This window comes from Athene noctua, chromosome 1 (genome assembly GCF_965140245.1).
Source record: "Athene noctua chromosome 1, bAthNoc1.hap1.1, whole genome shotgun sequence".
Taxonomy (NCBI): domain Eukaryota; kingdom Metazoa; phylum Chordata; class Aves; order Strigiformes; family Strigidae; genus Athene; species Athene noctua.
This window is the reverse complement of record NC_134037.1, coordinates 125,699,101-125,770,052: the sequence shown is the minus strand read 5'-3', so window position 1 is coordinate 125,770,052 and position 70,952 is coordinate 125,699,101. Positions and strand designations below refer to the sequence as shown.

At 47.1% G+C, this 70,952-nt stretch overlaps 2 protein-coding genes across 2 annotated transcripts; both read left to right on the top strand.

The window, feature by feature from the left end:
* Positions 1-15,261: 15,261 nt before the first annotated feature.
* LOC141966346 (sodium/calcium exchanger 1-like) lies at positions 15,262-44,657 on the top strand. Its single transcript, XM_074918954.1, is given in 5 exon segments — positions 15,262-15,453; positions 26,728-27,416; positions 27,419-28,060; positions 28,063-28,552; positions 44,514-44,657. Coding segments are annotated over 4 exon segments (1,800 nt in total). The 5' UTR covers positions 15,262-15,453; positions 26,728-26,764; the 3' UTR covers positions 44,530-44,657.
* On the top strand, positions 44,579-54,436 carry LOC141966388 (U6 snRNA (guanine-N(2))-methyltransferase THUMPD2-like). The gene is given in 11 exon segments (XM_074919095.1): positions 44,579-44,894; positions 46,661-46,738; positions 46,895-46,901; positions 47,916-47,961; positions 48,280-48,367; positions 48,975-49,046; positions 49,653-49,676; positions 49,679-49,769; positions 51,454-51,571; positions 53,105-53,179; positions 54,062-54,436. Coding segments are annotated over 11 exon segments (843 nt in total). The 5' UTR covers positions 44,579-44,690; the 3' UTR covers positions 54,102-54,436.
* Positions 54,437-70,952: the final 16,516 nt, after the last annotated feature.

Here is a 70,952-nt window from a genome sequence, read left to right as displayed (position 1 = left end):
ATGAATAGAAATAGTCATATAAAGCATTAGTGATGGCTTTTACAAGTGACTAGTTATTATGAGGAGCGCAGTCTCCGAGCATCCACCATGAGGTCCTGCCATGCACCATTCTTAGACAGAGTGCAAGAAGGAGAGGGGGAAGGGGGAGCTCTGCTCTTTCTCACAATCAGAGTGAGGATGCTGAGCTGAGGCGTGGCAGCACAAAACCCAGGAGTCAAGTAACAAGGTGAAATGCTGGGGTTTCAACCCCAAGCCCCAAATTAAGGTTGACATATGGGTGATTCCCACAGCCCTTCACAAAGGGGGGGTGAGTTTGCCTTTAGGCTTCCCTCCAGGGTGCGGCCGGCCTGGCAGGGAGAGCCATTGGGTAAATGAGCCCCAGGTGTCCCACATTAAGTAAGCCAAGGTCAGGTGTCCCACTTAGGGGTAAAAGCTGGGACCACTTGCAGGAAGGGGCAGTGTCTGTCTGTGGGGTGGATGCACTGTGCAGAGTTTCCAGTTGGGGAAGGACCTCCCGCCTCCCTGGAACTGGGCTCCAGTCAGCTCTGGCTTTTGTAAATGTGGGCTGTGTAGAGATTCAGTGTGTGGCTTCCTTGGTCTTATGTATTTGGCTTGTTGACTCGGTTGTCTCCTGTCCCTTCTATGAGAGGCTGCATTTCACTGTTTATTCCACCCATTGTTGGTCGTGTGGTGTCATTGTTGTGGTCATTGGGATTGATGTCGATTGTGTATAATCTGATTGACTTGTTTGTACCCCCAGCACTCACCCATGTACTGACCCTTCTGTGTCAAATACGATTTGGTTATTGGTTCATCTTTATGCTGGCTGTGTCCTTTATGCTAGGCCTGATAACTGGCAAAACACAAGGACAAAGCTGAGCTCAGTGCTTATTCTTGCTAGCTGTGGACAAGGGTAAAGCTGCCCTCACCCTGGTGGCACGTGGAGCAAGTAAGAATATGTTGTGTGCCTCATGCAAAGAGACAGAGGCACACAGGTCTACCAGGTGCACTGGTGGTTTGTGTTCCTAAATTTTAGTGGCTTTCAAAAAAAACCCAACCCCCTTAATTTTTGGACGGCAGGTCTGAAGCAGTCTTTGCACCGTACATCCACAACTGGTCCCTGACTTCAGAATTTCTTGTGAGAAGGGGTTTATAGTGTGCCCAAGAAGAGAGCGTACTCAAATCACAAAGAGGAGAGCTACACCATGAAGTCGCTTAGTGAGGGTTTCACAAAGTGGCTCTGGCTTGAAGCAAGTTCACTATATATTCTCCTCCTTCAGACAACTTCAATATTTTTATGGTGATTCCTGAAGGATGGAGTTTGGACACCATCTCTGGTTTCAGTAAGTCAGAAGCTTAGCGCAGATTCTGGGGACACACTGACAGACTGATCCGCTTCTCTGGCCAGATACAATTTAATGCCTATGTTGCAGAGAAATGGGCTTTATGTGATGGCTCTATCTGTTCCCAGTTTAGAAACCTGCAGACCCACTTGCCAGTTCAAATCTGATTTGCCCAGAGAATTGAGTCCTGAGAAATACGATGTTCCAAAAGAAATCTGAAAGTGGGCAGCTGTCTTCTTCAGTTTTCTTGCTCCCAAACATGATCTGCCTATTCTTGTCTCTCCCCCTTCAGGGTAAAGAACAGTGGTCTCTCTGGGGAGGGTTTCACCAGAGGACTCACAAAGACAGGCAGTTTTCTAGAAGGAACAGCATTTTGGGAAAAGTTTGTGTTTGCAGGCTGCAAGCACCGCATGTAAAAATACCGTAGCATGTACCGTGGTGCTCGCCACTTGCAATCTCGTGCATAGCAGCACAAATATTTGCAGTATCTTTTATGCACCTGTGGCCACAATTCTTTTGAATAAGAGCAGAAGTTTAGATGGGAAGTGAAAATAGCCTGTGTTTTAAAGAAACTGTGCTGCCATTTTTGTTTTGCTGTGTTAAAACTCTGGGCCATTCAGCCTCACAAACTTTTTCTTCTTTATAAGAATGTTGTGTATAATAACTGACTGCACAGCATGGAGAGATGAATAAATAACCCTTGATGGCCTCTGCTGGTCTAAATCCAGCTGCCATTTCTGGTCACTTACAAACATGAACTACTCCTAAATTTCCATCCCATGACACAAGTTGCCTTAATGCCAAGCTGGAGACAAAAATAGCTCTGGATGACGCTAAGTTTTTAGGTACTCGGCATCTCACCAGAAAACTGAACCATGGTATTGCTGAATTGCGCTCACACAGGAGGAATCCCAGTGCTAATGCAGACAAGGCATTCAGCAAATGGAGAAGGCCTCTTTACAAATTCAGGAAAAATTAGTCTGAGTTCAGAGTTGCATGCCCCTGAGCTAAAAAGCTCAGTTTCAGAGGTGCCCAAGATGTTCTCCCTAAGTGGTCCCCAGGATGTGCCAGCAGGCTGGTTAGGCACGTGGCTGCAGAGATCTGCTGTTCCAGCGTCCTTCAGACAGACTCCAGCCATGAGCCTCACTATTCAGACCCACCATGTGCTGATCTGTGCTGCTATAGAAAGAGGCAACAACATGACAGTTTTAAGCAGTGGTGGTGTTTTCTGCTGATTTACAGGTAAAGCAGGCAATTTATGGGTTGACGTTAATTTTGGAGTTACAAACTCAGTATTATTCTAGCAATACATGGGGGGAGACCATAGCAACAATACAGTAAAACTGGAGGTTTTCAAAACTTAGTTTATTCTTATCTAGGGCTCCAACCATCAACTGTGATCTAATCATAAATGCATTGTTATTACATGGAGTCACTGCAGGGCAAAGCTGAAGCTGTTTTGATTTCCATACTTCAACATATTTGGATCTCTTTTTTTAATATTTAATGCTGAACTTCCTCATGAGTTTGGGGTGTTTGTTTTGGGGATCTTTACCAAATCCTTGGAATGCTGAACTCTGATGTTGCTAACATAAAATGCAGGTTTCCATTTGTGATCTTTATAGCTGAGCCTTTTTCCAGAGACATGAGGGGAAGGGAAGGATTTCACTCTGGAAAGCTTGGCATCAGTTTACTTCTGCAGAGAGGTGGGCATAGTTAGAAGGAAGATACCGAACTGGGATTCTGGAAAATATCACGATTTGGGTAAAGGTACAGTTGGAAGACACATGCCCCAGACTAGTTTGTGTTCCACTCCGCTTAACAATGACTAATGACATGTCTGTAAATACCTGAAGGGGATAAATGCTCAAGAACTTCTGCCAAGGAGTGCTGTTCAGGTATAGATTTTTCCCTACCAGGCTGGGAGTTTCAGTGCTTGGGTTGTTTTACTCCCCATAGGAATATACTATATTGAACAGTGTGTAGAGCCTTTTTCCTACCCTCAGCCTCCCAGTGCTTTCAAGCCCCTCATCCTCTGCAGGATGAGTTTCACCAGAAGTTTTGTGCCTGGGATGCTTCCCGAGTTATCCCACAGACGGAAGTATGCCCTGGAGGTTGCAGACTAATCCCACATGACACTACTGCACACCATTTCCTGCTCTTCCAGAGAGTTGTCCTTCCTTTCATCGGAACATCAGAATGGTTTTTCTTTCCCTCTTGTATAAGCAAAAGCAGGAAACTAGAGGAAAATGTGAAAATGGAAAAAAATTAAGAAAAAACAAAACATGGAAAGTGTAAGAATGTGGCCTGCAAATCTATTGCTGCCTTTCTATCATTCTAACACATCAAGGCCTCCTTGAGTCCCTGTTGGAAACTGCTGCACATGAAATGTTCCCCTTTTGCTTTCTTCTCTACCTAGAGGTATATCAGACACTCTTCTGTTGCGATATGGCCAGAATGGGGTCATGGTCTCCTCTTTGTCAGCTAGATGGGTCCCTGCACACTGCCTGGACACATGCTGCCATCCTGGGTACCTGTACAGCCCCTAACCCACTGGGAGAGGGGCTGGGATCCTTTGATGCAATCTACCTGAAAATGCTCCTCCAGGCAGATAAGTCTTCCAGGCGATGGAGAGATCCCACCAAGATGCTGAGTTTTATCCGTAATGTTCAACAAGCATTAGGGAGCAAGGGACGGGACATGAGCTCAGTGGAGGTGATGGAGGGGCCTGGCCCACAGCGATTTGGGCAGAGCTTCAGTGTGTCAGGCCTCGGGCAGAAGCCTAAAGGGTTCTGAAGCAGACAAGGGGATGTGCTTGTCCACCTGAGGCAGCTCTGACCACTCTCAGGCTTTCTGCAGGGGCCAGGGCTTGATAGATCAGTCTTACCTCTTGCCCACCAACCTCTTCACCCTTCCAAAACAGCTTGTTTTGATGCCTGTTTCCGAAAGTAGCAACCATGCGTCCAGGTTTAGGCTTTAGTGTGGGAACAGGGGACCTTCCTCTATGAAACAGCCCCCTCCCGTGCTGATTCCCAGCGTCAGCAATTGCCATGTCCGTACACAGGAACAAAGAAGCAAAACCAGGGTGACATCTACTTTCCCAGCATCTAATTCTCATCTCATTGTTTTCGCTGCGGTTTGGCAAGCATGATATTAGAGACACACCATGTTATCTTTTTGGCTTACAGAAAGACTCCAAGCAGAGATCTTGTGCTTCTGCCCTAGATGTGGCAATAAGCATTTGGATTTGCTGCTAGCATCTTGAGACTGCCAACACGTACGCAGTAAAAGTCAAGCCTTCCTGTGGCCACAGACCACAACATGCTAGTGATCTGCTGTATTACCCTGTTCTTTAGTGAGTCATTGTCAATGCTGAGAAATACACTCCGCTGAGTAAGTTGCTAACAGTAACACTGGACGTGAGAGACAAGTGTTTGTTTTATTTGGGTGCAACTTACTCCATATGGTCCTTTACAGCATGTTAAATGTTAAGTCACTTTGGCCTGCCAACTATTATTTCAAGATGACCTCCAGGATTTAGCCAGCTTTTTAGAGCATAACTATTTGAAGTAAGACCTTGAAGGCATCTCCTGTCCAGGACAAATGCCCCGTTCAGGAGCAAGACAGATGTTCTGTATTGCCCTATCTTTAGATGGATAAGTAGGTCTCCATTTTTGTTGATTTTCCAGAATAGTGATGATTACTGCTTCTCCGCTGCCCTGCTGTGACACCTTTCGGATGTAAGCCATGTGTTATACCAATGTTCTGGCACAGGGCGGAAGCCATAACCTGACCAAGGAACTAACAGAGGTTTAACTTCTAGCATTTACCTCCCATGTTTTTCCAAGTTGCTGATGAGCCAAATCTTTGTGGAAACCTAGCAGGTGTTCCAAATCTTCTTGGTGATGTTAATTCATGGGCATAATAATGCAAAAAGAGAGATACGCAGCTGTGAAAAGTGTCCTCGTTTCACTTTCTGTCTACATTATTCAAAAGTTTAGCACAATGGGCTCCAGCACCACCGTGGATCCTTGTGTGATGTCTGGCACTTTGTGTTCCTGCCATGTTCTGTACTGGGCCTAGTGCACAGCACAGCTTGGGAAAAAAAAAAAAAAAAAAAAAAAAGCAGCAAGCATTAAAAAGTTTCTCTTGTTTTGGAACACTTTTTGCCACTGGTAGAAAATAGATGCTCCAAGGAGCATCTTTCTTGATAACTGAGAGATTTGCCTTTTCGCTTGATCTGAAGTGAATTTCTGAGAACAAGAGTAACCAGTACTTACAGCATTTTAGAGCCTTGCTGATAACCTCATTCTTCCCCTGAAGTGTGACATATCTCCAGCTTAACCCAGACAAAAGACTTAATCTTGAAGGCTCTCTGCTGTGAGTGTGTATGAGGATCTCTATGATCCCGTGGAGGAGAAGAGTGTGTACAGAGCATGCATGTTTTATTATTGGAGAAAACTTTGTACTGCCTGCCACTGAAAATCTGCTTAGTGGGCAATGATTTGTCTGTTCAGCTACAAATCGTTGGGTAAGATTCAGGACAAATCATGAGTCTTTTAGAAAAAAAAGAGTTGGTCCCTTTCTCGACACTTGAGAATCTCCATTATAAATGGCTAAAGACCCACCTGAGAATCCATAATTCAGTGACAGTCCTTGCATTTTAGAGGCTGGGGCAAGCCTGTCCAGGCATGCACCTTGTTTCATGTATGCCTGGAAAGTGCCTTAATTTTTTTAAAATGCCTGAAGATGTACCTCCATGATAAGGCACTAGAAAACTTTTGGCCCTTGACCCTTCATTTCAATGTTCTTACCTTAAAAATAACCAGGCAGACTAATTTTAAGCATGCTTTGACACAGACTAGAGGAATGCTACAAAACAGGAGTTTGTAAGCGTTACAAGCTGTGCCACTACTCATGTTTTCTAGACATTTTCTGTCCCTGTTGATAAAAACATACCTCATTTTAACATTCTTCTCTTTGAAACAGACAGTCTGATTATCTTGATCGTGCCTTGATGTATGCAGCCTACAGAAAATTACAGAACAAGTTTGAGGACTCTAACCTTAATAAAGCTGATGCTTTGCCAGCACAAACTCCCTGCCTTCATCCTGAATTGTAACTTCATTTCTTGTTTCTGGAGTGGATTTTTTTTGACACTGTCCTTTCTTTTGTGGCTGTGACTTGTGCAGAGATTTCACTTTAGCTAGTTCTTTCCCCCTGAAAAACATCTGCAGGAAGGCACTGTGGTGAGTCGGGCTCTTTGAAGAGCTGGGGGTGTGCTGAACGTGGCAGATGTGCGTGGCCTGATTGACTTCAGGTGAGCTACACGCATGTGTAGCTCATTTGTTGTGTGGTTCCCTGTACTAGTATCAGCTATTGAACTCCTATGTTGCCAATGTCTACACTTAAGAGCCTCTGTAGAGTCAGTCGGGAGAAATTGCAACTTGAAAGATGGAGTCAGGCTGTCAGGGAAGGGAAGGGCGATGTGCTTAGGTAATAGCCTTCAGGGATTTCCTCATGAGCCGCAGGGAAACAGCTCTCATGAATCCCAAAGCACTCCAGGTCCCTCCTGGCCACAAAGTCAAGCTGAACACAACAAGAGGGGAAACAGGGGGTTTATTGTCCTGCTGCAAACTAATTAAGCACAGGACTGACCAACAGTCCCCAATCGGTCCTGAGTATGCCACTTGCTTTACCTTATTTTCTGGTTTTGCCCCTTTTATTCTTCCCAGGCTCTGCTTCTTTACCAAGTCTCTCTCCTCCCAGACCACCTGTATTTACTTTTCCCTCACTGGCCCCAGGTTTCCTGACTTCATACACTTATTTTGTGCTCATGATATGGTTGCCTTGGTAATTTCTACCTCAGTCAGCAGTGAAGCTTGTACCCCGCTTTTGTTATATGCAATGTTTCTCTTTTCTACCGTTTTCCATGCTGCTGTCTACTTAGTGTAGCTACTGGTCAGGGGTGATCAGCTGCATATACATCACTCCTCTTCTTACCATCTGCAGGTTCTGGTAGCTTCTCATACCCTGACTTCATGTTATATCTTACATAGCCATAAGTCAGGGTTAACCAAAGACATTGTTTTGTCTTTGCTACGTGGAGCTCCCATGTGTGCTCTTGTGCTACCCTCTCGTTAGTGTGGCAGTTGGGTCAGGGAAGGCCATTTGTCTGCATGCCTCAGCTTGCAGTTCACAGTCAGACAGGTCCCAGCAAGGCAAGTGAAAGGAACCACCATGGCAGGACGGATGTTTCCAACACAAGCTTTCCTGTGCTGCCAGCTCCTGAGAGCATTTGGGTAAGCTTCAAGGTTCCTATGGCTGAGCATGAAAAATTAATGGAAGAGGTTGCTAAGTGAGTTGAATGGCTATGAGCCTGAAATAAACCTTGACAGGACAAAACCCAGGTAGGATATATCATGGACTTCTGAGCAGCAACAAGCTCTCTTCCCCATCGTCCCACTGGCTAAATGGCTCATCCACCCAAGAAACTGGCCGCCAGCCTGGAGCCAAGGTCAGTCTGCGCCCAGGTTGCATGAGCTTGGATAGCATATTGCCACTTAGATCTGCTCTCCCAGAGTGGCCTAATTTCTAGTGCTCTGACTGTTTTCCTACACCAAATCTTTGTTCAAAGCCTAAAGGCAGGTTTTTCCTTTCAACCTACTAACCACAGTGGCGGTTTTCTTTTTATGGCGTGCTGAATGTCTCCCGATTGTTCATCTTTCATATACGTCTTCCTGATGCAATGATGTTGAGAGCTAGGTCACCTATACCTGATCTGAACTGAACAGAGGTTTGCTCACCCTGGTCTTAAAGCTTTCTGTGACACAGACTTCTCCCTCTCTGCAGACAATCCAGCTGCCTACACCATTTCTCTCATGGCTGCGGAAAGCTTTTCCTCCTGTCAAATTTCAGTGTCCCTGCCTAAAGTTTAATGCCCTGACTTTTTATCTTATCGACAGTAGGAGTGGGAAACTTCTTTCAGATTTGCGAGGATATATGTCGTCTTGGCAGTCTGCATTCCTTCAGTGTGTCCTCTTGACTCACTTCTAGACTCCCGCTTCTCTTATCTCCTCCCACTGGCAGCTCTGAAGCTGTTGCCTGCCTTCCTGATGCCACTGCTCATATAAATACAGCCTCTGGAGGCTACTGATGGCATATAAAACACTGCTAAGAGCCCTGGCACAAATACCAAAATACCACACTGGTGTTTTAAGGTTCAGGGGCCAGAAACTTTCTTAGTGACTGAGGTGCACATAGAAAAGAGCTGAATGAAAGAGGAAAACCTGTATTCGCATCAGCCCCGCGAAGACACTGTCTCACCCACCAAAGAGATGGGAGCACTCGCAGAAGAGCAGGAGTTCATCTGAGTAAGTAGAACCGCGGAGGGAAGAAGTCAGATCTTGCACAATCTGCGTTAGGCAACATCAGCATGCACGCACACACACACATCCATGTCCTTTCTGCACATACAGGGATACAGCCTCAGAACCTAAGCAGTTTTGCCAGAAGCTGGGAACAGCTTCCCATCAGAGCAGAATATTTTTATAAGAGACTTGGGAATTTCTAAACACGAAGCAGGTGTAAAGGACCATCTTAAAGTACTCTAAAGCATCATCACAATCCAGAAAGTCATGAAAAAGCCATTCAGCTCAGAGCAGCTTTTGAACAGGCAGTGTTTGAAATTCCAGGGGGAGAACAGACTGGCATGTGATAGCATGGGGTATTTGAAAGGAGAATCTGGTCTCACGAACGGTGCAGTTTCATTTCTCCAAAATCTCCAGCAAAAACCCAAACTCATAACCATTAAGTAATCTGGAAGTTAAATCTGGTTTTCTTATGTTTCTCTCTTTCGGGGATAAATTCTCTTTACATGCAGGGCTTCAATTACAATGTCTAGGACATGCGGCATTGGTGACTGCCTCACCACTGCTTGAGCATGCAGCACAGAGAAGACAAGCATTTTTGGTCTATACATGTTCAGAGGTGCAAAGAGAGCAACTGTGCCAAAATAGCAAGATCTGCGTGTGCACCAGTGGGAGTCCCTGCCCACTGCACTTGCGTCTAAGCTGTGAAGGGACCTGGGATAAGAACCGTGTTGCTGCCTCAGCTGTTTCAGTCAGCCAGGAGCAAGGGCACATGCCTCTACTCCAAGGTGCCTTGGCGAAGGTTGAGGAGCACAGAAATTCCCCGAAGTTCCCAGACACTCCTTGGCTCCACTCTATCACTGGGACTCAGGTGCTAATTTCTGGCAGAGCTGGTCAGTGCTGGAGAGACGTCTAGCAAGGCAAGGCCACTTGGAGATGAAATGACGCGGAGCTGAGGCAGAGGTTGGTAAAGTCAAAGCAGCAAGAAGGCAAGGAAGGTTTCTGACCACCTACAAGGATAACACAGATTAGAGCCCATTATAGCAAAGACAACTTTCCCTTTAAGAGGAGTCATTTCACATCCTCTTGCCTAATGGGCTTGGGTTTTTCAAGGTGTCCCAGCAGCTTTCTTGACCTGGACTGTATAAGTAAAATACAAATAAGGTGCTTTGTGCCGCTGAGGTCAGTCGCTTCTCCCTTTTAATAAAAAAGTCTGTTTTCCCTGGAATACCAAACCTCGCTCAGGGCTGGCAAACAGAGGGTACAGAGGAGGCCAAATTACCTTCACAGCCAGGGGCTGCCGCTGGAGTCATGCACTACATCCGATCCATCCTGTGTCTCCCACGGATAGCAACGGGAGCCCTGCACACAGATCAAATGGGGGATATGGCCTCATGTGGACACCAGAGCAGCTGAGGCAGCATCACAGCCCTCAGTTTGAAGGACACCGCTCCCAAATCTTGTCACATTACCACAGTATTTGCACTTTTTTCTTAAAAGTCCCAGCTCCTGGAATCATGTGAGGACATCTCACTACTTCATCTCTCAATTTTTTAACTTACTTCTGGTTACCAAGTACATTGGAAAATATCAAATCTCTAGGTTTCAAAAGCAAAAGAAAATCCGGAGAACACAGCATTTGTTGATTTTTCAATTCTGGATTTCGGTGGATTTTTTTTTTTAGCCACATTTTTTCCAGGCCAAGGCAGCCTTGGGATGCTGATGAAAAGAGATGAAACGTCAAGTGGAGAGAGCTAGTGCCTGCTCAGCTGTAGTGTTGCCCTGGGGCTGGCACGCTGCAACTCGATGGCCCCTTGCAGGACACTCATTTTGAGGCAACGGAGTCCCTAGGCTATTGCTTTCAGTGGAAAATGCATTTCAGTGGACCTTGCATCTGCATTTTTAGTTCCTGTATTCTGCAGTTTTGTAAAAGCAAAACAAAGCTTTGTTTTTTTGGTGGGAAGAGATGTTAAGGGACAGGCAGTTCAGCAGGGAACATCTGGTCCTTCATTTTCCAGTCACAGTCTAGGAACTGGTTTCTGCCTGTGAAATGGAAATGGGAATGAGATGCTAGTATTAGCATGCACTGCTGTTGAGAAAAATGACAGCTGTCAGAGGCTTCTGAGTTTCTATTCCTTTGAGAAGAGTGAGGAGACAGTTTGCACCTTGTACATCTCTTACATTAAGCCCAGTCACTGAAGTCATTCTGCACATATATTGAACTTTTCCTGTATATCCCTGATGACCAGAAAGCAGTTTTTTCAAAAGGAAAAGTGAGATGCTGAAGCAGAATTTGAAGAGAAGAGTGTGTGGCTTGTTTTGTAGACTAGCTGTTTGCAACATACATGCAGCTCTCCCCATTTCCAAGCTCCCTAAACTGATGTCCAGCCCCTAAAACTAGTTCTGCTTTCAACCCCCACATAGCAGGGGATTTCCAGTGCAAATACTCCTTTGTGTCCACCACACACAAGCAGCGCTCTGCAAAATTTGGCCAGTCAATGCTGCTTCCAGGAAAACTCTCTCCCAATAGGTTAAATGCTATGCTCACCAGTTAGTGCTCTGGATTTGTTGTTTAAACCTACCTAAAACACAGCCTAGAGCAAGTACTTGGGGAAAAGCTTGAAAGAAGCACAAGCATGGTTTCTCCATTTAGCTTTGCAGGCTCCCAAAGCATTGCAGCGAGAGCAAACCATACGCTGCCAGTTTTTCACAGGCGTGCCAAAACATCCCATTGAGCACTGCCTTCTCGCTGGGGTATTGTCTTTACTCTCAGTTTTCCAGGGGTAGCAGACACCTCCTGCATCCAAGACCTCTGGCTGGCCAATAGACAGCTGTTGTGCTCAGAACTCCCTGGGATCATCAGGGTTCAGACTGTACATGCTACCTGAAAACAGCTAGGGAGGCACTGCCTGGAGAGCTCAAAAAGAAGTGTAGGATGTCCAGCACACAGGATTGCCCTTCCTATTCACTGCCGTGTCCCGCTCCATCCACCACATCTTTAATTGCCTGAGCTATCCTCCTAACAGCAACGGCAGGTTTGAAGGTGACAGTGAAAGCAAATGCTCAAATTGCTGGAAATGATGTTTCTGAGCATCTTTTTTAGAAACACCACTCTCGGGGATCTCCAGGTCTCTTCCAAGAACATGCAGAGGAGAGCCAGAGAAGGTTCAGTGGGCACACGCTCACATCTGCTGCAGCGAAGAGGAAAGGCAGATGGATGGCAAGCCAGAGGTGATATCCCATCTGCTCGTGCAGGATCTCTCCGGCATCTCCGGAGGGACTCAAGGAAAACTATGACCAGAGATAACTAACCAGTGAGGACTCCTTGGTTATCCTCCAGCATTTTCTGAACCTACAAAAGCTGGAGCAGAGATCAAAGCATCCCACTGAGGAGGTGTTCCAGACAGGGCCAAGAAAGGGTGGCAGGACAGCTGCCTAGAGGTGAGCGTGCTGTGAGCTGAGCTGAAGTCTGAACTTCCCCTGAGCACTTGTCTTTTTTACGGGGAATATAAGGAAGGAATTTTTCAAGCAAGAGATGCCTGAGGGTTTGTGTCCCCCTCCTCTAAAATGTGCAGGAGATCAGATATCTTTCTTCACAAGGCATTGAGCAGAGAATTAGCCTGCACCATTCTGTCCTGTGCTCGAGTCTCCACAGCCCACTAACACCATTCTTTGCAGGGAGGAATTGTCTATCTGCTCTGCCTATGTAGACAAGACCTGGAAACCTGCTTCAGCAACTGCAGAGGGATGCAGACTGCTGTCGGAGAGGGCTGTGTGTGTGCACGGATGAATGAATGAATGAATGAATGAACCATTCGTTAGGATTGGCATGAGAATCTCCATGATTTTGAGACTCCTGATGTGTGGTTGTAAGTGCATTTGCAATGGTAGGTGTACACTTGCATGACTGCAAAGAGAAACAGAGAAGGAAATGTAGCTGGAGCAAACACCTGCCTTTCCCAGCACAGCCCAGGCTGCGATCGCGATGAAGCATGGGCGTGCCCCCACTATGGCAAACTTGCTGTGCCAGCACATGAGCAGTCTTGTTGCCCGTTTGCCTGGAGCACCAGGAAGAACACAGGAGCATTTGCTCAGCTTGTCCAGCAGATTTCATAGCCCATGCAGAGCTCTGTGCTGTTACAGCTACCACTTCAGCCAGCTTGACTGAGAAAAAGCAGCGTGAGCCATAGCCGCTGCAGTGTGGAGCAGTCCTATAACACAGTATCTCCTCTCATTATTTGCGCTCACCGTCTCCCCTACTCCCTGACTTCCACTCCTTCTTTCAGAGCCCAACTCCACCTTTCTCTTGGAGCCTCTGAAAGATGAAAGTCTGAAAGGGGTGTGAAAGGGACCGGGGAGTGGGGGACATCTTCTCCCAGCCTTATATCCATCCTAACCAGTCACTCTTCAAGTAGATGAAAGCTGCTCTCAGGTGCAGGTGGGATAATGCTGCATCTCTGCTTCACCTTTCTGTTCCAGTGCCATTAAGGCTGGGTGATACAAAGGGTTCATTTGCATGGAGTAAGGAGCATCACCACAAACACGGACAAATTGGTTTTCTTCAGCTCCCCTCAAATGTCACAAAAATCCCTCAGATGAAGGGACCTTTCTGAGGCTCTCAGCAGGAGGCACTGGGAGACAGGAACATGTCTCTCACGCAAGCTGCAGAGAGAGGTGGGTTGGGAGGAAGCGGGGACATGCCTGGCTCTCTAGAGAGCAGCTCACCAGTGGATCCCCATTAGTAGAGTCTTGGTGCTCCAGAGGAGCTGTGTACCTTATTGACAGAAAGAGCTGGGAAGTAGGTCAGCAACACAACTGAGGGAAACGGGGAGCTGTTGGGAGAACTTCGTGGCTGACAGCTAATCAAAATCTGAGTTCCACTGCTTACTGTTGCAATGATTAGATTTCAGTGTGCAGGGTGAAAAGCAGCAGCAGGGATTGTTGGCTGCAACCGTGCCAATTTTTTCTGCCCACGCTGTCTGTTTGCCACACCGGCTTGTGCAGCGCCTCGCGTCCTGCAGCCACTGCCAAACCAAACACCACGGATATACATCCAGTGCTCTGCTCAGGTCCTGGTCCAAGCACAGCACTGTGCACGCTCATTTTATACCCGCAGCCCTGCTGGGAGAATTGAGTCCCATCAAAGTACCACACATGGCCAGACGCAACCTTATCCTTCCTCCGAAAAGTTTTAAATCAAAGGAGGTGAGACAGAAAATCAGTTAGCTACTGGACACAAACCCATGTTTTTTTCTAAGCCAAATTCTCATTTGGAAATGCCTTTCATCCCATGTGTAGGCAACAAGATCTTAAAGTAAGACCAAAACTAAATAATACCAAAACCAGCTGCAACGCTACTAAGTAGTTGGCTTATTGGTTGGTCAGCTCATCATGAACTGCTTCCCAAACTAGTTTGGTGACATTGTCCATGTCTTACACCTCCTCTTGAACAAGAAACCTAGTTTTCCATCTCTGCTGGAGGACATGGCGATGCAAAAATCTTAAAAAAAAAAAGGTAAAAAGAAGGAGTAGCACAAATGAAATTTCTGTCTTGCTAGTGGTGACAGAAAATACAGCCAACAAGATAGGAGGGAGAAGGTGTGAGAGGGTGCAAGATCTAGAACAATGGCTCTGCTTCTCCACGGTTCTTGTTGCACCCGATGATCTGGGCATAGAGGGCTACTGAAGGTTGTCGGGTACTTGCAACTACCAGCATGTGAGTTATTAGCTTTGGTCCTATTTTAAGTTCCTAAAGCCACAGAGTTCTGCCCGGAGGGTGGGACAACGGGTTCATCTGCTCCTTGACGGAGCCAGCGCAGGGTGGCAGAGTCATCCAGAGTCATCCAGGCACGGTGAAAGGGAAATTGCCCACAGGAAGGACACTTGGGCCAGCCTGAGGCGCAGCAAGACCTTCTGTGGCAGGCCACTGGCTTCCTGCAGGACCTCCCCAACCCCAGCGACTGTCCCGTGGGGCCAGGAGGCTCTGTGGGTTCAGGTGCTGACCTGGGCATAGCCAGGTGTGGGGGCAGTTTCCAGGAGGGCCCTAGATGACCATATGCCCTTTGCCTGTCACCCCATGGCCCCCGCAGTCTTCTGCAAACCCCACAATATCGGTGACGTGTGAGGGGAGTGAACCTCACCCCAGGGCCCCGTGGGATGCACCTGGCCTCCCGCCTCCCCACAGCAGCCATGGGTGACACTGCGGAGCACGGTGACAGACACAGCAAGGCGCTCCTTGCACCCTCCCGCTTGCTCTCTCCCCCCTGCAGGGTGCAAACGGGGTCGCGCTTGCCCTGGGAGGCTGCAGGGCGGCCGGTGGGGGATGCGACGAGGCCACGGAGGGCGGGACTGGCAGCTCCACCCAGCAGGGCAGGGCGGGCAGGGATGGGGGGCTGCCTCGACGGGGCAGGCAGGGCTGGGGGCAGGCAAAGCGTGGACGAGGACTGTCCCGGGCAAGGCAGGGCAGGGCTGGGGGCTGCCTTGGGCAGGGCGGGCAGGGCTGCTGGGGGTGGGTCCGCAACCAGCCCTGCCTTTCAAAGTCCCTGAGCTCCGAGGAGGAAATCGGGGAATATTTCCAGCAGCAGCAGCAGCAGCAGCAGCAGCAGCAGGAGATCTGAAGCTGCCACCGCCGAAGAAGGGACGGCGGGTTTCTCCCTGGCCGCGCCGCGCCGCGGAGGGATGCAGAGAGCGGGGAGGCTGCCAGCGGGGCGGGCCAGCTGAGCGCATCCCCGGGCTGCTCGGTGAGTGTGTGTGTGCGCGCTCCCTCCATCCTTCCCTCCCTCCCTCCCTCCCTTCTCCCTCCCTCCCTCCCTCCCTCCCTCCCTCCCTCCCGCCCGCCCGCCCGCCGCCGCGCCGCAGCCGCGCACCGGCGCTCCGCCACCCGCCCCGCCGCGATGCCGAGCCGCTGCTGAGCCGGCCCCGGCGCCGCCGGCTCCTGCCCCACGCCAGGTAGGGCCGCGATCGACCGGTCCCCGACCCGGCCCCCACCCTGCCCAGCGAGGCGGGTCCCCCGCCCCCCGACACCGGCTTCTGCCCCGGGGGGACCCCAGTGCCGGGGGAAGGATGGGGGAAGGGGCCCGGAGCCGGTGGGGAGGCGGGAGTAGGATGCTCTCCCCCGCCCCGGGAACGCCTCTTGCAACCCAGCCGCGGCACCTTTAGGCAGGCGGTGGGGCTCGCCCCCCGCCCCCCGCCGGCTAATCGCGACATGTCGCGACGGGAGGCGCGGCTGCGGCGGGGGTCTGCCTCCCCCCCAGGCCAAGGGCCGGGCGTTGCCTGGCATGTGGGGCCGGAGGGCGGGGGGCTGGAGCAAACCGCCTCCCCCTGGGGGGCTTCCGCGCATCTTCCCCGGTGCGCGGCGGCGGGGGCGCGGTGCCTCCGCCCGGCGCGGGTGTCGGTGCCTCCAGGCAGGGCTGCTTTGCCTCCAGCCCCGGGGAGTTCTGCCTTGAAACCCCAGGTTTCCGGGGTGAGCGGTCGGAGGCACCTGCAGCCACGATGAAATTCCCATTTTCGTCTCGCTCAGCGTGTGTTGTTAAGGGCCGGCATTAAGCAGCGCTCATCGCGTAGGCTTTGTCTAGGTGGAAGCGTGGCTGGAGCTCTTCCGTCAGCTCGAGTTTAATTCTTTAATCGTAGCCTTGTTGCTTCCCTCCCTGCCAAGCCGTGCAAAGCAACCCCATATTCACCTCCGTCTCCAGGGTGAAAGCAAGCTACCAAAATGTTGTAGAAACGCAGCAAGCACTAGGGAGAACTCAAGTCTGAAGATGAAAGCTGTAGTAAAACCACAGGGTCACAGGCATGTGGGTGCGAGTGTGTGATTTCAGGGCTCCTCTTTGCTTGCGCATCACGGGAAGCTGTTCCTCCAGTCCAGACGTTGGAAATCCGCAAGTCAGGTGATGGAAACGGGGACTGAGAGAAGCTGGGGTTCTCCGTCCGCTCTCCCAACACCTGCCTAGGCATTCGTGTGCTTCTTCTCACCACCACAAAGAGAAGAAAGAGGTGCGCTTTTATTTAGAGAAGGGATGCTGGGACACTTGCATGTCGATGTGACGATGGCAGCTGGGGAAAAAGAGCTGTGCTGTATGGGTTCAGCTGTGGTGGTGGACATCACCAAAGAGAGGCATTTTTGTTCCCTTGCGTGCATCTGATAAATGTTTTTTTCTCTCCTTTGCCTTCCGACTGGTTCTTCAATAGCAGCTTTGCCCCTTTTCCGGTGGAGGCGTTTAGCCCAAACAGGGAAATCATCTAGCATTTCTAGAGCCATAACCTACCAGCCAAGCCATGAACCTCCACCACTGTCTCCCTAGGAAAGTTGATGAATTGACCGACTCCTTGTACCCCACCAGCTCTGTTTCTCTGGAGGCATAAACAACTCCTAAGCCAGTGCTGGGGAGCCGCAAAGATTCCTCTGTACCAGAGATTTGTTCAAGATATTTGGGGAGATTGGGTGTACTCTTTATGCCTAGCATCCCTGGATGCCAATACCAAGTAGCACAGTTTTAAGCTGATGAAACTTTGCTTGCTTCTTTCTTCCCCACTTCTACTAAGCTTTTTGTCATCTTTTGGCCGGGAATTGCTCCTGAGACTTAAATATTCCCTGTCCTCCAGCTGCCCAGGCTGCACCTAGTCTCCACAGCCATATTAGGCACAGCCATTCCTCCGCCTCTTTGGGCCCTTGGTAGTGTTGTGATCTGCTCAGGGCTTTCAGTGGTTGCAATTTTCCAGCATTGCATCTAGGACAGAATTTGGTTTTCTGCTGTGTTTTCAGGAGGATACAGTCCTGCTGCCTTAACCAGGGAAAAGCCACTGTTCCCCAGCATCCTAGTGCAACTCAGATCCTATAATAAAGCCCAGTGTCCCCCAAAGCATGAGCATCACTGGACAACCAGCCAACAGGTTTGTCGTAGACAACCCAAATGGTGTGTGATACTGGCTCTCCCTGCGACCGGTAGGGTGAACAAGCTGGAGCTCTGTTCAAGCTCAGGGTACCATGATCTGCATGTGCTCCCGGCTCATGGAAATTGGTGCTGCAGCTGTGCAGATTTTGGCTGCACCTGCGTCTGCTGCAGGGTGCTCAGGATGCTGTGCCATCGGGACTCTGGCATCTAATATGGTCTGAGCTCACTGACCGGTCTTTCCCTTGCCAAGGGCGTGAGTGGTATCTCTTCAAGCTACTTGCAGGAAGCTTGTAGGAACTTGGATTTCTTTGCTATCTCTATCCCTCTGGTGATTTTAGCTGAAATTGGGGGGGGGGGGGGGGGGGAGCGATGTGAACAGACAGACATGGAAACTGTATTTCATATGCCTGGCTTCCTAAGGGAACCTGGCTACAAATAGAAGTGAGATTTGCTGCTGCAAAGAGCTCCTGGGGAGACAGAGACGGTGGGGGACGCTGGGGAGGAGCAAGGGGTGGTTAACCTCACTTTTGAGATAGGCAACCGAGGCCCGGCACACACCTGGGCTTAGACTCCTTCCTGAGATCTGGTGGTCTGAAAATTGGGCATCTGCTCTGCACTAGCATTCAGCTTCCTCCAGAGTCAGCAGTGCAAGAGCTGTACCTCTGGACAGTGACTCTCTGGGTAGGTGCCACTACCCTTCCCCAGCCAGGGCTAGGCACCTAGCTGATGGATGGAGTGTGCCAGGGTGGGCCTCCAGCCTCAACTAACCTGCCCAGCTCCTGTCTACGACTGTGTCCAAATCCTCCCGGGTCCATGACCTGCGTTTGCCTCAGCCTTTCCCCACACACATTGCCAGGGACGTCTCCCACCTCTTTGTCCCTGGATGGGTGCAGGGTGCTGGGGCTGGAGATTTGTTTCTGCTCCCTTTGAAGCTTTCTGCTCCTTCCTCGCACACAGCCCAGGAGAGCATCCCGCTGCACAGGGGACCCCCACACAACTACAAAGCCAGCGTGAAAAGGGGCCTGGAGGCAAGAGCAGACACAGGCAGACAGAGGGAGAGCAACAAGCCTGCTAACTTCTCTCTCCTGGCCCCTGTGGGGCATCTCTGGGCAGATGATTGCTCCCCAGGCTACCTAGGAGCCTCAGACTTATTAGAAGTGTTTTATTCTCCCAATACTCACAGGAAGGGATCTTCCCATTTTACAGAGGGAGACACAGAGCACAGGAGGTGAAGGGCTGCCCTGAGAACACAGAGGGAGTCTGTCAGCAAGGCAGCCTCAAAGCCAGCTCGTGGAGACGTGGTAGCTAGCACTGTGCTCAAATCAGCAAGGTAGATCCACAGGCAGAGGAAGGCATTAACGGCCCAGGAGGAGTAATGGGAAAGAGCTTGGTGCTGCATGATAGAGACCCGATGCTGCTTTGATAGAAAAGCAGGTGGTGGGGATAGAGAAATGATCTGGAGAGAGCAGCGAGTAGGAGGAGAGTTGTTAATAAAAAAAGAAAGAAGAAAAGAAAAAATACAACCTGGAAAGAAAGGTAGTGTTTCTCCCTTGCTTCTCATTTCCTGGCATTTTCTTTGCTGACCTTGAATCATAGGGGAAAGGGACGACTTGCCACTTTGTCTCCGTAGGTTGAAAACCAAGGCTGGAATCTTTCTGACAAACACTTCCAAGCTCAGCCTCTATAAGCTGCCCCCAAATTCTTCCAGTCTGTCTGAAATTTTTATATTGGGATTGTTTTATTTTCTCTATTTATCTGTTTATTTTGGAAAGTGGCTGGGGAGATTGTGGGAGGAGATTGGATGCTTCATTGAAGAGATAGGATACTTGGAAAAGTCAGTTGCAGACTGATAGTTCTTCTAACTTTTTAATGTCCTTTACAGAAAACAGAGTGGCCTGATGTGTATTTTACTTGATTGGCTTCATGGAGGGCTTGTGCCTCTGACTATATTTGGAAAGGTTTTGATGGGGTTTTGTACTGATGCAATCTGGATGTTGATGGCCTGCAAATCATTTTCCTGATGTGGAGATCTGGAGGGTCATGGACAGGGGATGCCAACAGGCTGTTCCTGTTTTGGAGTGGCAGAGCTGGGTGGAAGGGAGAAGGAGCTGGGCAGAGCTGGAGCAGGGCAGTGAGCCAAGGGTTTTCCAGGCTGTGTTCAAAGTGCTGTCACACTGTGCAGCCCTGAGTGGCAACACAGTATTTGGACATAGCAGCCTTCCGCTACAGGTCCAGATGTACAGCCAGTGTGGAAATTGAGTCCTTCTCCTCCTTTGGTGGGTAAAAATTAATAGCTGGCAGGGGCTACTTTTTACCAAAGCCACGCCATGGTCCAGCATTAAGATCAGAAGTGAAGCCAGTGGAGCCTGTGGCTGCCTAGATAAATCTCCAAGCATCCTCCTGTACCTTGCAGGGCTGTTGGCATCCGTTCTGTGTCTTTCAGCTGTAGGAAGCTGGACTTAGGCTCTTGACTGATTTACTGATTGGTGGCAAGAGACCAGACGATTTGTTTGGACTTTTTTTTTGTTTTTTTTTTCCTACAGTCACGTCTTCTCCCCGTACAGGCTTTGCTCAAGCTGCCGTGCTGTGAAGCAGATTGCTGCTTTCAGTGAGGCAGAGGTGAACAGTCTTCAGCGTGGCCAGGAAGGGTCAGCCGGAGAGGAGAGGTTTGCTAGCCCTCCAGAGATGGGGCAGTGGGTTGATACCCACTCATGTCCCACCCGCGGAGGCAAGCTGTGCAGTGCTTTCACCAGGGAAGGCTGGTTATTGCTTGCAGTAGACTTGTAAGTGTTGCTCTCCTGCAAGAAAAACTGGGAAAAGGGTGCAGTGCCTGGGAGACTTCAGGGTAGGAGCATAGGACACATAACTTGAAACAGCCATTTTTGCTGGAGCAGGGGGCACTTGTTGGCTGAGAGAGCCTGTCCTCTCATTTGGGGCCTTTTTGGGGGTTGCTGTCTTTTCACCAGGGGCACTGACAGTGGAGTGAGTAGCTGGCTTGCTTTGAGGCTCTGTTTCTATATCTTGCGGGCTAGCTGTGTCTTGCAGTAGCTGCTAGCTTCCTCTTTGTCAAAGCTTTTGACCCCTCTGCCTGAAGAGACACCGTCTTCCTCCTGACCCTGACTCCAGCAAAGGGGGTTTTGAGCTGCCTTCCCTGTCTTCCTGCAGCAGTGCACTCTGACTAACAAAAGCTCCCCTCTGTCTAGCTCTGACCACAGGATGTGGAAGGGCTGGCGGGGAGTCCCCATGGTGTTGGTACATGCTCCTGGTTGTGTCCCCACAGCGCGTCGAAAAGCAGCCGCTGTCGTGTGAAGAGCAAACTTCTTACTGCCCCCCAGCAAGCAACCATCATCACCCTGTGGGGAGAGAGTGCTGCTCCCACCTCCCGTACACCAGTGACATGGCTGTGGGGACACTCTCTCCCATACAAGCTGTCAGTAAATTTACAGTAATGATGTTTATTGCGAAGCCGATGTCACAGTGGGGTAGGCACTGTCAGGTAGCGTCGGTGGTGGCTGTAGTGGTGTGGACGCTGCTGTGTTACAGCTGCTCTGCACAAGTTTTCTGTCGAATGCTGGGAGAAAAATTCCACATGGAAAGTCTCTCACTCTCTTTTATGGCCACTCATTCTTTGTGAGCCCAGGCCATTCCCTTCCTTGCCCGTTCCTTCTCTAACGCAACTGGGCTAGCAGTGGTTTTTCAGTACTCTGAAAAATAATGGTGCTACCGGCTTGTTGCAGATAAACCTGTGTATGATACAAAGGTGTAGGAAAACAACTGGAAGTCTTACAGGGGGTATTTGAAGAGCGAAGTGCCCAAATGGAGATGGGACTTTTGAGAGGCTGCTGCAAAGGAAAAGCTGTGCTTTGCTGAAACGCAGAGCAGCTTTCGGGCTCACTTTGCATGCAGCAACCAGCCATTCTGAAGGAGCACTGCTGCCAGGGAAAGGTCAGAGCAGAGTCTAAAAGGCTGTTTTCTCCCCATCTGGCAGCTCCTGAGCTGGGGGGCTGGAGCACAGGCTGGCAGCAGGAGCTCTCTCCTACCAGTTTGCAAAACCTAGTGCTCCCATGCCCAGCAGGGAGGCAAATATCTCTGCAACGCTCCTAGCCCTGCTGTGGGCAACAACTGCCCTTCTGGTGTTTCACACCAGAGGTTGGAATAAAGGCTGGACCGACATCCCTTGGCTGGGAGCTGCATCTAAACTGAGCTTGCCTTGAAGGGACCATGCAGCCTCTTGCAGGCTTCCCTCCATAACTGTGCAAACCCAACTGCTAGCACCCTGGGGGAGCTTGTCCTCGAAGGGAGGGGGCACAGCTGCGACTTCAGGAAAGCTTAAGTTGGGGTCTGGCTCTCCTGGTTAGCTCCAGCTCCACCTGAAAGCTCTCAGGCAGCCAGTTCCAGGGAGCCCCAGGACAGCTCTGCTGCCTTGGTGGTAAAAAAGGCTCTGGGTGCTGCCCAGCAGGGCAGGGTTGTGCTGGCCTGGAGCGGGGTTTGAGGATCTTCACCACATGCGTATGGCCAGCACGGAGCCTGAGAGCAGCTTGTGCCCCTGCCCGGTGCTGCAGTGGTAAATCTGACCTGGGAGGCGCCGGGGGAGCGAGGCCAAGGCCCGGAGCACCGCAGCAGGCAAGGTTTGCCGGGGCTGCTAACTGGCGTGCTGTGAATCAGCTACTGCATTTGCTTTTATTGTTGATGGCCGGGATGGGAAATGCAATTGAGACACCTTCATGAAAAGCTAACAGAGTTGGGTTTGGAGGGAGGGCTGGCATTCTGATAGCCTTGCTTCTCGTTAAAGAATAATACGAATTATTTGTCTGAGACTATTCCTATCGCTGTGCCTGCAGCAGTGTGCTGACCATGGGTCGAGACCCATACAAATACAGAGCAGGAGGGTCTCTGGGGACCAAGCTGTTTACTTTGGACTGTACAAATAAAGAAATGCTGCTAATTTTATAGCAGCTGCTTCTCAGAGATATTTTGAGTGTCAGGCTCTGATTGTGTGTCTGTAACCAACATGCTGTGGCCAAGCATTTTCTAGCCCTCCGTAATTCCTGAGTCTAGTTAATAACACTCACTGTGAATTGGTTCAAGTAGGAAAGCTGGTGAGGGTATGTGAATCTTGATGACTGCACCTCAGAATGCTGGAGAAGGTCCAACACAGAGTTGGGGGATGCCACTGCCACTCAAAGAAGGGTCCTGGCACATTGCCAAGGCTGGGGGATTTTTCTTCCAGCGCTCCAGCCTGAACCCTCCATCTGAAATCTCCAGAAAAAGTTGCTCTTATCTTCTGCCATCTGAGGGAAAAATGTTATTTGTACATGGAGAACTGGATGGGAAGGCCAGAAAGATGGATTGCTCGTCACCTTTTTTCCTCCCATTTAACATAATAGGGGACTTGATTTAAAAAAATAAAAACAAACCAAAGCCAACTTATATTAGAAAGTTTGAAAGGGAAGAACATGGCAAACAAAGTTCGAGTGACTTATTAATCTGATTTAGTCTTTCTTCTGGCTGAGACTTCCAGTGCTCTAATGTTTTTAAAACAGTAAAGTTGGTCCAAAGTGTGATGGGAGTCTCCTATTTTTATGACCTAAATCAGTGACCCAAAGCATAATATTTTCTCTAGAACCATCTGCTTCCTCTTCTTGCCAAGGGGATTTCACAATGCCTGGTTGCTCTGAATAATTGTACATGTGCGAGGATATGACCTGCCACAGGGAGAAAATAAACTGAGCAAGGGCAGGTGGATGCTCTTGAGTTTTTTGTTGAAACTACTACACTTTAGAAAGAGACAGTGAAGAACCATGCAACTGAGTAATATTTTATGCCCACATTAAATGTTTTTTAAGCCTACGTATTTTAAAAAACCTCCAAAACTACACTTAGGAGCTATCTGGGATAAAGAGAGTAGATAGCAAGTCAGCCTGTGTTTTGACAGCCCCTTTATCAAATGTCTCTGAGAGTTGATTTGGAGCAGTGTGAAACACAGGAGTACAGATGTTGGGTGACTAATTCATGCTTAAGCTAAACTTCAGTGACCGTGAAGGCACGTCTGTTTCAACTTAGCTGTCCACCAAATGGCCTGCAACAAGGTACTCTTCTGTACAAGCAATAGGTTTTCAGGTTTTTATTTCCGATTTGTAAGTGGTGGCTACAGCCTGCATTCTGGGAAGGAGAAGGTCCCCAGGGACTGCGATCAGGGGAGCAATGTTCAGGGCTTCTGATTCCAGCAGTAAGAGCTTTTCGTAGCATTAGCAGGATTTCCAACGCAAACAACTCCTTTCTTTTAAATCTGTCTTCGTACACACTTGTTTTTTCTTCTTCATCTTATCTGTTCTTATCACCCAGCTCTCTGACTTGTTCAATTCCTGCTCTGTGTATCTTTTTTTTTTCTTAATTAAAAATGGGGGGGGGGGGGGAGGGGGGGGCAGACCAACAGTTCCTGGTGAGGAAATGCCATTTATATAAAATTTGATAATTCCCTGTATTATTTTTCCAGCCCAGTAATCCTACTACAGCATCCTTAAATAAAAGCAAATGGAGGAGAGGGCTTTGATCCACCATTACAATGTCTCTTTGTGGAGCAGATCCTGTAACGTGGGTGCAGGATGGCACCCATTGTTTCCTCCAGCCAGTTCTTGACTTGCGTGCAGCTCTGTCCCTGCAAAACATGCCCCTTCCCTAATGAGGAGGGGGGAGTTTCTGTGTCATGGAGGATAAGGAGATGAGTGGTGGTGACCAGGTACTTTCCTTCAAGGAGGTGTGTCCCCGTTTAAGAGGGTGAATGCTTCTCCCCGCCTGCCTCGCTGTACTTTCGCAGTCAGCAGTGCAGCGTGTGTAGCCTGCTGTGAGAGCCAGCCTGGTTCCCAGCTGTGCTGTGAAACAAGCCCTCTTTCGGGAGGCAGAGGGGAGGTGTGCTTAGCCGTCCTGCCTGGGACACGGTCACTGTGGCTGGGCCACAGCTGGGATGCTGTCACCAGATGCAGCCTTGAGCATGGTCTGTGTCTCCCAGCACACGCAGCTGGGCAGCTCTCCGGCCTGCCGTGGTGTTTACTGGAGGCCAGGCAGATGGCAACTGGTAGGGTGAGACCTGCCAGGCGTTGCAGAGGCTGGACTTACTTTGGGAGGCGTTGGCTTGTGTCCCATCTCTGATATGAGCCTAGGAATACCATCCTTCTCTTAGAAGTTGAAACCTTTCATGGCTAGGCTCTTTTTCTTTTTTTTTTTTCTTCTTTCTGGAGTGTGGTATTTTTATGGGCAAAACCCGTTCTGCCTTTTGTATTCGCCAGCAAAGTAAAGGTATTGCTGTACTCATTTTCCTCTCCTCATAGAAACATTTTTAAGTACCATGTGATTCAATTAACTTGGAATGGAGAAGTGTAGTATGGCTAAGACTCTCCTTGAGGAGAAAATGTAGCTCTAATAACGAGAAATCTGGCTTGTATTGGCTAATAAAATTGAGAATGTAACACTGAGCGTGCTCAGGTTTTTGCACTACTTAAGGGCATCTGTTCTTTTGGTTTATGCACTGTTAACTAACTGCAAACCTCTTTAACAGCTCCTCTGCACTGCTAGAAAATCCTGAGGCAGGACAAGGGCAAGTACTGCTGTCATGCCTGATGACTAACGTTGTAAACGGAGTGAGAAAGGCCCTTGAAGGGGAAGCCGTCAAAGCTGGCAAAGCTGGCCTAGTGGGAAGAGAGTGCAGGGACAGGTTTCCTCTCCAAGCGTGCCAGGAGAGCCAGGCTTGGATGCATGTGGGGCTCTTCCAAGTTTGGGAAGGTGCAAAGTAAGCCAAAGGAATGGCTCCAAAATCATTAATGAAAGACTGCCCTTCTGGTGCACCTAATGACAAGTTGCTGTTACGAATAAGGTTTTGCCAGGGTTTGAGCTCACTTTGTGCAGATTTCTGATGTGGAGTAGATGCCTGGGAGGACTGTGAGCAAGAAAAGGCTGTGAAATACATAGTTTATGGGGATTAAAGATGGCAGGTATAAAGCTATTTTTAAGAAATGATGGGGTCATAGTAGATTTCTGTGTGCTCTCCTGCTCTTTCCCTGAACTCCAGTGACCGAGTGCACTGTAATTTTGAAATGGTGTTATAAATGATCGCATCCAAATTTAGTTATAAACAAAATTTCCAATTTATTAACTAAATAAAGATAAGCAAAACCAGCGCTGGACGGACCGGGAGCCCCTGCTCTACCTGGCCCGCACTGACCGGTTTCCCTCCTCAGTATTTATTCTCTCTCTTCTCATACATAGTTATACCCTTTAATACATATTCATAGGATTTCCGGGAAAAGGGTGGGTTTATGGAGAGCTGCCTCGCACATGCTCTCTTTGTCTGTTGGGGTCTTTTTCTCCCCTCTCTGGTGGTCGTGGGATGAAGTAAACGCTCTTCCTCGGCCTGCCCTTTTGGTGACCCCGAACTTTGAGCATGCCTCTTACAAACAACTTCTTCTTGGGCCGGGATAACTGTAAACAACACTTAACAGAACCAGTTGGACCGGCCCATTAGAACACGGGGTCAGGATGGCTTTGCAAAAAACAAAGAGCTATTTACACATTATGTCACCCTGCCCCCTCGAACCTGCAGTTAGACAAAAACGGTTCAGTCAAAAATACATATAAAAAGAGCAATATTTTAAACTTATTTTACACTGTGCAAAACCATATGCTGAGGTAGGTGAAAATAGACTAAAAAGTCCTAACATTATTTTATAATAACACGAACCATGTAAACTGATTTCACAAATGGGAAACACTTCTGCCAGCCAGGAAGCAGAATGATGGGCTTTAATTAGATGAGAAACCAGAAAATTAAATTGAACAAACAGGCCTTCAGCAAAGAGAAAGTGCCATTAAACTTAGTAGCTAAAAAGGGTAGGTGCTAACCTGCTGGTAGCATCTGAATCTGCCCTTGTTCAGATAACCGAATGAGATGATGTGTACATGGAAAACTGCAGCAATCATAACACAAATCGGCTCATCAGATGGGTCTTCTTGAGTAACCGGGTGATTTGATTATATATTTGGAGAAGATGGGAAATAAACAGGGTGTAGAGGAAAATCTGTTCTCTCTGGTAGGCCTCACTTAATGCATCTTTCCTTTTGTCTCTGTAGGTTGAGGACGTTTGGGGCCTGTTTGGTGGCAGTGGCCATGTCGCGGGCAACTCACCTACCCACCTTCCCGGTGAGCTTCCAGCTCCTGAGTGTGGTGCCGGTGTTGCTCTTCCCTGCAGACAGCACACATGCGGAGAGCCCCCGTGAATTGCCCGTGAACGACACCGAGGAGTGCACTGGCTCATACATCTGCAAAAAGGGTGTGATTTTACCAATATGGGAACCCCAAAACCCCTCATTTGGTGACAGAATTGCTCGGGCAACAGTGTATTTTGTCGCAATGGTGTATATGTTCCCGGGAGTATCTATCGTTGCCGATCGCTTCATGTCCTCCATCAAAGTCATTACATGCCAGGAGCGGGAAATAACCATCAAGAAGCCCAGCGGTGAGACTAGCAAAACCACAGTGAGAATCTGGAATGAGACTGTTTCCAACCTCACACTGATGGCCTTGGGCTCATCTGCCCCTGAGATCCTCCTGTCTGTTATTGAAGTCTGTGGCCGTGGCTTCACAGCAGGGGACTTGGGGCCAAGCACAATTGTGGGGAGTGCTGCGTTTAACATGTTTGTCATCACTGCAATCTGCGTTTACGTTGTTCCAGATGGAGAGATAGGGAAGATCAAGCACTTGCGAGTGTTTGTTGTTACAGCGGCCTGGAGCATCTTTGCCTACACTTGGCTTTACGTTATTTTTCTGTGTCTTCTCCTGGGATTGTGGAGGTTTGGGAAGGCTTGCTCACCTTCTTCTTCTTCTTCTTCCCAATGTGTGTGGTATTTGCCTGGATAGCTGACAGGAGGCTTTTATTTTCCAAGTATGTCTACAAGAAATACCGAGCTGGCAAGCAGAGAGGCATGATCATTGAGCATGAGAGTGACAGGCCCTCCTCCAAAGCTGATATCGAGATGGATGGAAAGGTTGCAAATTCTCATGTGGAGAACTTGGTGTTGGAGGTGGATGAGAAAGACCAGGACGATAAGGAAGCCAGGAGGGAAATGGCTCGGATCCTTAAGGAGCTGAAACAAAAGCACCCCGACAAGGAAATTGAACAGCTTATAGAGTTGGCCGATTACCAGGTCCTGAGCCAGCAGCAGAAGAGCAGGGCCGTTTACCGCATTCAGGCCACTCGACTCATGACGGGAGCTGGCAACATCTTGAAGAGATATGCTGCAGACCAGGCCCGCAAAGCTGTCAGCATGCATGAGGTCAACAGTGAGGTGGCAGAAAATGATCCCATCAGCAAGCTCTACTTTGAGCAGGGTACCTACCAGTGTCTGGAGAACTGTGGCACTGTCGCCCTGACCATCATCCGCTGGGGAGGCGACTTGACCAAAACGTGTACGTTGACTTCCGGACAGAGGATGGGACGGCCAATGCCGGCTCTGACTATGAGTTCACTGAAGGGACAGTGGTCTTCAAGCCTGGCGAAACCCAGAAGGAAATCCGTGTTGGCATAATCGATGATGACATATTTGAGGAGGATGAGAACTTCCTGGTCCATCTCAGCAATGTCCACGTGAGCACTGAGGCCTCAGATGAGGGCATTCCTGAGGTCGGTCGTGTCTCAACACTTGCCTGCCTGGGATCACCATCTACTGCCACCATCACGATCTTTGACGATGACCACGCTGGCATCTTCACCTTTGAGGAGCCAGTAACACATGTCAGTGAAAGTGTAGGGACCGTGGAAGTGAAAGTGTTGCGAACCTCTGGTGCACGAGGAAGTGTTATTGTGCCCTACAAAACCACTGAAGGCTCAGCCAAAGGTGGAAGAGAGGACTTTGAAGACACTTGTGGGGAGCTGGAGTTCCAGAACGATGAGATAGTGTAAGTGAGGGTTTTATTTGTTACTTACAGTCTCTGGTTCTCCTGAAATTAAATGCATACGGCTCCCAGAGCTGCACTGGAAGTGTTTGGGTGCCAGCATGTTGCAGTAAGCCACAGATGGCCTTATATGCTTTGGGGAGCCTGAAATGCTATGTTTCTGCCTCGCTAACAGAGCAGAGTGATGCCTTCTCAGGGGCACTCCACCCTTCCAGCAGCAGGGAGGTGGGACGGGTTTGTGAGCTCAGCCTCCCGCACCCTACCATGCACCGAGCAGATTTCTAAAGCCTCAGCTGTACAGTGCAGCAGAGAACAAAACCGCGCTGGCTGTTACCACCCAGTCACAAGCACCTGTCTTGAGAAGGGCCTAAACTGAGTATGTGAGTTGTGGTACCTGCTTCCCCTTGCCTGTTGAGGGTCAGGTAATCTGGGACTGGGCCACAGCCTGTTGCACTGATGCTCTGTTCAGGGCTTTGGTGAAGGTGTCTTCACCTCCTCCTCTTCCAAAGGCTGCAGGCCTGGGTCATTGTCTGATGCATGTCCTGAAAAAGTATTGCAAAGCAGAGAAGCCTCGTGGTTAGGATGCAACTGCAGCCACATTCGGCTGCTTGCAGATAAAAAAGGCTGAAAGCTGTTGGAGGCTACTCCTGAGTGTTGCTAGGTGAATGGTGGAAAAATGATTAGTGCTTTAGCCTTGTTTATTACATTATGTGGAGAACATAAATTAGCCCAGTAAATCGTAGTAGAAAACATCTATCTTTGGGTATGTCATGAAGACGTTTTCTTGCCCAGTTGGTGCTCTGGGAGGAGCAAGGGTTGTGAGTTGCGTTGGTCCACAGTGAAGTCTGAGTCTGTAGATCACTCCCTGAGAACTGTATGGAACTTGGAGCAGTCACTTGATAAAGGACACTGCTGTGTCAGAGGAGAGCCAAATGTTGGCTTCGGTGTTGCAGATCACACAACTGGTCTCTTAGGAGCTGAGACAGACCCATGCTGAGTGCTGAGAGCGGGCCTTACGTTCTGTCTGTTACTTGTATTTGCTCCATGTGCACAGGCAGAATGAAGCAAACGGGAATCGTAAAACTTTTTGAAGTAGTGGAAAAGAAAAAAGGGATTTGTAGTTCTCAGAGTATTCGACCAGTTGGGGTTTTGACTTCTCAGGAAAATCTGAGCAAGAACTTCACAGCTCCAGCAATCTGGAGGCCAGAACATGCATGTTGCTCACACAAGGGTTGAGAGCACACAACATGCCCTTGTTCCTGGCTCCTGAATGATAAGTGTAGTAGAGAGGAATGCAATTATTTGTTTGGGTTTTTTTCATTTGGGGAGAAGCAGGGAGTTGTCTGCAGAGATGCAATGAACTAGGCTATAAGGATATCCCCCAAAGGCTCTTTACATATTAACCAGGTCACTCAGCACTAGCAAAACTTGGGCTACTGACAGGAAGACTTTGACGTTTGATCTCAGTTCCCCTAGGATGTGACATGTTTTCATGGCAGACCAAACACGTGGCTGCAGGCTCTGCGGCCATGTTCAGAAGGGCTTGGGCTTCCCCTTTGTCTTGGATCCACCGCTCTGGTCAGGACCTCTGTGCTGTCCTTCATCAAAGACAGGTAGTGCCACCTGTGTCTGCAGTGCCTGTTGGTGTCAGTCTGTGCTGTGGGGTGTTGCAGTGGGACGGCAGTGCCTTCTCCCTGGCCTTGTGCCAAGGCCTGCTGAGCCTCTGCCTACTGCCTCTGCTGGTGGCCTTTCCTCCACTCAGCTATTCACTGCTTTCACTATTTTGCCAACAGCCCAGTAACCAAGGGGTGTGCTGGAAACAGGCTGACCGCGTCCTGTCAGAGCTGCTGCCTGGCCTCCTGGGCCATGCTAGTGTGCCCTCCCCACATCAGCAAGCCTCCTCCTTCCTTTTCTTACTGGCTGTCAGCACGTGCACAGCAAGAAAGAAACAGGGGAAAATGGATTTTCTAAATCGAGTGTGGTTTCTTTCTGTGCAGACACCAGGGCATTGCTATCATATCTCTGTTGCCTTTAAACTCTCTCTCCCTGGAATCGCAGGGAGGGACGGTACGTGGGAAGCACCACTTTAGGAGTTCGCAGCCTAGTACAGTTGAGGGCCTGGGGAATGGGGTGGGAGGAGGTGGCGACTGCAGGGCCATGGTTGACCAAGAGTCTTGCTCCATTGAGGTGGGAGAGGGCATACATTCTTCCTTATTTTTCTGAGAGAAAGATGAAACTGATTGTACAAATTGCAGTCTGTTCATGTTATTCGTGTGCCTGAAAGGCAGTAAGTATTCGTCTAAAACTCAGCTGCTACAGTCCATGTTCAGGTGTTGGATTGTACAATCCGACTTGCAGAAGATTTCCTGCAGGTCCGTGTTTGCCTGGGCACAAGTTTAGGACAGCTCTGCAGCACAAAGTCAGTGTGGTCCTGAAGCTGAGGTGCTGCTTACAGGCATCCTTCCTTGAAAGAATTTGCTGGATGTACTAGCACACTATGTGGATTATAGAGCTAAAGCCTGTTTGCTATGCCATTGTTTGTTAGTGCTGTGCTTCAGCTAAATCACAGCTATGTAGAATGGTGCAACTGGCCAGCAGATTTGATTCAATAAAGTTCTAAAACTTCACATTTTCCCGTGCTCTGGTGGCCAAGAGATGGCTTTGGTGCCCTTCCTGAAGGTCTTTAGTGCCTCTTCAGCTCTGCCATTCCAGGCTTTATTAATCAGCTTCATAAAATTGAGTAAGATGTGTTTTCCTGGGGCACTAACAACAAAGGTAGGGCAGTGGAGGGGGACACAGAGATGAAAGAAAACTGTGTACGACAGTGTAAGTCTGTTATTAGAGGCCTGACTTGCTGGTAAGTCCCAGTAAAATTAGAAAGCGCTGGGAGGGCCCTGATCTTCTGGAGACCTTCCTGCAGTTCCCAAAAGGCCCAGTTACGTAACATAATGTTTGTTTGCAGCGTCCAGAGACACTTCCTCATTTTGCAGTCTGTTGATATCCCCTTTCCCAGAACTTACAAAATAGCTGTGTAACTGCTGAAACCATGCTACTCCTGTGCATTTAAACAAAGATCTCGTTTTGATGCAACCAAAAACGATGTACGATGGAGAAGAAGTTGGTCCTCCTCTGGAACATTTTATCTCAGTACTGTTTGGTAGCCTCTTGGAGTGATGTTTTGGTGCTCCTTGCTCCTGAAGCACAGCTTGTGTGCTCAGTGGGTGCACGTTGGCAAGTGAAAGAAACAGCATTTAAATGTTTTGCAAAGGGGTTAGCTGGGTTTGCATGACAGCTTGTTCCAAGCTGTCTGGGAAAGCTAGATGTCTGACTCGGGACTCAGCAAGGTCCGTCTCAGTGATGCTGCATGGGTACCTGGGGCTCTGAGACATCAGTGTAGGACAGGGTGCTATGATTTAAAGTGTAAAGAGGGAGCCTTCCCACTGGGGCCATCCTCAGCAAGGTGATTCCAGCCTTGTCTTGCATCTCCATTAATGATTAAAGCTTTCTTGATGAGAACATGGAGAAGATGTGGGGTTGCAGGCTCTTCCTGCCTACCCGTCTACCCCAGCTACTGTGATCATAGAAGAGGTTACTGGTTCATCTAGCAAGTGTATTTTTATCTCCTGATCAAATGCCAAATACTTCAAAAGAAGTACAGCCTCCCATCTTAAAGGAGGAAGCAATCCTTCCACCAGCTGATGGGATCGCCTCTCCTTGCTGTCTTGAAACATCAGGAGGGGCACCTCTTCCAGATGCGACTGCAAAGCGATAGGAAAAGTGTGTGTTCTTTCATGTTCAAAAAGCAGTAGTTTTTCTAGAGATAGCATTGCAACTAGAGATCTGTAACAATCTGCGTTCCAGATGTCTGCACCCACACCCCCCCAAAAAAGTTTTTACTGAGTTAGTAAGTCAGCGAGGAAGATGGTATACACAATCATATGGATAACTGATTACACTGGTATTTCACCTATGCAGTTATACCTGTAAGTGCATGGAGAATCTTATGTCCATAGATCTTGCTGATCATAACATACAGTTTAGCTGGTTTTACAAAAGGTGTCTGCTGCAAGTTTAGGAACTGATACTCTTGGTCCACTGAATTTGACTTGTCCAAGACAGCTTTGGAATTTCTCTGGAAGCATAAATCTAAGAGCCAAATTGTAACAGGTACACGTCAGCTAAATTCTCAAATATTTTAGGAAAAGTGTCCTCAGAGACCACATAGCCCCCCTCCCAAGAGCCCTTAAAAAATGTCAATGTCAGTAGATCGTGGCAGAGGGGGAACCAAGTGGTAAGTTCCCCTTTTCTTTCTCAAAAAACATTGGGTGAGGTATTTCTAAAGAAACAGCAAAAATAAAATCTACTCAGCCCTGAGACCTCTCTAGCTCAGTTTTGCCTCCGTGTCCTGCAGCTTCAGAGAAAAAAAAAATGAAACCTCCAGCATCGTCAGCCTCGCAGTAGGATGCAGTGGAAGAGCGGAGAGTCTTCTGATGTGGCAGAAAGGCCGCCATAAGCCAGACTGAAGCTGAAGCGAACAAATGATCCCCTTTTCACATTTCGTTGTTGAACATATTCTCTCTCTCTTTGTCCGTCCCGCTTTGTTTGCGTGGGTCAGTGTGCATCCCCTCCCTCACAAGCCCTGGTTTGTGCAGGATTAATGTCTGGAGGCACAGTGTGAGATATCATAACAGACCAAACAAAGGTTAAACTCTTGTTCAACCTGCTTCCAGTGTCCAGCTTGGTTTTTAGAGCATGTTTTCCCCCCTCGCCACTGGCGGCCTCACCTGGCCCAGTGGAACTTGCAGGCAGTTCAGATACGGCCACCAGGATCTAGGTCTTGGGTCCATCTTATGGAAGGTGGCCCTGGCCATGGCCCACAGCAGGGAGCTGAGCACGTGTTGCGCCAGGCTGGGGCATGGTGTGGGTGTCTGTTTCCGTTTCCAGGGGAGTTTTGGAGAGGAGAAGTTCCCTAGGACTGAAATGTGTCATTGCTTTGGGTCCTGAAAGTTCCCTAGGACTGAAATGTGTCATTGCTTTGGGTCGTCCTCTCTTCAGGGGGGAAGATATAACAGGGTGAGTTGTCTTTTCTTTTTCTCCTCTTCACTCACACAATGTTTAGTCTTTCCTAAACACTCCTAAAAAGTGAGCCTTATTATCTCCCAGTCATGTGGATCTCTCTTAAACTGCTGTGCTCTTGCCTTGGTTGCACTGGACAATCCCCCCATTTCTGTTAGGAGACAGCAAGGAGATAAGACCACGTGGTGTTCGCAGACCTTCCCCCTTCTCCTGTGCCCAAGTGCCCACTGGCACTTGCAGTTGCCCTGTGCACACAGACTGGCCACCGAGTGACACAGACATGATGTGTACTGAAAAAAATCATTCCCAAGTACCATGCTGGGTCTCAAGCCTGCAAAGCGCATACTCGCAGCTGTGTCTCCGTGTCTCGTGGCTTGATCTGGTCCTCTCCTCCCCAGAGCAAGACCAGCATGTCTGCTCCTGTGCCATGTCATCGTTGTGTTGTGGGACAAGTCCTGCCTGTAGCTTGCTTGGGGAGGGTGGGTACGGAATGCAGTCTGAGCCATTTGCCCAAATAAATGATGAAATCTAGGAACTTGATTTGATGATGTCCCCTGTGGAGGGGATTAGGCAGTGAGGTTGTGTTACTGGATGAAGCAAGTTGTGCCAGCACATCACTGGGGGGAATGGGGGGAGAAGGGTGAGGACAAGAGTGGTTAGCTCTCACTGAAGAGCTGACACAGTTTTTGTCCTTGAAAAACCAGTGTTTCCTTATTTGTAATGAGCTGTTGTTGCCAATTTACTGCTGCCAGCTGCATCTCTGTGGTTGATTAAGGGAGCTTGGATCTTAAATATGTAATAACTCTCTGAAAACCATTGAGAGGCAGTTAATAGCTTCATCAGGGCCTGTGTACACATCCACTGTGCTCCTTTATGAACAGGCTACCTATTAAATGCATTGTAGTAATTTATAAACCACAGAATCTAGGCTTGTTTTAAGAAATTAAAGCAGCAGCCCTAGTGAAGCTTGTTACAGTGAGAATGAGTTATTTTGGACGGAAGCATGGTCTGCAGCTCCTTGCTGGGGAGATGAGAGTCGGGGTTAGGAGAAGCCCCGTCCCCCCTTTTCTTTGCCTGGCATGTGCTTGAGCACTGCTGGCAGCAGCATTAGCACCAGCTGTGATATGCAGGTCTTGTCAACAGAGCAGGGATCTGTCCCTCTCCAGCCTGTGTGCACAGGATCCTTTACTGTGGCAAATCCTTGAGCATGGAGATGTAAATAGCTGTGCACAGGACCACAAGGCAAGTGCTGAGTTGAAGCTGAGCATCTGCCTTGGGAATAGACTTCTTTCCTCTGACACTTTACCCCCAGGTTTGACCTGAGTGGATGGCACTCAGTTTTCATCGGGCAGCAGAGCTGCATTTGTGGGCTTAAAACAAGGGTGATATAGAACAAAAAGCAGGCAGCTGACCACAGCCAGCATCTGTGCAGATGGGCAGAGAAACATCTGCTGTCATCCAAAGACAGAGAGGAGAAGCTGGACCTGGCAGACAGCTGGCTGAGTCAGAAACAGACCCTCCCCGGGGGCAGCGGCTGGGCCCAGAGGCATCATCCCATATGCTGCAGGCGGATGGAGTGCTATCGGCAGACTCCCTGCCAGTGGGGAGATGTGATGTCACTCTGCCCTTGGCAGGCCGGTGTACCAGAGCTGATCCACAGTCTTCCATGTCTGGATCTGCCTTGTGTGTGTCCCTACTGGCTTTGCTCACATCAGGGACAAAATTGCATGTTCACTAGCAAGGACATGCACAATACTGCCATGCAAGGGGAAAGATACCTGTGCTGTGCCTTGTCTCTGCTCCTTCCGCTGTTCTCCAGCACCACAGGACAGCTGTGTTAGCTTAACCTTCATAGTCTGGTCTTGCTGAACCACCTGTATTTCTACAGTACTCTCAGATGAGGAGCTTTGATTAAAAGTTAGTCTTTCACAGCCACAGTGTTTGCGATGGCTGGGTGCATGGCCTAGCTGCACCGGTACTAGTGGGTATGTTCTCTGCTTTGCAGTCTCAGGCATGGTTGGAGTTAAAGTCAGCCCTCTCCAAGTCATAAATGCCATTTAGCCTGAGGACATCTTGGATATCAAAAACAGTACTAATGATGTTTCTGACACTGGCATTGGAGGCGTTGTGCTGGTTTCCAAGAATGGCAGTGCTGGATGCTGGGTGACAACAAATAATAACAGCATTCTCTGTTTTAAAAATACCATAGCGTTAAGAGAGAAAATATTCCCACTGTTGTGCAAGTAAGAGGGTGACCAGCATGTGCCTCTTCCATCCAGACCCTACGTGGTTCCATTTCCATAGTGTCAGGAAATGGAACCTTCCTACATAATCAAAGTAACGATAAAACGTTTCTGGCAATGAGAAATAAAGCAATAACGAAGAATGGGAGCACAGACTGGATTCCCCCTGAACAGGGTGCTGGAAGGAGAGAGATGGAGCTGATGGCACACACCTGCCCCATCAGAGCGATGTCCTTTCCAGGGGAAGGTCCTCTGAGTGCACATGCTCTCAGATGGCAGAGGACAGGGATGGAGATGGGCTGAGTGGAGTCCAGGGCAGAGATACTACCTTTCAGTCTTTTCTAGTGGTTTAAATTTTATGGCATTGTCGTCAGGAAGCTTCTTTGCTCTTTGGCGTGTTTTAGGGATTCCTCCGGTTATTTGCTCCTGTTACGACACTGGTGTGCGGTAGTCACACACTGCGCTATTTTGGGGTCATGTGGTGTGGCTCTAATTTAACCATGGGCCCAGTACACTGAGGAGAGCCTTGTCCCAGAGGCCAGATGCACTGCCACCAGGGTGGCAAAGCTGTTGTCTCGCTGGCTGGGGGGTAAGAAGGGCATGAAGTTTCTTGCTGGGTCTGGAACAAAACCAAAAAAAGGACGGATTTTCCCCGAGTTATTTTCCAAACTCTGTTGCTTGACTCCAGGAGAACAAAACAGTTCTATGTCGAGCCTTTGCGAACAAATAGGAGTAGAAATATATCTATCCGTTAAAGTGCTCATCAGCCCCTCAAACTGCCCAGGCAGCCTCAGCTTTACAGTGCTAATGGCTCAGCTCCTCAGCCTGGGCAGGTGTTTCCCCTGCCTGCCCCTTCTCCCTGGCACTCCCCTGCTGTCTCTGTGCCACTCCTGTGGCCTTGGGTCTGCCAGCCTGTGACCCAAGATCTTACCCATGCAGCCTGAGCGCTTCTCTCACCAGTGTTGTGACAGATGACTTATCCTGGCAAGCCCTTAGATATGGGCAAGAAACATGCCTGTCTGGAGACTGTGGACATTGTGCTTCGAGGAGCCTTGTTGCGTCCTTGGCCACAGCCCTCCTTTCCCTCCTGGCAATGCCGTCCTACAGCCCGAGCTCTGCTGTCCTAACACTGCACAGCTCTCACATGAATATGCAGCCCTGTCGTAGCATTTGAGACAGGAAAAAAAGTCTGTTCTGCAGGGAGTCTGGAATAAGTAGAACTGCAGTGAGCAGGGAGAGACACACCGGTTTCATCGAGAACAGGAGGCTGGATCTGAGATGAAACCTGTTGCTTTGGCTCAAACAGGTTTTACCTGGCACCAGAGTCTTCACAGGGCTTTGTATTTGCTTAGTGCAGGAGATTTGCGTTCACACTTTAGGTTTGGTTATTGAAATTTATGTTCCTCCTAGCGACTGGCTATGTGATGGGACCTAAGAGGGTAAGGTATGACTCCTACGTAGGGTAAAAATAATATAAATGACATCGGTATTAATGCCCCAGGCACAAATGATCCTACCACAGGGGAAAGGGAGGGAAGTGTAACAGGAGACTTACCTGACTTGTGAGCTCTCCAGTGACCTGGAACTCAGAAAGAATCATCCAAAACCCTGAAAATGGGTCAGTTTAGTAGGGAGGGTTGTAACAGAGCAGAGTGGGAGTGTTGGGTCAGAGTCAGGCTGAACACGAACTGGATGGGAATTAGAGGGGAGGGACATGTCCTGTCCATGCCTCAGCAATGCAGAGTGAGAAGGGGAAGGGAGCTGAACAACAGATTGCATCAAGAGGCAGGTCCCTCTGTGGACGTCTGTGTTCACGAGGCCTGCGGGTGTAGGACAGAGATAATGTAACCTACCTGTCCTTGGACCCAGCGAGCATACTGAAATCTAGCTTTGTGCTGTTAGAGAATGCCTGAGGGGCTCGTAGAGCTGCTAGCAGTCCTCCTGGAAGGTTTCCTGGGCAATAGGTGAGATCTGCAGGCAAGCTTGGGACTTGTCTTCAAAGGCAGCTCAGCCAGATCAGGTCTGCTTCTGTACCTGAAAGAGCCTAGAATAAATCAACACGTTATTTGTAAGTGCCTCGGAGTTAACAAGGATATGAATAACAGCCAGCATATATTTGTCAAGAACAAATCTTATGGAGCCAACCTAATTTCATTTTATGCCAGCCTTTTGGGTAAGGGAGAAGCCTTGGTTGTCGTATCACTCAACTTCAGAAGGGCTTTTAATGTTGCTTTGTTCGGTACTGTCATAAGGAAGCAGTGGCTAAATGGGCCACTGGGGTGATGGGGTCAAACTTGTCTGGAAAGAGAAATGTGGCACTGGATGGGGGTGCAGAGGTGTTTAGCCGGTGCTTGTCCTGAACTGGAGCTTGTTGGGTGTGGAAAAGAGAAGTTTGGTGGTGAAACTTGCAGCTAGAAAGAGTGGAGAGGCTGGAAGTGTTCTTGAAGGTAGAATAGAGATTTACAGAGATGAGCTGGGAAATAGCCTGAGAAGAAGCAAGACACTGTCAAGTGCTTGTGCAAGGATAGTCATAAGTACAAAATCAAGTGGGAGGGGAACAACTGAGTCAGGAGGTGCCAGTGTGAGCCAGCAGCCAAATCCGAGCTCACGTCATGCTCTTGCAGTGAATGAGACAGACATCGTCCTGAAGATATTAATGAGGAGTGCAGCCATCCTTGTGCTCTCTCTGCCCAGCTGTGTCCAGCTCTGAGCACTCAACTCCAGAAGAAGTTGAGAGGAGTTGGAAAGCACGGAAAGCGACTGGTGGTCTGAGAAATGTCACGCAAGTTGAAAGACTGAGAACTGGGACTGTTTAATTTAGAAAGACACAGGTGTAGAGGTCTAAGCCTTGAGCTATGTAAAGGGTAATAAAAGTTCTCTGTGTCTGCAGGGTCTCAAGGAAGCAACAGAGGCAATTCAGATTAGACAGGAGGGAAAATTTCCTCCTAGACTGGTCCTCAGGAGTAGCATGGGTGAACTCTGTCAACAGCAGAGGACAGCTTAGACACACTGCTCAAAAATTTACTGAAGATATTGGATGTATTGGCTCTTTTAGAACAGGATTGGGTCAGATGAGGTCTTGGGAACTCTTCCTCTCCTGTTGTTATGTGCTGGCCAGGCAAAAGCATTCATCATGTGAGTTGCACTTCAGTCGGGTGGCCTCTGTCCTGCATGGTCTTCTGCTGCGAATGTGTGATGGGGTAGCATGCAAAGCAACCTACAGATGGAGCAGAAAGACCAAATGCGTACAGACACATGCCACTTTCAGAGCTTCCCTGTGGCCACCTGATCTGGGCTCTTTGCTCACAATGAATTCTGGGACAGGGACAGTGCTCACCTGCTGTCTGTCTCCTGTGCTAGTAATTAGATGCAATCCAGGCTTCCCTGCAAGGAGAGCCCTGTCCCCATGGGGGAAGAAGCAAGGCTGCACAGATTAAGGAAGCTAATTAGAAGGGAAGGAGCATCGGTACTGAAGCCCCGACAGTAAATCTAGATAAGGGAGCAGTATTTAATTATATACAATTAAAACACTGCATCTCAGCCCCCTGAGAACTGGCAGTCTTGGAAAGCCCCCACAAAGGTGCTAGTGAACAGATCTGAAGGCAGCAGGGGGCTAAGGGCTGTGCTTATTAAACTTCACCTGGGAAACACATCTGAAGAGAAGAGCTAGGCCAATTCCCTTGGAATCCACCAGCTCCTTTATTTCTGTGTGGTGTCCTCCCTCTCCCAGAGCAGGTAATGGGAACCCAAAGCTCTGTCACCGAAAGGTGGATTGCTCCGGTTTTCCATGCAGCTGGTCACAGACCATTGTAGACACCTATGCAAGGAGAGGCTATCCTGAAAACGTAGGGGAAATTGGAGAGGGTTGTAAATACTTGGCCTGAGAAAGAGAAACAGTCTTTGTGTCCTTCCCTCCCAAGGCACAGAAGACAAAGCTCCTGCCCCTGTGCCTGCCAGACAGGGGCCTTCTGGTATCTTTAAGGAGCACCATGCTGATATTTCCCTTTGCTCCACAATCCCTCCAAGTTACCTTAGGTTATTTTCCCACAGACCACCAGTCACTTTCCGTGCTTTCCCCAGCTTGCTCTAGCCACTAAAGCAACTTCTTCCCCTCCCTGCTCCTCTGCCACAGTACATATGTAGCCACTGACCTCTGATCCTTTAGCCTGCCCCCTCCAAGCCAGGAGGGCAGTTTGATTTCACTGGAAAGTGCCTGCCTTGCGTTTAAATAATCACTGTTGCACTCGGTGCCAGCTGAGCCAGCAAGCTTTGTGGACTGCAGCAGTAGCTTTTATCCCATAGCTACTTCTGGGTGTTAATGTGGTAAAACCATGATGAGGGAAAGCTTGAACGGATTCGTATCATCTGGCAGAGTAGAACTGCAGAACCAGCCTGAAGTTTTCCAAAATTCTTGCTCCTCAGCAACTTCAGACCCTTAAGGAAGGCTTTAGTTCCGCCTCGGATGCCAGAGGAGGTGGCCCCTGTTTTACTTTGTAAATATAAAGTGCCAGAGGTCTTCTTACCTCCTGAAGGCAGCAACTTTGAAAAGTGCAAGCAAAGCGCTAGAGCTCCTTTTCCTGCATCCTCATCTCCTGGTATTCTTGTTTTGCCTGGTCTTTGCCCAGAATTTCTTCTAGGTCCGGGCACAGAATCCACGAGTCACATCTGCGATGCTGTCACAAACAGCTTCTGTGGTGATTCGAATGCTTAAAATGTTTCAGGACCTGAAAGTGATGCCAATGCCATAGAGGTTTATTTTATTTGCCTGAGCCTTTCTGGTGATGTTTTCCTCTGCTGTGCCAAGAGCTAAAGCCTCAGGGGGTTCTTCACTCATTGTGTTTTAGGTGAAAATTAAATTTTGTGTTGAATCCCAGAGCTCCAAGAGTTGGGGTTTTAAGAAAAATGCTGACTAGCATCTAGAGCGCCCTGTCTGGCCCTCGGTGTGTCAGGGGAGAATTTGCTGTGCTTTGGGGGGTGAATTGCTCTCTGTTGTCAATCCTGCAGACCTGGAAGGGAATGTGTGAGGCTTAAGTTGCTTCTCAATTCAAGTCTTCCTAGACCTAGGATGAATGAGCAGGTTGGTCTCTTGCAAATATACAAACAGATTTCTACAAAGCACTTGCTAGTGAACCAAAACAGTAGTTTGTCCTTTCAGTGGTTTGTGGGGAGTCAGTAGAAGACTCAACCTGGGGAGCTCATTACACTGCTGAAATAGTGCATTTTTAGTGGAGATGCTGGGAAGCTGCTCGATGCTGGGTGAGAGGCTTGGCAGCGCTGGGAGGAAACCTATGAGAGGAGGCATCTATCTCCTCCACGGGCGTGAGCACGGGGCTGGCTTGCAACAGCAGGGCAAGGCAGCCAGGCCACACAGGAGGCGCCGATTTCTACCCCCAGTGGCTGGCTTTCATACCACTGCCCTTTCCTCTTGGTATGGGTAGATGGACTTACGCAGCAGCTGTAGCCATCTCCAAAAGGGATGGATATACCTAAAGGTTGCATATGCCTATGCCTCAGCAACCAAAATATGTGAAAGACTGACCAGGGAAGTGCATCTATGGGGATGGGGCAGGATAAGGTAAAAGAGAGGTGAATGCATGATGGAAACTGGAAAAGGACGAGTGGAAGGAAAAATGAAGGAGGGGCCAAAATCACAACGGTTCATATGAGTGCTTCCTCTCAGCTGCTGGTGAGCACTTCCAGAGCTGCAAGGTGGTCGGGGTCATGTGCAGAGGCCCCTAGTCCCATCAAAGCTTAGAACAAGGTTGCACTGCTCAAGTTTGCAACAGCTAATTGGAAAAAGCCGTTTGGCTCTTGCTACAGAATGAGTTTGACATCCATGTCTTAAATGCATTGAGCTGATATTGCACAAGTTTCAGCTTCAGTGTGCTTGCCGGGAGAGCCCTGGCTTGGCACTGGACAGCAAAGGTAAAAGCAATGAGAACAAGAGAATTCTTCTAGCTTTGCCAAGAAAAATCACTGTGAATGACAAAGGTAGAACTAAATTGGTCTGAATTTTCCTGCTATTGGTCAGCATTTTGGTGCCAAGGTAGTCACACTCTGTGTGAATGGGTACCTGCATGTGAGAGATGCATGTGAGAGAGGGAAAGAAAAAAGGTAATATGAAGAGCTTCATATTTCATATTACGTTAATCCCTTCCCTCCCAGCTAGGTCAGAGGTTTAAAATTTGTTTGCTGTACATAAGGGCAAATGTACTGATCTATGTGAACATCATTTAATTAGGGAAGAAAGCTTTACCTTTCAGGAAAGTTGCAACTGAATAAATTAGTTTGGAAGTCTGAAGACATCAATTGAAGTTTGGGGTTGTGGGGCTTTTTTAAAATTTATTTCTTCACAGAAAATTCAAGTTGCATTTTGAACCAAACTTTTCTTTACTAACTCTGGAAACTTAAGCAGGGGATGGATTTCAGGCCAAGTGTTTTGAAAACCCCTGCTAACAGCAGCTGTAGGTGAAGGTGAAGGAACAACACTTCAGCATCTCAACTTCTCTCTGAAAGCCAGTACATCGAAAAGGTACTTTCAACCAAATCAAGTCAGGGAATCTGTGCAACAGCTCTTTGCAAGTAGGGATTTGCTTCTAGCACCCTAGTTACGTGGCAGAAAATCCTGCAAAGGAGCAGGTGGGAGTCGCAAAGCCACGTGCCAGCTTTGGACCCAGAGCTCAGCATGATGGTGATCTCCACCAGCAACCATGAGGAGTAAGTTGTAGTGTCTGCCCTCCAGTCCTTGCTGGGGTAGAGCACCCTTTGATTTGTGGCATGAGTTTGATTCATTTATCTTCTTTTGCGCTTAGGCACATGCACTAATTAGAGGAAAACTGATGAGCTCTGCTAACACATTTGATCATGGGTAGCTTTAGGCTTGCATTTGGGTCACTCAAAATTAAGTAAAACGATGTTCCTTTTGCACTAGTTTTTGTGAACGGCCTTGATTTGACAGCAGTTATCTTCCCCACGTGACTGCACTAATGACTTCGAACACAGAAAGCACAGTGTGTCATTAACACAATAGAGTGGTTTGAAGGTACTGTATGAAAAGGGGAGGCTGAGACAGGCTAGTTTTTGACAAGCTTGTAACAAACTTGGGACTAACTGGCTGAGTTTAAACCCTTGGGAGGCTGGAAGCCAGAACATGTTCTGACCCATGAGGGGAAGCCCTTCCTGCACGGACATCCTCCTGAGGGGGGGGGGGGGGGGGCATGCTGCAGGGTGAGCAAAGTGGGTCTGGAGACGTCAGCACAAGCATTGCTCTCTCCTGCTTCTCCCTTGGCTTCTCCATCAGTCCCATTACAAAAGAGGTCATGCAGCCCCAGCGCTTACAAGTGACGGGGAACCAGTGTAAGGATTTCTCTTTGGGTTTTGCCAGGAGAGGCAAAACCCAGGGGGGTCAAACCCTCCCAGGAAGACCCAGCTCATATCTTCTGAGGATCTTCTCCGCCTACTGGTATGTCCAAGCAGCCCAAATGATCTTGACATTCAAACAAAGTTTTCTTCATTGCTCTGCGGGATCTCTTTGCTGGCTGCAGGCAGATTTTGGTCAAGATGAAGGCCATTGATTTTAAAACATAAATGATAGGCTTTAGAGAAAGGCTTCATCTCACAGCTGGTCTAAACTACAAATACAACATAGCTATGTATGTCAAAGCTACTAGAGATGGCCTGTAAAGGTCATTTGGCTTACCTCCCTGTGTGACAGAGGTTGTACAGGCTTGTTGCTCGTCATTCCTACAAGAACTGGACCTGGGGAAATGTTTGATTGAGGGTTTCACCTCAGAAGTACCTCACTGCGTTTTCTTCTCTCAGTGAAAATGAGGAAAATGGGAAATTCTGTAGAAGTGTACCTGGTTTTCATTTAAAAAGCTGGAGGAGGGGAAACCATATAGATTTTTGGAGAGGTTTGGCTTGTTTTTTAGAGAAAACACCTGGGACAAAATAAAATGTCATCCTTGCCTACTTCAGTCCTCGATGACAGAAATCCACATGGCAATGCTAATGCAGAGTGATCTGCAGAGATTTAGTGTGCTGAGAAGGCCCAGGGCCATGATCCTGCTGTAGAGGTGCGGTCCCACTGGCTGAGGTTCGGTTCTGAGGGAGGTGGAGGTTTGTTTGCCTACTGTGACGGTGAAAATGGCTCACTTCTCTTGAGCTGCAGAGCAAAATTACCTTCAATTTCTTCTTCTGTCTCTCTGTGCCCTGTAGCAGTGCTCTCAAAAGGTGGTGGCTATGCAGGCCTAAATAAAATTCAGCATTCACGGGGACTACACATACCTGGAGCCATAACAGAAACCTTAATGAGTTAAATCAGAGCTGTTATTAGCTAATTTCTCAGTGTCCCTGGGAATGGCTCTCAGAGCTGGTCTGGTTTTCAAGAGCTGCAGAGTTCAATCCCTGCACAGTTTAATCTTGCTTCTACAGAGCTTCTAATCAGAGGGATGCATGTGTCTCTGCGGGTGATGTATGTGGGTGTTGAGAACTCAGATGTGTCCGTGATGTCTGCCACTGCTGCGGTTCCTCGATTTGCATGTTAATGGAATCTGAACACAGTCTGTGTTAACAGGTGTTCTGAATCCATACCAAATCAAATGCTGAGACTGAACTCCTTAACCTGAAACTGCTTTTTCCTCCAGGGAAAATGCTGCATGAGATTAAAAGCCTTGTCATTGGTGAACCAAAGTATTGGCTGGATGTTCTCTCTATTTGGAAAAACATTCATGGGTGTGAGGGGGAAAAAAAATGATATGTCTCAAGAGAAGACTGCAAGAAAAGACAAAAACTGCAACTAAAAGCAGAAAACAGAGCAGACTATGTCTGAGGAATGTCAAGCGGAAGCTGCGGAGAGGTATATGTTGCCAGAGAGGAAGATTGATCAAGACTGCTGGACTGAAAGTAAGACTTCCTTAGAAGACCCTTCCAAAAGCAGTGGAGAGAAGCCTCTTGTGAATGAGAAGCTTAGTTTCAGAGTTTCTTGTCGTTGTAGTGGAGCAGTTGCCAAAATACTTCATTCACAGGTATGCTAAAGTATCAGTGTTTTAAAAGCATTTGGCAAAGGTGAAGGGAGATGTGTAGTTTGTTATTTCAACTGTGTTGTGTGTTTTAGAATATCAAACAGATCTAGCCTTTTCCTGTATTTTCTCAAAAAAAGCCCTTAACCTGCATTTCCCTTAAACAAGTGGGAATACAAGGGCTACTGTTAATTTCTGGGCACTCTTTCCCTGAATACTTTCAAATCGATGTCTTTTATTGAGCCTAAGTACAGATAAGAGGTTGAGGTGGCTGGGCCTGTAGGGTCTGAGGGGGTGATCTGATAGCAGCTTACAGCTATTTAAAGGGTCATTGCAAGGATAATGGAGGCAGACTCCTCTCAGTTGTGTCAGAGGGTGGAAAAGAAAGCACAAAACCAAAACTTTGCAGCTTCGGTGGGCTCTCCTTGGATATTGGGGAGAATTTGTTCTCCAGGAGGGTGGTGCAGCCCTGGGATGTATCCTGCAGTAGGGGTTAGATCTTGGTCCTTGGGAGAGAGTGATGGTGTAGAGACCTCCAGGCACCCCTTCCATCCAGCCCTCTTCCCATCTATAATACCCTTCTACTGTGAGAAAAATAAAAAAAAAACAACCCTGTGTAACTGCAATTTATGTAGATTTCTCTTACTTGAAGTTAACAGTAGTTTAACTAGATTTTTTTTTTTTCCCCTTACTCAAGCTAGTACCTTGGGAAGGTGGGACACATGAGCCTGCCAATGTCTGCTTAAATTCGTGCTGTGCATTTGAACTCTCATACTGTGAAGGTAGTGATATGGGAAGTTTAGGGGATGCAGCGAGATCAAACTTTAGGCCTGTGCAAGGCTGGGGGCTGTGTGCATAGACATGCTGGATCCCCGATAGTGTTGCTAGGCTACTATCTTCTGGCCGGAACAGAGGCTTCCTCTGGTCATTTAAAGTATATGTGTCGGCAATAGATTACCCCAAATTCCAGAACAAACTGGCCTGGCGGTTTGGCCAGAGGCCAGGGAACAACTGAGACTGCGCAGAAGGACAGGGTAAAAAGTTCATCAGCGAGGAAGAGGAGATACTTCATCTATACGACCCCCGCTCGGGAATTTGCGACCACCGCCCAGGACCAAAGGAGCTCAACGTGCAGACGCAAGAGGAGGAGACCTGATTACCATGAGAAGCGGGGGGAGGCGGGGATATATTATGTATATGTATAAGCATTCTATGAATATGCACTGTTTTGTAATATATAAGCAGGACGAGAGCTGCAAAGGGCGCGCATGCTTGTGGTGGAGCGATCCCCCATGCGCCCAGCGCTGAATAAACCTACCTACTTTACAACTCCACGGTTGTAGAGTCGTGTTTCCGCAAGTCAGTAGTCTGAGCTGGATGCCACAAAAGCATTAAAATTGTGAGTTGCAGTTGTGCAGTCACAGATATTCTCTTGGGTAATCCAGTTTACAGACACCAGAAATATTTTGTGCCTCATAGGTATTTATAAAACAGCAACGGGTGTTGTTGTAACTTGGGCAGGACTTGAACTTTAGCCACACTGCTGATGAGTGACAGTCATTTTGTCCTGTGGTGTTTGCTCTCTGCCGCTCGCTCGCTCGCTGTGCCCTGTTGTACTGCTTCTGGTGTTTGTATGAGTTGTTCTGGGGGTAGAGAGAGTCTCTTTCTTTTTTTCCCAGGTGTTTCTGAGGATTGTGCAGTCAAAGGCTACGATTTGTAGTTTTCTTAATTCTGTTAATTTTGTTGCCTGTGACTGTTCTTGCCCCTTGCAGGAGATCAGAAGAGCCGTTGGCATAGCGCTCATGAAGCAGTTTGGGTGGCAGGTTGATCTGCGGGACCCCGATCTAGAGGTAGTGGTGCTTGTCTGCCAGACGGCGTGTTGATGCTTCCAGAATTGCCCCTGATATCTTTTGTTTTGTCCTCTGCTCCCTTTGCACTCAGGACTGTGGCCTCTTCTTGTTTTTTTGGTGCTGAATTTAGAAATCATCTGATAGTGCTGAGCAAAGATTTTTGGTTGACGCTGTGTGTTTGCCTTTGAGAGCACCGAAATACCAGAATGGCCAGTGTCGGCCTGTACGTCGGGAAGGATCCATACAGGAGATGTCTCAGCATCTGCTGGATTCTGTGTTGGAAATGGAGATCACCTGAGCCAGTGGGCAGCTTGTTTAGCCTCTGTAGGGGAAGGGAGCGAGCAGGAAGGTTATGTCCTTAATGAACTGGACTTGGGCATGCTGTTCACGGAAGAGCCTCCTCCTAGACCCTGACCCTGGCAAGGAGCTTGAGGCAAGCTGTCTGGAGACCTTGGAAAAGACTCATTGCTCTTGACAAGTCGTTTCTCCATCCCTGTGCTTCGTATATGGAAGCTGCTCTCTGCACTGATGCTGGGAGGTCTGAGGCTGTCTGTAAAAAGTCTTGCTCTGGTTTTCCCAGGCTGTTCATTAAGTCCAGCTTTGTTGAGCCTCAAGTGGGGCTCTTGTCCACATTTTTGCTCTGAAACCATTCAGGTCCTGAGGACTGGGATATTGCAAAAGCATTGTTTTTCTTTTGGCTTCCAGGGGAGGGATTGCAGTCATGCAAGACCTGTTGGGGAGCTCAGTCATTTTTGGGGATGCGCCTATGGGACAGGAGGACAATTTATTTGAGCTGCCTGTATTTCTGGAAGGATTGCACAGATTTGCCTTCCATCTGAAATGCCACTTAGTGGTGCTCATGGTTTTTTTTAATTGGTTTTGTGTTTGGATTTTTTTTAAAAATGAGGGGGGTATCTGAATAGCTGACTGCTGGTATAATCTACTCCTGCTTAGAGTAAATGGTTTTATAATTAAAAATATTCATTCAGTGTTACAAAAATTGGTTCTGTAAAGATTCAGGAGCATGTTGGTGGATTCTTGGCTGACAAAATTCCACTCCCAGTTTGGTTAAAGAGTAAATCCTCTTTAAAGTGGCATTCAGATTATCTAGTGTGATTTCGTCCCACTGATCATAACTGTCTAAGCCTATATTTTTGCTGTTAAAAACTAGGATCAGATTATCTTAATGACATATACTCAGTGGTAGGGATTCCTCTTTTCAGGTAGGCATTCTCCTCACCAGATCTGTCTTGGTAGTGTCAGAACAGGCATCGTTTCTAAATAGTCTGGCTGTCCACTGTGAGTAATTATTTTCTGGTTTAATATTCAGTGGACTGCCACATTAGTCTTGTGGTCTGTCTGGAGATTATCTGAGTATGTAGGCCAGACTTTGTGGTTAAATTGTGGATAAAAGCAGACTGGTTTCTGTCTGTCTGTCTGCAGATCTGTCCAGTTCATTTCTTCTTTCATATTACATGGGCTTTTCTTGTGGTTGTACCGTTGTTTTGAAGTGTGGCGTTTTGTTTTTTTCCTGTTTGCAGGCTTCCATTAGCAAACAGAGAGTATATCAGAACAGCAGGACTGCGGTCAACAATTGCATGGGCCATGGCATCTCTGGCTGAAATCAGTGTAAGTGGATATTCGTGGCAAAGAAATAGAGTCTTGGTTGAAGGGGGCGTTGCTGCTCATCAGGGTTGGAGCCGGAAGCTTTGAGGAAGTACGGTGATTTTAATGCCCTTTGCCCTGATGCAGGTGCACAGGGGTTTTGCCTTGTCTGTGATCAGAGTGTGCTGTCACCTGCTGTTCAACCAGATACTTGCTGTAATCCCAGGTTCTTCTCAGAAGAGGTGTTACTCCTTGTCCAGATATCAGTCTACTTTGCATGATTTTTTCACTGACCAGGCTTCAAACCTCGTTTTGGGTTGTTTTCCCAAGGGAAACCAGAAGCAAGCGTGATCTTTTCCACGGATTAATTTGGTACCAATATCCATCTGCAGTCTGCTCCTAACTTTTTTTTCCTCTAAATGTCACCTCAAGGCTGGATGCATTGTGCTTAGTGAAACTAGGAATGCTTCTTTCTATATTCTCCTCCAAGCAAGTTTGGCCTGGTAAACCGGTGATCGTTGTTACTCTGAATTCATGGGCATGTGTAGGTGATGTGTGCATCCCTGAGTAAGCTTGTCCTGGGAGAGGAGTCTGTCTTGCTTGGGATGCAGTAACCCCCTTATGTTTGTAGGCGGGTGCCTTTGTGCTGGACCCCATGTGTGGGCTAGGAACGATACTGCTGGAAGCTGCCAAAGAGTGGCCTGTGAGTATCACAGTGGCAACAGGCGGGACCTTTGCAAGATGGCTTGTAGTTGCATCAAGAGAAATCTGTGCCGCAGTTACACCAAACTCCATTACTGGAAAGCTTGAACCCAACTGATCTTTCTAGGCAGTTGGTAAAACTTTCCCTCACAGGAGTGCTAAGCAGGTCCTAAATATTTGTGCCAGTGGGTGCTGGGAGCCCTGGATTTATACCCCAGGGTTTTTATGAGCAACCGTGGACTCTTAAAACTACCTGGGCTTCTCCTGGGAATGGAGAGATGTCAGTGGGACAGTACGGTCGGTGTCAGTGTTAGAGGCAGCGTTGCTGTCTGTAGCTAGCTGGGGTCTTGCCGTTAGGACATAGCCTCATTTTTTTCAAGTTCAGAGTGCCTGGAGCAGACCAGGACATGAAAGGAGTGAAGACAGCGCAGACTTCCCTCCTTCCTCCGTCTTCTGGGTCTGTGTATTGCTCCGTGTAATGCCAGTAGATATCCCAGGAAGGGGTTTGTCTCGGAAGAGCTGTGCAACAAGGCAGTTCTGAGAAGGGTTTATAAAATAAATTCACCCAGCTGTCAGCAAAATGACTTTTCTCTTTTTCTCTCAACAGGAAGCCTGTTACTGGGGTGCTGATATATAAGCGATTCACAGTTAGAGGGTGCAGATGCGAATATTAGGACCGCAGGCTTAATGGATAAGATTGAGTTACTGAAAGCTTCTGTGCAAGGTATGTCTGTAGGCTTTCCAAGAGAGACACGGGAATTTTTTTGTGGCTCTGGGGCTGTACAGGTCATGTAGGTTCTTCTGGGGGGATGTGTAGTTGAGCTGACTGTCCACAAATAGCTGGGTCGTGAGTCTGTAGTCCTAGCAAATGGGTAATTATTTAGTTCTCCCCTCCCCGCCCCCTGCCTCGGAGAACTTTGGCAATAGTAAACTCAGCAGAAGACAATGAAAATAATTGTCAGACATGGGCAGTAGTTGTCTGTCCTAACGGTAAATTTATGAATACCACAAAGACTGCATACTACGTCAGAGTTCTTTGTGTCTTACAGGAACACAGCAAGGACAAATCCAAATAAAACGTGGATTGTGACTTAAATGTACCAGAGGAGTAATAGTGGGGACTCAATAAGCTCAGCTGAATTGTTGATGTTTTGCCATAGGAGTCTTTCAAATGACAATGCCTTTCTCCTGGAAGAGGCTATCTGTTTGCTCTCAGTTCACGAGCTAGTCTGTGGAGAAGGCAGTAATTTTATGACCTCATTTGGACCCCAAAGCCTGAGTCTAAATTAGTCCTTTATGAACTTCATGACAGAAAAAGGCTGGCTGTTTTTCCCTGTGCAAGGGTGATGAAGTCTGCATATTTTTTTTACCTCGCAATGTCTGTTTCTTACCAGAACGCTAAGAAATATTATTTCCTTTTTGTAAGAATATGTATAGCTTTATTTCTTACTTAAGAGCTGTGATTAGGCTTGGCTTCTAGGCTAATGGAAGGTATTTTGATGCCAGGTTTTTCTAGTACTGCACAAGTAATTGGTGTCTCTGTCACTGGTCAGAAGCTGTTATTTCTGCTTGTCTTGAGAAAGACTGCAGGTAACTTGCCCTTCCCTTTGTAGATAAAATTGTCATAAACTTGTCCTGCAAGTGTTGATCCAAGGATGGTCCGGGAAACGTCTCCAGCTAGTTCTGGCATCGAAACACAGCAGGGTTTAGGTGGGAGGGGACTGCTGGAGGCCTTGAGTCCTGTCATCTGCCGGGAGTAGGGCTAACCCCAAAGCTGGGCCAGGTTGCTCAGAGCCTTGTCCTGTCGAGATTTGAAGCATCCTGAGGGGTGGAGAACCCATAGTCTCCTCCTCTCACGTGGTGGCTGCGCGCTGGCCAGCACAGCCCTTGTCGCTACAAGGGTGCAGTGCTGCCTCATGATCCAGCCTGTTCCCAGGCTCCGACAGAATCCAAGTGATTCTGGCTGTAACCAGATTCTTGAGGGGAGAAAAGTGGGATGGCGAGAAATTTAGCATGTGTTTCCTTGCCATTCCTACGTGTGCATCTGAACCTCTGCGCTAACTCTTTGCAAGCTTAGCTCCTCTTTCGCGTTGTGCTTGTCAAGATGTGTGTTGAGAAGCAGCAGCTAGATTGGCACCATGCAGTCCCCTGTTCAGAGAGTCCTACTCTCCTACCACCAGTAACGGGGAATCTGCAAGCTAAACCACACTCTCACGCATTTGTCTTCCCGGTCTGCATTGGGTTGGTAGCTTTGTAGCGCCATTTGCGAGGAAAGGTACGGAAGGAGCTATGAATCCGGGTGTATAACCTGCGGAAGAGCTGGCAGACGGTTTTGTAAGGCGAATGAGGGCACAGCTGCCGTTCATTTTTCACATAGTCAGACGTAAAGACCTGCCTTTCTTCTGCAGCATTGCCCTTGCCTTCAGAAAGCTTTGACTCTGTGATTTCGGGTATTCCATTTGGGAAGAAGTTCAAGGTCACAGAAGACATACAGCTCCTACCGGATATTCTCCAGGAAATTGAGAGGTATGTGTGGCCTTTGACATGCTTGGGGTTTGGTGTAAATGTCATGATGGTTTGTAATCCTAAGTGTTCAGTCAGCTTCAGGTTTGCTTTATTCCAAACACTCTCCAGCTTTGTAACCTGATCCTGTGCAGGCTGTGAAAGTCTGAGTCCTTTATTTTTCCCTTAGAGGCTGTTGTGGCTTGTGTGGCAAACTCTGGAAGTGCTGATGGTCACCCAGGCTGACAAGGAATGAGCTTGTTGTGTGAGCCACACTCCTAAATGTTCTTTGCAAGGTAGAATGGAGAAAGAGGAGAGGATGATCTAAACAAACTGAAGGCATGGCCAGGCAAATAACGCAATAATCCTTTCTTGGTTGAGGTCTGCTTGTATAAAATCATAGGCTTTCCTTTTGGGTCCACAACCAAGCTTTCACGAGGATCTCTGGAAGGAAGGATCTCAGACCAGAAAATGATGGTACACGTTTTCCTTTCTGTTAGTGTATACTGGCATATCCAGCTCACCACCTGGTCTGCTTTTAGATGCCTCCTTTCCTCTCTCGCCCTGTCTGCATCAGAGTTGAACCAAGCTAATAGCAGGCTGCTTTTATGGGGCAGTTCAAACCCCTTTATTTAATTCCATGGCTGAAAACGCCCTTTCTGTGAGGTTGCTTTTCAGTGGGTGTTGATCTTGCTCACCCAGTGCAGGAACGTGGTGGGAAGATGGTGAAGAAGGTGAGGTAGCTCCACATAACGGCAGGGAGATCTTACATCAGCTTACCCTGACCCTGCCTCCCTTTGGCCGTGCTTGTCTTCTGGTCTCATTTGCTCTGTTGGGCCATCCTAAGCAAAATATTTCCTTGGGAGGGTGGAGGTGAGGAAGGGACCAATACCATGAGAGTTCCACGTGTAAGACTGTTCAATCCACTTGCTGTGAACAGAGCCAGGATGGTCTTTTCTTTCCCCTCTTTCAAAGCCAAGTGTAATATTCGCTCATGTAGTAAGAAAAATGAATTGCAAACAATGGTTACTTTTAATCTGCTTCCTGAGTTTGAAAGCCATTAAGGATGAGTGGAACACGGAAAGAACAGACATTTTAAAGTTTCCAAAGGGAAAGGCCAGCTTCAGAATTGCCTTAGCAACCTGAGAAACTCTTACTGCTCTGGAAAGCAGTTCCTCTGCAGACTGGTGGAGGCTTATGCGACCCAAAAAAGAGGTTTGAAGGTTATAGTGCCCTCAATCCTTGGGAGAATACGAAGAGGGGAAAAAATTGAGTCCATCTTCCGTGATAACCCAATGGAAAGAACTCCCAAGGTTGGAAAAGTTTGCGAGTCAGGACAGGGCCCAGTTCTCCCATTTAGGAAAATTTATAAAGATAGGGAATTTGACCTTCACTGGGAGGTGCAGTTTATGAGTTGACCCATGACCCTGAGCATGCTTAGGTGTTTATTGAATGCAGCTGGCATCTGAAGTGTCAGCAGTGTTGAGTTCTGCACAGATCAAAGAATGCCAGGCAGGATGAACACCTAATCTGATTTTCTTTTCTTGCAATTGCCAGAGTACTTCGTGTTGGAGGGACTGTTGTATTGCTGCTGAGCCAAGATCTCCGTAAGCATATGGATGGCATTACCAGGTGTGCTGAAAATGACTCTCCTAATGCCGTTTCTGATAGCACAAGTGAAACTGCCACTGCAAAAGCCCTGAATATTGACGGGGATTCTTCTTCCTTGACGAATGGTGTTGAAGAATCCTTTCTCAGCAGCCGACAGACACAATTTGGGGGTCTGGTGCCAGATGGCATCTATGGGGTTGGTCTTGGAAAGACAGATTCTTTCATATACAAATGCAGGAAGATCTCTACTGCTGGGCATCAGCAGATTTCTTGCACTGTGTCAAAGTGAACTTGAATCCTGATACAGCTGAAAAGTAGCACGACAGTGGTCTGGTAGAGGCCTGCTGATCCAAACCCTGTGCCATTTGTTAGCTCACCTCATTTTCTGTGGATGTCCTAAGGTGCTGCTTTTCTCTCTTTGGTTTTTAGGAGAGGTGGAAGATGCTTGCTAGTGTTTCAGATGTTTTTACTGTAAAATATTATAATGAGAGTCATCAAATCCTTGTTTAGGCAAAGCCCCTCGCTATCAGGAGGAGTTTCTTTGGGAGAGAAAGACTTCATTTGCAGAACTACAAAACCAAATGTGATAATACTAATTGCAAATGGATTTTCACTTTCAGCAGTAGTTTTTTTAGGAAGCGCATCTTGTCTGAAGAAGTCTCCAACTGTTTTTGAGGGGTGGATGTATGCTTTACCTTGCAGTCTTGTATTTTATTTTATAGCTTGTTTCTGCTGAGTTTGAAATGTCACTATTCAGATCTCTTGGAGTGGAAAATAAACTATTTTCTGTATTCTCTGCAGCATTTGCATGTATCTGACAGGTATGCTTTAGCTCTTTAGGGTGCACAGACTTATTTTAGCAAAAAAATAATGCTTCTCCTCACTTGGTAATGTTACTCCAAGGGCACTATGTGGAAGATGGAAAAACTTGACAAGTGGATGAACAACTAGAAGTGACTTCTACCTGCAGAGAAGCATATGGAAGAATTCTCCTGAAAAGAGATGGGTCTATGCAAAAGGTATTTGAGGAGGAATAGTCTAATTCAAGAATTTCCTGTGGCTGCTGACAGCAAAGTATTTTTATAGAGAATTACTGCAGATTGCTTTCTGATGCTGTTTTGGACAAGCATTTGCAGCTTGGCAAGCTGGGATGGACTTGTGCTTTGTGTTCCTCTGCCATGATTAGTATGGAGATAACAATCAGTAGCGTGTCTGGGTTGGTTTGGGCTTTTTTTGCCTTTCTTTTAAAGTTTGATGTGTGTAGCCTGTTGGAAGCGTTACTTTATCTGTGTGCTTTCCGCAGCGGAGCCTCTACTCTGGAGATCTTAGAATTTGAAGTAAGAACCTGTGGTGCAGAGTGAACTACAGAGAGCCTTGAAGGGAATGAGGATATGAGACTGATACGAGCCTGCTGCTGTGAGTCCTGCTGTTTGGCTGGTACCTGGAAACATGCTAGTGCACTGCATGTAGTAGGGATTTTTGGCTTAAACCAGGATTTTTGTAATTATCTGCCCTCCCATCCAAGTTCAGCTTTTGGAGAGGCTTTGGAGAAGACGATAATGAATTCATCACAAGAAAGGTAGTGGGTAACTTGTTCTTGCCATTAGCTCTCTGTATCAAATATGCAGAGTCAACAGTAACATGTCTCTTCTACCTAACATCAGTGTAAGTTTTTGGTAGGAGATGAAGCTTCATGTGGGTTGCTTAGTTCTTAATATAGCCCAGGGATATAAACACTGGATGTAACACTTTTTTCCGTGAGGGTCTGAAAGAAAGATGATGTTTGGGTTTTCAGATTATTTTTTTTTCTTTAGTGAAGCTATGTTGCCGTGATAGATAGCTAAAATGTTAATACTGCGAAGTAAAACACAGGACTTAAAGTCTGCTCCTGTGTCCAGAGATGTCTCCTCTGAAGACTGCTAAAATCAGTGGTGAAACTGAGTTACTACTTGATAAGACGATTGATGTCTCTGTAACAAAACACAGACAATCTGCTAATAGTGGTTTTTTGGAGCTGAGTATTCTGCAGTGTTGCATGTCACATTTTCATTCGCATGGTTTTGTTTCCTGTGTCTCAGTAAACTTACTTGTCAGGTAATTTAGCTTCATCTAGAGTCTACTTGAGAGACTGATATCAAAATTGCTTTTCTGATTGCAGTTATGTGTCAGGAAAATTCTTGAATTTCACCTTCTGTTCAGTTTTCTCATCCACAGTGACACCCTCTAGAAAGAGTGAAAGTTAGTTCTGCTGTTGTACAAGTCATTTCTGTCCTTTGTGGTTTTGTATTTCACTGCTGCAAAGAACTTAATTGTGTAGGGTGGCCAGCAAAGTGTAGAAGAAGAGTTAGGGTTCTTTGGTTGTGAAAAAGAAGACACTATCCTGTCCTGCTCAGTTTCAGGAAATAGGCCTGGAGTTAAATGAGGTGGTTGCTTAATTTTGTTTGCTTTGTATTTACTTCATCTCTCATTTTAGAAAGACTTGTCTGTGTCTTGGTATGAAAGTGCCATTCTAATCATCCCTCTTTCCAGGCCCTCTGAAATTTATGCCATCCTTTTGGGGTTCTAAGTGCTGCCTGTGGTATTCTGACAGAGACCATGTTTCTCTTGTTTGCCCCCCTTCTAATACCTTTGGCTTTGGTAGTAACTGCACAGAGATTTGAAGCATATTCTGAGGTGATTTGAGGTCCGTTTCTTTTGTTCATATGATTAGTTTATATCACAGCACATCTTGGGGTGGGGGGGAAATCATTGCTTTGCTTTAATAAACGTTGAACTTCGTTTGCCATCTGACAGGTCATTCATCTAGCGTGAGTGGGCCCTTCCAAAGATTTTCAGCATTTTATCACAACTGTTGGAATTCCAGTAAAAGGGCCTTTTCTTTTGTAATTAGTGAGATTATTGTTCCTGCAAAGGTATCTGTTATACCATGTCTGCATTAAATCAGTTCTTTTCATTGTTTTGATCTGATATCCTACTGTTGTCACAGAGACAACAGAGTAAATATTTCCTATTTAACTAGGTAGTGTTTTTCCAGCTTGACTTAGTAGTTGGTGGATTTCTCTTTAAACTCCTCCCCACAGGTGGCAATCTAGAGCTCTGGAAGGGGATTGTTCTTTTAGCTACTAGTAGAATGAGGATCTCTAGATGATTTTCCAGAGCAGACATTGTATAAATGCTGTGCGCTTTTAGTGAAGTGACTGTGTTTTGACGCAGGCTTTGGTCTTTGATCTTTGCTTCTGGAAGCCCTGTGTAATGCATTCCCATTGTTGTAATGAAATCTCCGTGCGAAGGAATTAGTTTCAGGCTCCTGCTCCTGGAAACAGGAATGGGAGGAAAAACTCTTGGCTTTTGCTATTAACCTCCTCATCAGAAAGCCTGGGAGCTAGAGCACTTAAGGTGCAAGAGGAAACAAAAAATGAACGCGTGTTTTCTTACATGAGCCTCTTTGAATTTTTTGGTTGCATTTGCCAACTCAGAAATATTTGTTTGAAATTGTTCTTCAGCCCTTATTAATGCTTCCGTCTGAAACCTGTAATTGTCATCTTACGCAGCGTGATTATGCTAAATGAAAGCATGAGGCAGTGTCCACCACACACTGAGCTGTTGTATGGTGCGTATGCATGCCCCCTCAAAGTAAGAGTCTGAGCCAGCTCTACGCCGTGTTGAGAAAGACTGAAGTACCGTATGTTTCTTAATCTCTCATTTCTGTGAGCTTAGGCAAGGAATTGCTTCACAGCTGATTACTTCAAAGGTATTTGATGGGATCTCATAAAACCTGTCAGGGGTACCTAATCTTCATCCTTTGCAAGGAATCCTTGTGTCACTACAGTCAGGATGATCTTTTTTTAATACCCAGATTATCAAAGGCAGTTCACGTTCTTACTTGTGACAACACCTTCAGTGCTAATAACCCAAAGGGCATAAGATGCAAAGTGATTATCTTAGATCGTTGGCTTCATGTTTTCTTAAGTCACAGTTTATGCCCTTGAGGAGTTGGTATCCTGCTGTTCCTGAAGACATTGGTGACCTGCATGAAATCAGATGTTGTGCCTCCTTTCTGCCTTTCATGAGCCCAGGCCGATGCTGGTCCAGAGAATGGCCAGCTGGCCAGAGAGTCCCAGTACTGCTGGTGTTGAAAAAAGGAAGTAATGTCTTAAGCTGAAGGTGAAAAAACAAGTTTGTGTTTTTCTTCCCATGATTTTCAACAGCTCTTCAGCATCCTTTTTCTCAGGAGAAGAAATCCCTTTGCAGTGGAAGGGGGCCAAATCAGCCACGAGGTGTGGACAGCACAGGTTTGGCAAGTCTGCCTGCTGCTTCGACTCTTGGACTCTATTCCTTCAGCTGGGATTTTGCATCTTCTGCTCTAGATGGGTTTTTTTGTTTGTTTGTTTGGTTTTGTAGGCTCAAAATGTCAACACAGGTGAGCTAGCAATGATTAATGTAATAAAACTAGAACTGGGTGTTTCTTGACGGAAATTGGCCATGGAGACTAAATATTTTCATGCTTAAGATACAATCGTACCAAATCAGTTGAGTCCACTTATTGAAGAAAGGGATAATTACTGCCTTCTAGTGTAAGACAAAATACACTGTTCTTAAAAATAGCAAGCATGGCAAGTGAGGTGCGAGAGGAAAGAATGTAATTGGAGAACAGTTAAATGAAAGCTGACTAAAATTTCAGTGAGAGGTTTTTTGGACGTAAGGTACTATGTTTTCAACCCATGTGGTACACAAACCTCTAAGAACAAAAGAAATGAGGAGGATGACAAGGCAGAAAAGAACTCACCTGGAGAGAGTGTAGAGGGAGAAGAATAAAGAAGGCAGGGTGAAACAGTAGCTGAGCCTTACTCTCTGGGAATTGAGTACATTTCTGGAAATTCTCTTGGAGACTCTGATTAGGACTTCATTGTGTGCTAGACTTGTGCTTGAACTGTGCTTACGTTGTGATTTTGCCAAGTACATAATGCCCTACAGGTCAGTTATCAGCCTGCAGGTGCTGCTCTGTTAATATGGCTAGACTTGCTGAACAATCTGGGAAGTAAAATGTCCAGACTCCTTGATTAACTTGTAGGGTGTTCCCCTTCAAGATTTAATATCGGGGGTAGGGAAGTATTTTAACTACTCTCTGGTTTGATCCTTAAGGTCTATGTAGGCAAGAAGGGAAAGAAGTTGCTACTTTATTCCATTTTTCCTTTTACAGTTCTGGAAATGATTAGAAATGTCTTTATTGCATGGACATTTAAAAAAAAAAATAATCAAGAGACGCCACTCTGTACTATGTAGTTCCAGAAGTGTATGTTCATCATGCTTCTTTTGTTCACACTGAAAGTTGTGGTCTCGTATTATCTTGTCTAGTCTTGTCTATTTGGCTTTTTGTGTCAGTTCCCATTGCTGGAGTACTTGGCTGTGCATGATGTGGGTTGCCAGCACAGTTAAGCTGAGCAGCCATGCTGTGTCTCCCTGTGGAACTGAAAAGATAAAACAGGGAAGGAGACTTGTGTAGTGGGGAGAGAACCATAGGACTCAGCAGACTCAGGTGATGTCAGCTTTTGAAACAGGTAGTATTTGTGTAGGACACAGGACGGTGCTGTATATGCATTCTCTGAGCTGTGGACAGGGCTGGGGGTACCTTGCAGCTGGAGTACCTTGCCCTCATGCTGTGCTGATGGGGATAACAACTGGCATCTTGCAGCTGAATCACATATTTTTGGCAGCCTGTGGATACCCCAGTGTCTTCAGCTACCCTCTGTTTGCTCAGCAAGCTCAGTTTCTCGCTGTAGTTGTCCCTTCCAGTTTAGTAGAGGCTGGACTCCCTTGTCTTCAGACAGGCAGCATCCACATTCCAGAAGCGTGGCACTGGCTTTCTTTGCAAGTTTTGCAGATTGGGGGAGCGTGTGAATAATGTTAATAATGTTTAGGCGCCTACTCTAAAGCTTATGCTACTTTAATATTTTGGATGCAATGAAACACTGGTCAAGTACTGGAGGAATCATGTCCTTTCTCAGAGATACCTCTCCATATGTGAAAATAATTACTTGTGTGCCCCTCAGTGTTTGCAAGTTTAAAAGTCTAGCCAGGATACAGCAAGCCATCAGCAACACACCACGGAGAGTAGACATTAACTTGCAGCTTGTGGTTTGAAACTTGCTTTCAGTTAAATAAAACACATGTGACTATCAGATTTCTGGTTAAAAAGAACCAAGTGGATAGGTCACCAGTCTGTTAATGTGTTGGGAGAAACATACAACTTATTTTCTTAGGTAATGGCTTGGCCAGTTCTGTTGGAATTTGTTGTGTTACGTTTGAAATCTATTGACAGCCGTATTTGAGAAGTGGTTTTGGGTTGAGCTTAGTGTCTGTATTCAACTTTTTGGACAACGGCTTCTGGTTTAAAAGCTCTTTTGAGTTACGCTGAAGGGTGCTACAGCAGTGCACTGAAAAGAGAATTTTGACATACTTTGAACTTTCCTGTTTTTTCAACTTGCTTATAGAGTCGCAAGTTATGTGTGAAGTTAAATGGTTATTTTAGGCCTTCAGACTTCTTTTACCTAGGAAGTTCTTGAAGTTAGTAAGAATGAGTTGGTTTTTGTGAACTGTGTGTGTCTGGTAAACAAACTTCAGAAGAACTTTAGAAATAACATACCAGATTAGCTGTAATTTGCCCTTAAGAAATTTCAGAGGAGCCCCACTATAAGATACTGAATTACAAAATGGCATTTAACATGTTTTTCTTTAAAAAATAAAAAAAATTAAACAGGCTGTCAAATATCTGTTACCAACATTCTCTTACATCTCAATGTCTTTCTCACCTTCTCTCTTTAACTTAGCTAAAAAAACCCTGCACACCCCAAAACAAAGTCTCTGTTGTGTTTTTAATTTTGTACGTGATTTTTTTCGAAAAATCAAAAGGTGAAAGCCTTTTGTAGAAAGACAGGGACAGTTGGGGTACCAAAGAATGAGACGTGGATAAATGCCACATCTATGTCAGTGTTTTATCTGGACATAAGCTCTGCACGGTCCATAAATTTATGTGCTTACCGAGTTTACTGAAAGGTTGCAGCAGCAGCGTGCTATTGAATGTTTTTTGCTCAGGAAGATGATCAGGAAGGGTGTTACATACGTGGCCAAAAATAGCAAAGTTTTGTCATGTTTTTAAGAACCTGGGCTATTGGCAGGTCATCGACACAGTGGGCTCCTGGGGGGGCGGGGGTGGGAAGAGCCCTACCCTGGGGGCTTGTTTCCAGAGCACTTCACGGTGCTGCCCTGGGGCGGAGTGCATCACAGTTTGGCTTTTTGGGAGCCCTTCCGCATCTGTTTTTTGGGGGGTTCTTGCCTTCGAGGGAGAAGCCTGGGGGTTGTGTACTAGCCACCTTGAACTGTGCTTTGGGGGTGGGGGGGCCTGGTACTGCTTTCCAAGTGCTGACAGTGTCTGTGGCCTGTGCTTACAGTTGTATGAAACCAGCCTGGATCTGTGACGGTTCGTGAAGAGTTATGGTCCGAGACGAGCTGAACGCCATACCTGATAATGGTGAGTATGTCTGTTACTGGTGGTACACAGTATGAATATATACAGAGTGGTCTCAAAGTGCAGAAATAATCTAAAAGAAACGCAGTGCTCTGTAATTACCTGTATCCTCTGAAGTAACCAGCTACATCATGCGTTAGCTTTTACGAAACGGTTCTGCAAAAAGGGGTTTGGGGCTGGCACATGTGACAATGGAATGTGCTTTGGCTGTATTTCAGGAACGGTGGCTATGAAAAGCAATCCGAGTGGTGTGTTTTATTAACCAGATGAGTGTAGGTTAACCATGCAGCAGTACCTTATGTCTGCCCAGAATGGGCAATGCCTTTGCCTGGAGCTTTGTTTGGGCCGTGACCTTTTTGAAAGGCTTGAGTTCCAGACGAGAGCATCAGTGATCAGATGCACAGAAAGAAGGCAGGACAGCTGAAGGGGAGAGTAAAGGTTGTGTAATCTAGGCAAGAGAAAATTTGGGGAGAAAGAGGAAAGAAAGGGGAGGTGCTGCAGAGAGACAGGGAATCACCTTCTGGGTCCTCTGTAACAAGAAGCTGGGATTAAGGCCAGGAGGGAATTCTGGGGTGATCAGGCTGGTAAGTGCTGCGGTAGGGGTCAGAGAGAGATGGCACAGCTTTTCACGAGAGTCCTGAACATCAATCCCCAAAGTGTCAGCATTGGCTAGGGCACTTTAGGTGATTCTCTCTCCTTTTGAGGAGAGAGACTAACCAGATGGTCTCTGGAAGGTCTCTTTCTGTCTGTATTTATGATTCATGAATAGATGACATTTATGTCCCTACAGGGAAAAGGGCTTTGGAGAGCAATGGTGACGACGATGATGATGAAGGCAAACCAAATGAATAGGACTGTAATGAACGTTTGATAGCTGATGAGGAAGAGAAGTGCGAGCCTGCTGATGAGGAAGAGGAGTGCGAGCCTGCTGATGAAGATTCTGACTGGGAACCAAGTTCAAAAGACAAGGATAACAAAGAGGTTGAAACGCTTTTGCAAGGAGCACGTAGATTTGTTAAGACCTAAATGTAGCTGCAGGGAGCAACACTACGAATGTCCGATCTGTCTTAAAACATGGATGCACCAGGAGAGGAACTGCTTTGGAAACTGTTTTTTCCTCAGTGGTGTAGCTGCTACAGGAAGATCATAATGGGGGCGAGGGGATTCAGCAATGCCTTTCTCTTTCCTATGTATTATTTTGGTGGGGTTTTTTTGTTTGTTGTCTTAAGTGGTGGAGCCGGAGGATGGAACTCTGGAATTGTATTCTGTGGCAACTGAAGTAGAACTTTTTTAAAAAGAGAATTTCCTCATCTATTTCTTTTCCAGCACCATTGGTGTCTCATAGTTTGAACTATACTTTTAATGGCTGTTCATGCTTCGTCTTCCGGTGCTTGGAATAAATATCGGCATTAGGTTTTTGCTCCCATCACAGCAGTACCTCTTTCTGTGCCTGTACAGGACTGGAACTGTGTTCAGTTCACAACAAAGCTGACATGCTGATGGCTGTACTTTTGCACCATTAAACGTTAACAGACTGTGGGAAAAACTTGTAACTGTCTGTGTCTGATTTCCAAGGACTTCCCTGGAAGATCTTGACTTCAGTGTGTTCACCACTTTCCTGAGCTTTCTAGAAAGAAATTTGGTCTGCTTTGAGTTAAAATATTTTAGTGTGTTTGCAGGCAGATGACTGGAGCCATGTGAATTTGACACTCTCTGTGGACACAGTCATGAAATTCTGGTGTCACACGGGCTCACCTGTGATCATCTGCCAAACCATGGCGGAAAAGGGGCATCCAGGTACACTCAAGTTTTTCAGTTGGGCGGAAAACTGTTCTCTGCAGGCGCCCTTCAAGGAAAGCCGGCTCCAGGTGTTGCGTGTTCCACAGCACAGCCCCAGCATGAGCAGCAGTGCCACAGCCCGGGCCCTCAGAAGCAGCAGACCTTTAGAGTTGCCCCTTCTGCTTACCAGGGATACTGCATGGGAGCTCAGAGCAGAAGGATTTTCTTCACTCTGCATTTATTATGTGTGAAGCTGGGTGGGGGTTGGGGGGAGAAATAGGCTAAAATACAGGAGGCTAAAGGTCAGAAGAAAGGAAACTGGAGAGTTGCAGTTCAACTCCTGAGCAAAACCCTGAAGCACTTGGCTGCTATTGCTAAAGAGCTTTGGGCTGCGGCACATAGCCGTTGTGGAGACTTTCAGCTGGAGTTGCTAAGTCTAGTACACGTATGTGTAACTCAGCTTGGCATCTTCCCGTTACAAACAGGGTCTGGTAACCTTCCAACACACAGAGCTGCCCTGTCTCACCTCTGCCGTCCCTGAGCAGACAGATACGGGAATACCCAAAAGGCATGGGAAACTTCTGCTTGTGAAGAGCATCGGGACTTTCCAGAGCCTTTTCAGAGCTTTGTATTACATGCATGATATGCCTAAAATGGTGACATGAGGTTCACAAAATCCAGCATTAAAAGGTCTGGCCTTTGAATATCAAGTAATTGCTATACCCAGGATAAAACATTTGTCAGGATGCCTTGCAAAGAATAAGAATAGCCAATGTTACTAGAAATTTTCTCTATATTTTGTATGGAGTACGGTTTTCCTGTACTTGGAACAAGTATAACACCTTATAAAAGGAATTACACAAAGGAATAATGAGCCAGAACAATTTACATATACTACATTAAGTGTCCTAAACAACTCTGCAGCTCAAGAGAAAAAAACAAAAAGACAAATCCAAACCAAAATCACTAACAGACTTCTTAAAGGCTGTATGGTTTACAATCCTAGGCACTTCCGCATGAAATTGTCCTTAAAACTTAACACAGCCCCACTGCTCTTAAGCAAGGAAAGCCCCAACAGTTCTGTTCTTCGTTATTTCCCGTAACATTCACTTTTCAATTCTCAGATAATTTTTCGTGTCAACGCCAGGCCAGTCAGAACATTTTTGAGAGCTCCATTTGTATTGGGCGGTACAAGTACTTCTTAAAGATTTGCAAATCTAAGAGACAGTTTACAGAAACTGATTTAAAAGAGCCAAAAAACCCCAAAGCGATGTACTCTTTGAGGGCCGCACAGTGATGCGCTCCAATAAAAGCCAGGCGAGGAAGTGCTCCAAAAGATGGTGACCAGCTCCCCAAAAAAGCTGATAGGTGAAAGGCTCCCAAAAAACCCAAAGCATGAAGCACTTAAAAAAATGCTGGGCATTGTAGCATTCCAGGAAAAAGCCAAACAGTGAAGCACTCCAAAAGAAGCCCCTTGGTAAAGAGGTCTGAAAAGGGGTGAGGTGCTCCTAAAACCCAAAATGTGGACTGCTCTGAAAAAGGCCCAGAGCAGAGAAGTCCCAACAAAGGCCCAGGGTTGACAGCTCCCAAAAAGCTCAAGGGTGGAAGACTCCCAAGAAAACAAATGGTGAAGGGCTCCTAAACAGCCGCCCCCTGCCCCCCCCCCCCCCAATCAAATGGTGAAGCATCCCTGAAGGACTGCCCAGGGAAGCACTCCCAAAAAGCCCTGGTGTGCAGCACTCAAAAATGAGAAGGTCAATGAACCTGAAAAAAGCAAACAGTGAAGCACTCCAGAAATGCTGAGCATTGTAGCATTCCATAAAAAAGTGAAACTATAAAGGTCTCCCAAAAAACAAAACAGTGAAGCACTCAAAAAAAGCCCCAAGGTGCAGAACTCCCAAAATACCCTGGGACAGAAGGCTCCCAAAAAGCCCCTAGGAGCAGGGCTCCCCACAAAAAACAAGCGATGATGCACTCCTCCAAGCAGGCGTGGTGAAGCACTTCTCCAAGGCAATAGCAGTGAAGAACTCCAAAAACGCCAGGCATTCTAGAATTCCAAAAAAACCCCAAAACTTAAAGGGGTCCCCAAAAACAAAATGGTGAAGCACTCTAAAATGCCCCAACATAGCGAGCACCCAAAAAAACACTGGGATGAAGTGCTCAAAATATTGAAATGATGAAGCGCTTCAAAAAAATCCTGAGACTGGAGTATTAAAAAAAAAAATGCCAGGCATTGTAGAATTCCAAAAAACCCCCAAACCTTAAAGGGCTTCCAAAATCCAAAATCAAGTATTGTTCCAAAAAGCCCCAGGGTGGAGAGTGTCTAAAAAACCACTGGGATGAAGCGCTCAAAACATCCAAATGGTGGAATGCTGTGTAAAAGCCCCAGGCTGGAGTTCTCAAGAAAAACCACTGGGGGGAGAGCTCCCAGAAAGCTCTGGGGTGGGGAGCCCATATAAAACACCAGGGGTGAAGCATTCAAAATATCCCATGAATGAAACACTTCGAAAAAGCTCTGAGGTGGAGACCTCTCAAAAATCCCCGGGCCAAAGCACTCCCAAAAATCCCTGGGCTAGAGCACCTCAAAAACCCCATCCCCATCTCGTGATGGAGATACAAAAAAGAAGCAGTGAACAGCTTCTAGGAAAACAAATGCTGGTGCACCTGATGGCTGCGGGGCGATGCACTCCTCCAAGGCAGTGGCAGTGAAGCACTCGCGCAGGGCAATGTTGGTCCAAAAATGCCAGGCACTGTAGAATTCCAAGAAAAAAAAAAATCTTAAGGGCCCCCCCCAAAGAAAAAAAAAGGTGAAGCACTCCAAAAAGCCCCAGGGTGGAGAGCTCCCAAAACCACCAGGACAAAGCACTCAAAGTATCTGTAAGGTGAAATGCTTCGAAAAAGCCCCAGGATGGAGAACTCCCAAAAAAGTGCTGGGGTGGAGAGCTCCCAGAAAGCACCAGGGTGGAGAGGTCCCAAAAAGCCCTGGGCTGGAGAGCTCCCAAGAAAACAAACAGCAAACAGCTCCCAGAATACCAAACACTGATCCACTCCTCCAGGGCAGTGCGGTGATGCAGTCCAATAAGAACTGCGCATTTTAGCACTGAAGAGAAAAGCGGTGCTATGAAACACTGCGAAAAAGCTGTTGTCATGTCAGGTTGAGAGTTTCTAAGGTAATTTTTTTCCTCTTTCAGATCTTCATACATCTTAACGACATTTACTCAGTGGTAGGGATTCCTCTTTTCAGGTAGGCATTCTCCTCACCAGATCTGTCTTGGTAGTGTCAGAACAGGCATCGTTTCTAAATAGTCTGGCTGTCCACTGTGAGTAATTATTTTCTGGTTTAATATTCAGTGGACTGCCACGTTAGTCTTGTGGTCTGTCTGGAGCTTATCTGAGCATGTATGCCAGACTTTGTGGTTAAATTGTGGATAAAAGCAGACTGGTTTCTGTCTGTCTGTCTGCAGATCTGTCCAGTTCATTTCTTCTTTCGTATTACATGGGCTTTTCTTGTGGTTGTACCGTTGTTTTGAAGTGTGGCGTTTTGTTTTTTTCCTGTTTGCAGGCTTCCATTAGCAAACAGAGAGTATATCAGAACAGCAGGACTGCGGTCAACAATTGCATGGGCCATGGCATCTCTGGCTGAAATCAGTGTAAGTGGATATTCGTGGCAAAGACGTAGAGTTGTTGCGGAGGATATTGGACCTGGACAACTCTATGAGAGTTATAACAAGCAAAGTTGTTTATTTTTCTAATAGTACACACATATGCTCTCGCCAAAGCTCTTACTTCAAAATTAGCAAATCAGCAATTAGACAGCTATCCACCTTTTCTCCTATCAGCATGAGACCACGCTCACACGCGCTGTGCAGACCAATCAGCTCCTCGTTCACGTGCTGTTCACGCGGCGGTAACTTCTCACAGTTCAGGACTTTTCCACAGTTCAGTGTTGCAGGTGTCCGTTGCTTTTCCCTGCCACCTTGGCACAACTGAGCAGTTTCTGATCTTTCTCCCAGGGCCTGTTTCTCATCAAAGCCTTGCTGCTTCTCAGAGGCTGTGCGAAGCTGACAGGCCGATGTCTCCCACATCTCCCCCTTCTTTGTTTTATAGCTGCACCTGCAAGACCGGTATCAGAGCTTTATCAATTAAGGTTTAGACAAACTTCAAAAAACACAGTATACCTAAACCAATTCTACAAAAGGCTAAAATTAATACAGCAGTTAGAGTTACTAGTTGAGAAGAGTAGGACAGTCTTTGACTAAGTATTCCAAAATAAGGAAGATACAGTCACTTAGTTAATGGGGTACTAACATTCAGATCTGCAGTCGCTGGGGAACCCTGGGTGCAGCGAGAATTCAGAGTGCCCTTCCTCGCAAACCGGAAACCCTACACGATGCGTCCATCCGTAGGTGAGGCATCCAAAGTCGCTGCAAGCAGGTCCAGCCTTTAAATCAACAGGCCAAAATAACTGGCAATTTTCTTTGAGGGGAAACATCTGATCTCATCCTCCTGTTGGGTTCCACCCAGAGCCTGGCCAGCACTCCAGGGGGCAAACCAACGGAGTTTCTTATAAGGTTAAACACTTGAGTTCTTAATTCTTAATATTGCTAAACAAAGTTGAATGCACACATTCTTATAGCATTTCATCCTTAACAATAACTACATTTTGTCTAAGCTACATCTTTCACTAGTGACTAGTAAGCCTATATATTTAATTAAGGAGTTGCAATTACTGTTAGCATTTTCTCTTGAAAGAGTTGACAACCATAGTGTGATTAAGGACAGAGATAGTCTATTTTGTCCCATTGCAGTAGGAAGCATTACTCGTTTATTCTGCTTAAATTATCAGTTGAAGAGACCACAAACTGTCAGCACAGGAGCATCCACAGCACCCACAGCTGGCTCCTGGGTTCTACCACAAGCTGCCTCTCACGCCTCAGGTATGGTCGCCCACACCTTGCCAGTAACCACCAGGGACCGTGACCTGCGGAGACACAAGCATAACCTCTTCCCCAGGTTATTAAAGGAAGTGGTCCTTCCCAGTTACCACTTTCTAGGTTTTATGTTCACACTTGAGCCTTGCCCTGGACTTCTTGTTGATCTGGTATCTGTGATGAGAAGCGACGCAATATTGGTGGCACCTGTGAGACGGGAAATGTTTAAAAAGTTCATGACGTATAATACTTTATTTAGCCTTTCAGTGAGGTGTAGATTGATACCCTGCATCTCCTCCTTTTCTTTTTGTTGTAATAGATGCTTTAGCGTGCCAGGCGTACACTCCACAACGGCCTGTCCGGTCGGTGAGTGGGGAATGCCAGTCAGATGCTTGACTCCCCACTGTATGGCAGGATGCAAACACTGCTCCAGAAAAGGTGTTAACAGACACATGTACATATTTTAACATTTCAAATGCAGCCAGGTGAGTGACATCAGATTGGCATAATTCTGAGGAGGTGGGTCCCCAAGGGTTGACTCCACTAGCTGTTGAAGAGAGGGAGTCTTTCTGGTATTCAGGGCAAGCCACAATGATGTCTTTAGCCTGATGCCTTGACAAAGAAAACTCTTTTTGTATTGCCCTGGTATTTTGGTGGAAAAAATGCATGTGAAAGCTGTGCTTGCTCGAAGACATTTGTATTAGCCACCATAACATGTGCATAGTAACCGGAACAATGATATAGACAGGTTCCTGACCATCAAGTAATAGTAGGCGCTGCCTACCTTTCATGATCAGTTTGGCAAACATTTCTGGACGAGTAGTGACTGTCTTGTGCATTTGGTGTGACAAAAAAAAATCCATTCAACAATAAAAAGAGGGTTACTAAGTGTTTCATCCCACTGAAACAGCAGAGCATATGGCTGCCCTGAAGGGTTAAATAATACCAGTTGATGTGGATGGCTGGCACACATTGCGATGCTTTGTCTTTCTGAGATGGCGTTAGCCACACGGTGGAGATCTTGTTTTGCTTTCTCTGTAGGTACTCTGGGTGATGCCAGTGAGGCATCTCCTTGCAAAATATCAAACAAGCTATGCAGATCATCATTAGTGAGGCACAACAACGGCCGTATCCCATTTATGGCTCCCAACAATTTCTGTAAGTCATTTAAAGTCCTAACATCACTTTTAAGTTTAACCTGTTGCAGGACAATAGTCTGTTCACAAATCCTCCACCCCAGGTACCGCCACAGTGATGATTGCTGTACCTTTTCAGGTGCTATTTGTAATCCCATTTGAGATACCGAGTCTTTTAAAGCGAGAGCCTTTTCCATGATCTCCTGTGTTTCTGCTGCTATAAGAATGTCATCCATATAATGATACAGAACAGCCTGGGGGACCTGCATTCTAACAGGGCTCAAAGCCTTTGCAACAAACCCCTGACACATCGTGGGACTGGTTTTTATGCCTTATGGTAAAACAACCCAGTGGTACAGTCTTGCAGGGTCACTAACATTAATACTAGGAACAGAGAAGGCAAATTTAGGTGTATCATCCGGATGCAAGGGAATGGTAAAAAAAAAATCAATCCTTTAGATCAATTATTACAACATGCCAGTTCTGGGGAATCGTTTTTGAGGAGGGCATTCCTGGCTGTAACATACCCATATCCTCCATGGCATCATTAATGTGTTGGAGATCATGTAAAAGTCACCATTTACCACTTTTCTTTAAAATAACAAACACCGGAGAGTTCTAAGGACTGGTGGTAGGTACAATATGTCCTGCACTTAATTGTTCCTGAATTAAATCATTAAGGTGGCACGACTTTTTCCTTAGCAAGGGCCACTGACCCCCACACACAGGCGATTCTGTTTTCCAGGTTAGTTTCAGGGTGGGTTTAGGGGTGGGTTGTGCTGCAGTGGTAATTAAGACAGATTTGATGCAATTTGAGTTCCCCATCGAGCCATACAGTCATGACCTCATAAAGTAATAGGGGTTTCCGATATAAGTGGATGAATATTTGCTACCCAGTTTTCTGGGCCCCTTACATGAATGAGATCTTTGCTTTGAAACCTTACAACATGACCACCAACCCCGCAAAGCGCTTGAGTTACCTGAGCTAACGGCCAACGCTGTGGCCATCTGCTCGCAGATATTATGGTCACATCCGCACCAGTATCTAAAATGCCTGTCAGTTCAAGAGATTCTTCTGCTTTAGTGAGGGTATATTTTAAGAGAGATCAACCTTGTGTCACTGTCTGATCCCAAAATATTTGAGGAGTACCTGCTGATCTGAATCCAGAGTCACCGCGGCTTCTCAGCATACTATTAGGGGGAAACTGCAGTAAGATAAACAAGCTGAGCAATTTTTGACCCTTTTGTTACTGAACGGGGGGGTCCAGGTCATAATTCTGATTTCCCCTTCGTAATCTGCATCTATGACACCTGGTAGAATGAACAACCCCTGTAAGGTTGTAGATAATCCTCCCAGTAATAATACAGGTTTTTTTACACTTTTTTTCTTTTTTTTTTTTTTTTCCTTTTAATTTCCCAACAGTCTATATACTCCTGTTGGTATTAAGGATACCGTGGTACCTAATCATGTTACTGACTCGGAGGCTGCTAGGTCCATGCCTGATCGGTATCAACTAAATTATTGTAAACCACCACTGATTATAGTATTTCATTAGCGTCTTTTTGTTCACACTTGTACCTGGACGTCCCCCTATCTTCTTCCAGCATTTTAAAATACAGACTAGGGGACTCTTTTTGACTATTTCCCCACTCTGGCCGCTTCTCATCTCGTCTACTTGACCTTAACGCACTACCCGATTAAGCTGACAATCCCCCTCAGGCAGATGGTACAGAGGTGCACTCTCCCCACAGAGTACGCACCTAAATTCAAGACAACAATGAACACAGAATTACTGCCTCCCGCTAGAGGAGATATTTCCCCTGTGGCACTTAAAACACTGAGCACGAACAAGCAGGCAGCACCAATGACCCAGCGGGTGGGCACTAGGGCTCTGTACTAAGGAATGTTCACTCATCCTGCACACCCCCCTGGACTGGTACAGAGTCTGCCCCGCGCTTCGTTCCTCCGCGGCCGCTTCCCTGGCAGGATAACGGAACCGTGGGTCAGAGAAATCCGCACTGCACAGCTGCAGCTGGGCTGCGGCTCACACATGCAGAACAATCACACAACCACACAAAGAGGCCCCTCACACTTACTACTCACACAACATAAAATGACAAATACTACAAACATCAAAACACCGTTAAGAATATGTAAAGCCATTGCTAGCTGATGATGTGGTATGTCCAGAAAATTCCCCCTTCTTTGTTTTTGAATCAAGGCCTTTAGTGTACTGACCATCAGAAAGGTTTTTAGACAGTCCTTTTAGAATGGACAAGGGACTCCACATCACAGTGTCAGCACCTTCTGTAAAAACTGACACTTTTGGTGTTCGGGGGAGGCGGGACAGGGGATCCCGCGGTGCCAGATGGCCGCAGGCAGTCGCTCTGCATCAGGGGGGGCTCGAGGAGGCCTGGGGCCG